We start from the raw sequence: 72,089 nt of genomic DNA on the forward strand, positions 1-72,089 counted from the left end.
ATACAGTACATTGTTATTTTCTGTTTCTGGGATATCAATATGATAGAAAAGAAAGTTACCTTTTCCGTAACTGGTGTTCTTTGAGATGTGTTGCTCATGTCCATTCCATATTAGGTGTGTGCACTTGCCACACGCACCGATGCCGGAAGTTTTTCCCTCAACAGTATCCATAGGGGACGGGCTCTGGAGCCCTTTAGAGTGTCACCCGCATGGCACGGTAAAAGGGGCGCCGCCGGATCCCTCCACCCTCAGTTCCCTATTGCCGGAAACTCTGACAGTGGGAAAGGAGGGTGGGCTGTGTAATGGACATGAGCAACACATCTTGAAGAACACCAGTTACGGAACAGGTAATTGTCTTTTCTTCTTCGAGTGCTTGCTCATGTCCATTCAACTTAGGTGACTCCCAAGCAGCACCCCTGGAGATGGTAGGAGTTCACGGACGTGTAGATTGTAACACAGCTCTGCCGAACCCAGCGTCGTGTCTGGCCTGCTGAGGGATGGCATAATGAGCTGTGAACGTGTGGATAGAGGACGACGTTGCGGCTACACAGATGTCCTGGATAGGGATGTGCGCCAGGAAGGCTGCCGAAGATGCCTGTGCTCTCGTCAAGTGGGCTCTGACAAGCGGTGGCGGCGGGACTCCCACCAGGTCATAACAGGTCCTTAGGCATGAGGTGATCCAACACGCTTCACTCAATGACTAAACCCCCCAACTCTGTTCTTAAAGGGGCTGCAGCTTTGCAATGGGCACACCTGCATGTGCTTGAAGACACTTTGCACTGCAATCTCATTTCCAGCAAAGTGATCGAGGTTACCATTAGAAAGAAGCATGTATACTAGGAAGAAAATAACCCAGTCCCATTTGGCTATGCCTATTCCAAAACAATTGTACTCAGAACATATAGAGGTGCTCTGGGATTATCCCCGACAAAGGAGGCTGTTTAATAAGGAGGATGTTTTCTATGAGTTTCACTGTATAGATTTCTAACATGGCTATGTGTTTCTCTCTCTCTTTCAGGGCAGTGATTATAAAACAGACATGAGGCCCAATTAAAACATCACAACTCCAGCACCCTCTGAAGCTGTTGTTTTGCCACCTTGTGTCAGCTGTCCCAACATCCTGTCAACCCCACTCATGCCAATGCCACTGCAGGAGAAAATGCCTCGTTAATTACATTTGATTATTTTACAAAATGGGGAAAGAATATGCTGGAACCTGTAGGCCTTGCTGCACCAGGCAATGAGACAACATTTTATCCAGCATTTACTGTCAGTGAAAGCAGAGAAAAATAGACACCTTAAAAACCATAAGGACAGAGAAAAAATTGACAGCGCAGGAATATTTGTATAGTGCTTCCCATACTTTAAGCAGGGGTTTTATAGGCTGTGAAGGATTAAGGGATTCTATGCAAATTTCTTTACTGTGTAGGATTCATTCGGGGGATTGTTCTGCCCACGACTGGCAGTACATCAGGGATGTATAGCACACAGAATGAATTACAATGGCACCATAAACAGGAGACCACAGGTAGAATCCTGGCTCCATGGAAATCAATGGGAGTTTTGTCATTGACTGCAATGAGGTCAGGATTTCATTCCAGGGTTCTAGTCCCTGCTCTGCCACTCAGCTGCCCTGTGATCTTGGGCAACTCCCTTAACCTCTTTGTGCCTCAGTTTACCCATCTGTATAATCAGGATGACAATACTGACTTTGCTTAATTAAGCATTTGAGATCCACAGATGAAAAGGCCAGTGTATGAACTATTACTATTTATTTGTTTATGGTAGCACACACGATGTGCTCTGCATCTCCCAGGCTGGCAAAGAGTGGTCCCAGTCCTGAGAAGGTCACAGTTTAAGGAAAGCTAACTATCATCATTTCGTAGGGTGTTTTTTTTCTTGCTACCCTATGGCACTAAGGTGTAGGATTTACAGGGTAGCCAAGCATCAAGGATTTAACCCCATTGATCTTGAGTTTCTCTACTGTTCTTTCGGAGTGTGTATTTCATGCGGTATTGTCCGTTCACTCAAGGGCTGACACAAATTTTTAAATTAATAACACTTTTCACCACTATAGAACCTTCCCTCTTAGGAGCTCAAAGATTTTGACAATTAGTGTAGCAACTTCGCAACCCTCCCATGAGTTAGCTATCATCTCCATATTATTGATGGGGAAACTGAGGCACATATAGATAAGTGAGTTGCTCAAGGTCACACAGGAAGGCTGAAGCAGCATCAGGAGCTGTCTTGTCTCACAGACCTGAGCCTTCATCATTCTTCACCAATGGAAATGCCACTTGCAAATTAATAATGGTGGAACCCAGAGATTTCTACAAAAATTAAAAACTTTAAAATTATGTACACAGTGATAACCTTCCTATATGAATTTAGGGCCCTTCTTACTTACCTCTGTTGTGGGGTTACAATTTCCTATAAGATAGTTTAAAAAAACATAGAAAAAATAGCACTTTATGAAATTCCATACAACTTTGCCTTAAGAGTAGCTTCGCAAAAGAGCAATGAAAGTTTACTCTGCAGAAAGTACGTACACTAACTAGAGTAACCATGCAATCACTTGTCCCAGCCCCCTATCTCTCCCCTTTGCACATCTTCACTTGCCCATGCTTGGAATGTAATCACTGCAGGACAATGGCCATGTGTTTTATTTCCTCTGTAAAGCATCTATCACACTGTGGGATGCTCTAAAATAAACAGGTACATTATTATATAATACTAAGATAATAATATTATGATAATAATACTTTGCTCACAAATATGGTGCCTTCCAGCTAAGGATCTCAAAACACTCCAGCAAAGTCCTGCTATTGTGATTCCCATCTGGCAGCTGGGAAAACAGAGACAGAGAGACTAGCCAAAGGTCACTCAGGTAGTCTGCTGCAGGGCTGGGATTGGAACCGAGCTCTCCAGATTTCCAATCCTGGATCTTAACCACAAAATCCTGTTTCACCTCTTGCTCAAAACCATGTTTTCTCTCTTTGTATCTAAGTCCCACTGGAATGGGAAGTTCTAAGGTTCCTCTTGCATAACTGCTGAAAACAAGCCTCACTGGGAGGGATGGGCGTAAACCTGGGTTCAAGTTCAGGGGATTCAGTAGCAGCCGGACTGTTTGTGTTGTTCTCTATTCGTGGTCAGTTTTACAGCTTTCCTGACATTCCACCTGCATTTCAAACTGGACAGGTTCACACCCTCCTGCCAGGTGAGACACAAAGTTTTAAGGCTCACGTGCCGGCTTTTCTGACGTTCCGGTGCCTAGTATCACTAAGGAAAACAAACCTGAGGCTGGCTGGAAATGGTGATCTTTATTCAATGTGTGACTTTCCCAGACGTGATCTCAGCCAACTGAAGTATCACTTAACTCCAGGCCATTCTTTCCAATACAGATACCCAGGCAGTCAGGTTAAACTGAGAGGCCAGCATCGATAACCAGGAGTCTGGTGATTCGTTTATGAACAGACTTAAGGTTCTAGATGCCATGAATAAAGCTGCAGTGACCTCAAATGGCATGCTGCCAAGCCTTTGGAATTAAAATACATGATGCCAACCACAGAGCATTATTGTATGTTAACCAGGATGACGGAATTAGAAATTGCCAGTAACATGTGTTGGATCAGTTATGAACATACAATGCAGATTCACTGTAGCTAATGTTGCAAATACAGTTTCTATTCCACCCCCTGTTGCTGCTTGCTCATAACTTTCCAAAGCCTTCACCTTTGGGTCCAAACGCTTGGTGTCTGTCTGAGGACGATGTTTGGTTTTTGTGGACAGGATGAGCTTTAGCTATGGGAAAGTGAAGAAAATAAATAAATAAATAAACAAATAAACCACCACTCCTCTTATTTTATATTACCTGAGGAGTGACTTGGCTTGTCTTCTAGACTGTGAGCCATTCAAGGTAGGGGCTGTCTTTAATCCCACGCTATCTGTATGACCTGCATTATCTGGCAGTGGTCTTTAACATAGTTATACTTACAACACCCCTGTTTGGGAGGGGAGTATCGTCATTCCCGTTTTATAGATGAGGTAGGGAGTCACAGACAAACTATGTGATTTGCTCAGGGTTGTGCAGATCTGGAGCAGAGCCAGCAACTGAATGCAGGGCTCCCCATCCCAAAGCTAGTGCCCCAACCAATGAACCAGCTTTCCTCTGCTTTGCTCAAGACTAATAAATAACCCTTTGAGACTCTCCTTTAAGCAGCGTTGCAACATTGCTCTAACATTTGCAACATTTTTTTTGAAAAAGGATCTAGAGTGACCAGATAGCAAGTGTGAACAATCAGCCCGGGAGGTGGGGCCTATATGAGACAAAGCCCCGAATCCCGCAGCTGTCCCTATAAAATCAGGACATCTGGTCACTCTAAAAGGTTCAGACATTTATATGGGTAATGAGTACATCCAGGGTTACGTTAATAAATAATTTTAGAAAAAAAGAAAGAAAGAAAGTGTGGAAGGGATTTAAACCTTCCTGCATCAGGGACTAAACCAACACCTAACTGACACTGGTCAGGAAGAAACTCCCCTCTGTAGATAAGTTATCCCATAACTGGCCATCAAAGAGTTTTTATACCTTCTCTGAAGCAGGTGATTTCAGCCACTGTTGGACACAGGGTACTTAACTAGATGGACCCCTGATCTCATCAAGCGATTTCTATCTTGCCACTATAGGATATTCTAACTGTATTAAAGTGATTTGAGTATTCACTCATCAGATAAAATACTGCCGAGCTCACGTATTATGAGCAGCTTTCTGCAATGGAGAGTGCTTACTCTTGCCTAAAACGTAGAGCAGCTGGGCATAGAAAAGGGGTTGATACAAACAGACAGCTAAAGATTTCTGCTGACATTCAGGTTCATCGTCATGTGCATTTGTTCCATAACGTGCGTTGGTCTAACCAGAGCTAAGATCTGCCACCTACATAGAATCACAGAATATCAGGGTTGGAAGGGACCTCAGGAGGTCATCTAGTCCAACCTCCTGCTCAAAGCAGGACCAATCCCCAGCTAAATCATCCCAGCCATGGCTTTGTCAAGCCTGACCTTAAAAACCTCCAAGGAAGGAGATTCCGCCACCTCCCTAGGTAACGCATTGCAGTGCTTCACCACCCTCCTAGTGAAAAACTTTTTCCTAATATCCAACCTAAACCTCCCGCACTGCAACTTGAGATCATTATTCCTTGTTCTGTCATCTGCTACCACTGAGAATAGTCTAGATCCATCCTCTTTGGAACCCCCTTTCAGGTAGTTGAAAGCAGCTATCAAATCCCCCCTCATTCTTCTCTTCTGCAGACTAAACAAGACCAGTTCCCTCAGCCTCTCCTTATAAGTCATGTGTTCCAGTCCCCTAATCATTTTTGTTGCCCTTCGCTGGATGCTTTACAACTTTTCCACATCCTTCTTGTAGTGTGAGGCCCAAAACTGGACACACTACTCCAGATGAGGCCTCACCAATGTTGAATAGAGGGGAACAATCACGTCCCTCGATCTGCTAGCAATGCCCATAATTATAAAGCCCACAATGCCGTTAGCCTTCTTGGCAACAAAGGCACATTGTTGACTCATATCCAGCTTCTCATCCACTGTAACCCCTGGGTCCTTTTCTGCAGAACTGCTGCCGAGCCATTCGGTCTCTAGTCTGTAGCAGTGCATGGGATTCTTCCGTCCTAAGTGCAGGACTCTGCACTTGTCCTTGTTGAACCTCATCAGATTTCTACCTAGGGAGGTGGTAGAATCTCCTTCCTTAGAGGTTTTTAAGGTCAGGCTTGACAAAGCCCTGGCTGGGATGATTTAACTGGGAATTGGTCCTGCTTCAAGCAGGGGGTTGGACTAGATGACCTTCTGGGGTCCCTTCCAACCCTGATATTCTATGATTCTATGATTCTTTTGGCCCAATCCTCTAATTTGTCTAGGTGCCTCTGTATCCTATCCCTACCCTCCAGCGTATCTACCACTTCTCCCAGTTTGGTGTCATCTGCAAACTTGCTGAGGGTGCCGTCCACGCCATCCTCCAGATCATTGATGAAGATATTGAACAAAACCAGCCCCAGGACCAACCCTTGGGGCACTCCGCTTGATACCAGCTGCCAACTAGACATGAAGCCATTGATCATTACCCGTTGAGCCCGATGATCATCTATCCACCTTACAGTCCATTCATCCAGCCCATACTTCTTTAACTTGCTGGCAACAATACTGTGGGAGACTGTGTCAAAAGCTTTGCTAAAGTCAAGGAATAACACATCAGGTACAAGAAGGTTTGTGATTTATGTGCATGGTCAATGGGAAGGAATTTTTTTAAAATTAGATGCTTTCATCATAAGAACGGCCACACTGGGTCAGACCAAAAGTCCATCTAGCCCAGTATCCTGTCTTCCAACAGTGGCCAATGCCAGGTGCCTCAGAGGGAATGAACAGAACAGGGAATCATCAAGTGATGCATCCACTGTCACCTATTCCCAGCTTCTGGCAAACAGAGTCTAGGGACACCATCCCTGCCCATCCTGGCTCATAGCCATTGATGGACCTATCCTCCATGAATTTATCTAGTTCTTTTTTGAATCCTGTTATGGTCTTCAAAACAAAACCTACACTAGGCTCTGAATTATTCAGCTCCAGTGTAGTCTCTTCATGTTGCACTGGGCCATCTTCCTTGTCAAAAATATTATTTATAATGTTTAATACAGAAGCACCTACAAGCCCCCACTGAGATCAGTGCTAGGTTCTGTACAAACACACAGGATGGGATTTTCAGAAGTGCTCAGCATTGGCCTAATTCTGTCCCCATTGAAGCCAGCGATTAAACTCCCATGGCAAAGGTGCATTCAGAACAGGTTTTTTGTAACAATAAAAATAAGCAAGCTGCACCTGAAAGCTTCTGAACAGCTGGCACAAAGGAAGGAACAGGGCAGTTTAGCAGCTGCTCCAGCATCCTATTTGTGGGAATAGCAGATCCAGCCCATACAGAGTGACATCCAGCATCATCTTCCTCTAGGTCTCCCTCCATTCCAACCTATTCAGAACCAGTATAAAGTGCCCTCCAGTGTGCATGGGGTGGGCCTGCTCTGACTGCATAGGTTGAAATGCTTTGCAGCACCTTGTGAAGGCTCGCTGGGTCGGGGTGAATTTCATCCCCAGTGAGACTCCCACATACAGCCTGTGTGTTGTTGAGAAAAGAGCCCTGGAGTTCTCTGTCATTCTTTCTAAAAAGCGTCTAGGATCATTAGTGTTACAAACAAGCACCTAGAACGGGGAGGAGGTGCATTAGTTCAGCAGGGATACAAAGTGAGGTCCACGTAGCCATTCTATTCCGCACAGCCCCTCCCAGGTAGCTGAGCACCTCTGTAAGGAATTACACTGTCACAACCATGAAGATTAGCACGAGGATAACATAACATCTGTGCGCGAGGAGCACTCTGAGCTCAGAGTCCTCGTGCAAAGGAATATCTGTGCTGCTGATATTCAACCTTTTGGGGATTCCAAAGCCAGATACAAATGATCGGAGACAGCTTTGCAAACCGCAGCAACTCCCAAACTGCTCGAGCACGCTTAGTGGAAGAGCTGACTTTTCCAGTTTCTCCTGCTGCGAGGAGACTGGTCCACTGCTTTTTCTCCCTTCGCATAGCTTGTGTTGCAGGCCTGGCTCTCCCCAAGCCTCAGAATCACTCTGCATGTGCTGGCAGCCAAGGGAACATACATGTTTTGTTTCTCTCCACTCCTGCAGCCAAGCAGGCACCCTCAGCTACCTTTGATTTCAGTGGTAGCTGAAGGCGCTTTGATACCTGCCAGGAGGTATTAAGTACTTTGCAGGATTGGGTCAATAGCCTGGGCTCGGATCTGGCACAGTGCAAATAATAAATTGAATATCCTCTCGTTACCGCAGCAACATGAAAAACACAATGAAAACAGTGTAGATGCCTGCAGAATTCCTTAGGAGGAGCAGATGTATGCTTTTGAAATAGTGAATCAGAATTACAGTGATGCTCCTGAATCTTAGAATAAATCCTCCTTCATGCAGACATGAATGTCAGAAAGCCAGATGTTGTCTACTGGTAGTGAATTTTTTTATAATCCTCCAAAATCTGTTAGATCTCATGCAAGGAACTGATTGTACCAAAGCTTAAAAACAAGAACTGCACGCAGTTCCGAGATGGGATTGTACAATATTTGATGCCATATTGATCGCGTTTTGTCATTTAAGAGAATTTTTTTTTAAAATTGAGTGTCCTTCATTTCTTTGTTTTGTACAGCACAACCTTCTGTCTCACCAGGCCTGACCAAGGACCACTGAAGTTCATGGAAAGACCCATATTAACTTCAGTGGCCTTTGGATCTGGCTCTTATACTGATATAAAGGTTCACGACCATAAGGTAATTTATGGTCATTTAAGATCTCATACCTCTATGCATACATGTTACTGTTTCTCTTTAATTGGTCTAATTTAATAGATTTATTTTTGGAATAATTTGTACATGTATCAAGGCAAATTTTTGAAACAAACTGAATAAAAACAGGCATTGAGGACCCCTCCTTGCATTTACCATGTGGGAAATATTTTCTTTACAAGGACAAGGCTTCTTAGCAAGCTCTAGTTATTCTTTCCCTTGTGTTTTCTAGTTGCTTAATTTGTTCTTGCAATATGATTCCCTGATTCCTGGAACTCAGCAACACTCAGAAAAAAATATTCATTGTCCAGTTACACATCTCGAACTAAAAAAAACCCAACCAAACAAACAAAAAAAACAACACACCATGGCAGTTTATTATTAATTACTTTCAAAAAAACCTCTTAAAACTGGGGCTATGTTTATTGTTTATTAGTGTTGCTACAGCAGCAGGCTGGGATTTTTTGCATTTCATGGGTACCACAAGAAGGCAAGTGAAGATTGTAAACAAGAATGGGTTAAGGGCATATACTTTTCCCAGTCTCAGTTTGCATAAGAGAAAAAGAAAAACCACTTACTTCCTGTTGGGTTGATATTATTATGAAAAGTAAACGAACTCTCCAATGTCTCATTCCTTTCCCTCATTAACATACTGGACTTTGCAGCAAGATAGACTTGGCCTCGTAAGGTAATACTAGGATATGCAGCCAGCTCGGTGTCTTGAGAGAGCAGCTCTGTTGCAGAAAATTGGAGATTAATATGCACTCCAGCAAGCTCACCACAATGATTGCAAAGCAGAAACTATAAACTAAGTCTTGGAGATCAAAAGTGTAATCACAGTTAAAAATACAATGAGAACCAGCCTGCCGATGGTAAGAACCCAAGTGACCATAGATGGTACACGACCCTCTCATTGTGCAATCTTCTCTACAAACTACAGTCGTTCTTAATTATTCTTACTCTGCTATCCATATCATCCTGCACAGTCCTGCTGAGAGGTAGCCTTTCCACACAGTCTTCACCCTGTAAAGAGGGCAGCTTTAATTACTCTATAAAGGTATCAGAGCTGTAGTGAGGAGTGTGGTCTACTCAGATTTTTCCATTGGGACCATCTGCTTCATTTTGTGTCATTGTTCAGAGAAGGCAAACAAGTTCAGTTACAAGAAGAACTGATTCGACCTTATCCAAAACTTGAATCAAAGCTCTGGGAGTTCAAAAAAACCCATCCATTAATATTTTTTAAATTATTGTCATTCTGTCTGCACTTCACTGATTTCAGCAGGACAGGAACGGTACTAATTAGGACTGGGCATGAACCAAAATCCAGGATTTGAACATCCCTAAACTATGAAGAAAATTTGAGCAGTATCTGGATGCAGACTTTGTGGCTCACCCCCAACTCTTGCAAAGGGACAAACATTAACTGATTATTAAACTATGGACAGTAAATCCCAGAGACCCCCCGTCCTGTTTGAAAGAATACATTTTGGTGCAACACAGTTACTAGTTTATTATTTGTCGCAAACAGTGTCTAGAGACCTCAGGGGCCCAGACTGCCAATCGCTGCACACACAGAGCGAGAGACGGTTCCAGCCTGAAGGGTTTCCAGGAGGGTAACTATCCCTCTGCTACAGGTGTGAAGCCACGGCACAGACTCTGGGATCCACAGAGATACTGAGGTGCCGAGGGCCCATTTTTAGGCACCACTTCCACCCACAACTCTCCCACTTGGTGGCCACCTAACCCTAGAAGTGCCTAAAGTCACCTGGCTCCTAAGTTTTTTCAGTGAAAGTCCCTTAGATGCCTAAGTTTCTGCCTCTGAGCACACACACTGCTGCCTCTCTCTAGGCACCCACAGGCCTTTCTCCCACTTAAGCCCCAGAGCAATTCCTGAACCGGGTTCATCTGCCTCAGTTGGCCTGATCTGCTAGGCGTGCTCCGAGGTCACCTTGTGCCACACAAGGTGGGAGGGGCAGAGCCCATTGCTGATGTAGGCAGAGGGGGGACTAGAACTAGGGATTTTCGACACCCTGGGTGAGTACCCTAACCACCAGGCTAAGGTTAGCAAGGAGAGTGTCCTCCTGCCCCCACCGACCAGGTGCTTTGTGTAGCACTCGGTGACCTCTGATCGGGGCCCTGCCCATGTAACTTAGGCAGCCAAATGCCCATCTTCCCCTGGTTCATGATGGCACCTCCCTGCAGCCCAGATGTAGGCGCCAAGCTTTGAGAGAGTGGCAGGGCTTAGCACACACTCCTCTCGCCAGCATCTCCCAATAGCTAGCGTCGTAGGCAGCTCCCAGCCTAGCATGTTGGCTTTGCGGATCATATTATAAGGTACCTGTCTCTTCCCATTCATTGTATAGGAGCCTTGTGATTTTCTAGGCACCAAAAAGGTAGGTTCCATGACACTCAGCATCACAATGTCTAAGGCCCTTTTGTGGATCTGGGCCAGCCAGATTATGTGAGTGGCCCATAGTCACACAGAAAGTCTGTGGCAGAGCCAGGAAAAAAAAATCCAGAATTCCTGAGTCTTAACCCAATGCCTTAGCCACAAGATTACTCACCCTTTCTCTTAGGTGGCTAAAAGGTGGGTGCTTAACAACTGTAGTGGTATTTCCATGGGGGTGAACTTCAGATCATGAGCGGGTGCTGTCAGACTAAGAGGAATGCCACAAATTATTCAGATGGTCTGCCCCCCGTTTGAAATATGTTTATCTATCTCCATCCCTCACAGACCTGGGTGTGATGTGACTTTTATCGTCGTCAATTGTTGAGATCTCGCAATGATGAATTGTGAAATCTGATGCCAAAGAAAAGGTTGTTCAGGGTTAAATATTCCTGCCCTGTTATTTTCTTTCTATCCCTCATCTGGAGGTTCATGACTTGGACTCGGCAGGTTGAGATGTACATGGCAGTGATGAAAACCAGCTCTTGCAACAACAACGAAAACCAGCTCTCATGAAATATGGAACAAGAGATTTGCTATTCATTAAAAATAATAGACATTGATGTTTTACGCAAACTAGCAGGGAAAAAACACTTCCCTTTGTTTGCTCTTGTAACAGCTGAAATTCTTGGTGATGGGAGAACATTCATTCTATCCGGGGTCATAAAAGATTCTAAGTGTTTGACAAATTCCCGGCAAGGCATTTAAGGTTAATAGATGGAAAGTACTTAGAATAAGGCTGTAATTGTTTCAAAGGGTCCTGTTCACATTATAAGCAGTGTGAACACAGATCAAATGCCTTGTAAACAGAAGCCGAACACAAGATTAACTATGCTGCGGATTCTCACTGCATCTGTATTTGTTGACAATAAAAGTAATATTTATTGCTCTGAGAATTCACATGGTTGGGGGTAGAGGAGAAACACTAGGTAGCTAGGAATAACATGGGGGAGGAATTAATAAAACTCCAACAGGCGTCTGACTAAAGAGGCCAGGATCCCATCCATCTGGGGCCAAAGGGCAGGGTTCATGGTTGGTTGTTCTGCGGGTTGAGTATGGTGGGGTAGGGACACATTGTAAGAAGGGCATAAATAACAGCTAGTAACTTTCAGACAGCTCGTGCCTTTATGGGGAAATACCCATGCAGGGGTCAGGAAGTGCCACAAGAGGCATGTGATAGGACTTTCCTCTCCTTCGTGGGGAGAAGGGCATGTCAGGGTTTAACCCCACCTCCCTGCTCCTTTCCATTTGCGTGGCAGAAAGTAGGGCCCCTCCTCCCAGCCCTGCAGATCCCCTCAGATCTCAAGGAGCACTGAGTCACCCCTGCAGAGGTGCTGTCCTTCCACATCCGCCGTGGCCCCTCCCTGGCTCTGCCCCAGCTCCCCACTGCAATCTCCTGCACCTCCTGACAGCAGGTGGGGGAGTTCTCACTGCACCGTCCGTGGCTCCTCCAAGGCTGGGAGAGGAAGGGGAGCGATTAGCAATGAGCAGAAGAGGAGGAGTTGTGCTCTGGCTCCCCTCCCCGTGCCTGGGCCTACGGCTCAGCTGCAGCCGCACTGGCAGGGCCTTCCCACTGGTGACTAGCCAGGGACTCTGGGTATGGGTGTGCCCCACCGTGAGGAGGGGCCACAGCAAAGGCCTAAATTCCTGAGCACATGCTGCTTCTCCTGGGGACACAGTGGAAACCCTTCCCCTGCCTGCCTTTCCGCTCACACCTGCCCCCTTTGCAGCTGCCCGAACTCTTGAGCCTGTAGGAAAGAGGCCTGGTGCCCCAGCCCTGGCTGACCACTCTCTCTTTCACATGAGGAGCAGGAGATTTGCGTGCTGAGAGGCCCCTCGCTTGCAGACCCTACGGGCACGTTCTAACCTTATTACTACTATTTGCATCGCTATCAGCACCTGGTGACCCCACCTGAGATAGGTCCCCACTGTGGCCAGACACAGAGTGAGACCGTCCCTGCCTTCCAGAGGTTACAACCCATGTAAACCGAAAGGCGGTTCTGATTGCCACTTCACACATGGCAAACGCAGGCGCAAAGAGCTCAAGTGACTAAACCCATGTCACATGGGGCAGGGCTGTGAAATGAACTCAACTCTCAAGTGCTCGTTTAGCACCATAACCACAAAACCTTCCTTCCTCTCATCCTTTGTTAATACCCTGGCGTTGTCGACCCTGTAACTACAGCGTGCGCGAAGGCTCAGACAGCGTCTGGTTATTTTTGTCTGTCAGCGTAGCATAGCTAGACCTCCCAGGCACTGCAGCTGGAAGGAGACAAAGAACAGGTTCTCTCTTCGGACAGCAGCTTCCCTTTCCTGTGTCTTCAGTGTGGGGACGGTGGCTCTGAGCGGGCAATAGCTCTAATCTATTTGTAATCTGCAATGAATGAAGATGTGCCTCTTTCTCACCAGACTCAAGCTAGATATATTGTGACTAGCTCCACAGCATGAGCACTCACTGATTGTTCATAATGCTCATACGGCACTTCCTGCCTCGGTGGCCTCTAAGGAAAAAAAAAGCCCCCCAATGCGGTGTGTTATGAGCAAATATGCATCAAAACTGTATTCTACTGAGTGGAGCTGGTGACTCTTCAGGGCAAAAACAGATACAATAGTTATAAACTAAGTTATAAACTCTATGGGGGCAGGGACTGTCTTCTATGCTATGTCTAATTAGTTAATCCAATTTATGGGGATGAAAATGAATGAATGAACTAAATAAGCCAGTGCCAAAATCTACATTTGATGAGTTAAGGCTTAGAGTACAGATCTGTGATTTAGGGTAGCATATAATCACACAGGGATGCTGTAATTATCCCCAAACCAAATGTTATACAACAGGTAATTCAGAGTTAAGGATAAACTTAAAAGCAGTACAAACATGTTGATATATGGAAATGCACACTTAGGGCACCCAGATGATCTGAACTCTGCCTTGCAGTGACATCGTGCAATAACCATACCACGAAGGCACGTAGTGCTGGTGGTCCCCAGATTAGGCTGAGCTGATTTTAAAGACATATTAGATTTCCCAACCCTGCCCCTCATGATGTTACTACTGAAACGGCCTTCTAGATGGAATGTGAAACTGAGTAGTCATCTTTTAGGACCCAAACTGAGTAGCGGTCAATAGACAGCATAGATTGACTTTTTCCCATGAGATTTTAAACATTTTGTTTGGCTCAAGACTCTAAGGGATTATTTAGTAATACAAGTTAGGCAAGTTTGTGTTTTTATATATATGCACACGCATAGCAAATATAATCTTAAAACAGATGCTGTCAAGATAAAAATTATGTGTATATAATGATTTTTGTCTTGATGGCATATTTATAGATATGCAACATTTATATGCTGTCAACAAAAATCATTATACACATACATATGTATATATATTATACATAATGATTTTTATCTTGACAACATCTGTTTAAAGATGATTTCCTTGGCTGTGTCTCCAAGATTTGGAGAAGTGTTACTTGGCCCAGTAAGTCATTATTATGGAAACAAACCACAATCTCTTGGGTAGCTCAGTCTACACATGACAGTGTGGATGCCATTTTTACAAGGCTGACTCTGTCCTTCTAATTAACTCCGCTCTCTCCAATGCTAGAAACCTAGCTGCCTCCTGCCAGTACCAGATTGCCCATATTTATGTCAAATCTGTCACAGAGCTCATGTTAGCGGGCAGTGAGTAGCCACCTCATCTCCTCCTGTATGTCCAAAAAGAAAAGGAGTATTTATGGCACCTTAGAGACTAACAAATTTATTTGAGCATAAGTATGTCCAAAGTGTTTCTTTCCCCAGCCCTTCCCCACAGATTAAGACGAAAAAGAGAACACTGAGCTGCCTAAATCACTGTGATCTAACGAAGAGATGTCACCTTTTGTCCCAAGAGCAATCACAGACATAATGAGCAATGTCAATCATTCAGTGTAAGGGTGACTCTTTTCAAAAATATTTTCTTTAGCTGATTTTTCCATTAGACTCTTGAGCTCTTTGGCATATTTGTTTTCTGACTTAAATTAAATGTGAAATTCACTGTTTCTTGGGGGAAAAAAATCTTTATATATATAACAACACACAAAGGATAGTGTGATGAACTGAGTGTATGTGAGAGAGAGAGAGTGTGTGTGCAGCATTGCCATCTACTGGATAGAATCAGGAATATTCAGTTGTATGTCCTAGTCCCTATACTGTTACCAGCAAAGAGAAATGCACAAAGAGCCAGGGAAGTTGCACACACACACACACACACACACACACAACACTACCTTTTGGAATATGGGTTCTCAATCTAGGGGTTGCAACTCCTGGGGTGGGGTGACAAACACATTAAAGGGGGTCATGACCACTCTTCTTTTCTTCACGACTAAGTGAGTGGGACACCTTCAAACCATGGGGGAGAGGAGCCTTCTACTGTTGGGGAAAAAAAGGGCTCGTGGTATGGAAAATGTTGAGAACCACTGCCTCTGAGGAATAGGCGTAAATAACTTAACTTTATGCTTTCCACTCAGGAGAATAGCAATTGCCAGGTCAAACCAGTGGCCCAGCTAGACTAGTACGTCTCCAGCAGTGGCCAGGCAGAAGGTACAAGAACCCCATAGTGGACAGTCGTGGAATAGCCAGCCAGTAGGAGTTGTTTCCTTCCAACACGATTAGTTAGAGATTGACCTGAAGCAGGAGGGTTTCTATCCCTTCTGTTTTCATTTTCTATTTGCTTTTATCCTTGCAAAAAATTATTAGACATCTAGCATGTCTATAAGGAAGTGTAGGTTTGTTTGCATGTATATTAACTGTATCAAAGTCAATAAAGATAACAAGCTTGAAGTCAAACAGATCTTTTTGCCACTCCAGGGGAAGTTCTGTGTCATTGGAAAAACAGGTTTCAACTCCTAGCAGATCAGGAAGAGGTCAGGTCCTACATTCCCAAGTTGTATACCGTTACAACGTACCAACAAAACCTCTGCCAGGATTCACTCCTACTAGGTGACCTGCTGTTTTAAGAGATTGCCTCACTGTATCTCCAAATGTAGCAAGTACCGTTCTCCTCCACCGGCAGTGGAAGGCTGTCTCCATTATTATCAAACCACCAGTTTTTGTGGGTCACTTCAGACAGGTTTCCCTGCCTGTCTATATTCATACACAACAGAATTAAGAAAATTCTGCTCTTTTAAAATGGCCTGTATGGGCCAGCTCATATGTCTCATTACAGCCCAATGTCTTGCCACCCAGATGATCTACAGCCCAGACTAGAGGTTGGTCTTTCTTGGTCTATGACTCGTTTTCATCTCCAGAATTTCTATTCCTTCATCACTCACAAGCCTAAATAATATGGCAGTTTACGTTAAGCTTCCTTTATGGACCCGTGCTGGAGCCGTTTGTCAGCCGGCTGTAACTCCCTTTGTTCAGCAGCTTCTGAATGAGTTTCAGGAATGGCTTTGTGACCTCTGAAAACACATCAGTTTGAAGCCTCCAACATTGAGCAAACAAGTTTTTACTTTTTAAAGAGATGATTCTGCTTTGTTGGATACAAAACGTCATGCAGTAGGGTCATCTAAGAAGCTGTTGCAGATACAGGGGAATTTGGCACACGAACGCTTCAATGCTGTCTGAAAGGAGCACCTGATAAGCATGGAGGATGGTATAAGAACTACACCGAATGTTGCCTAAGCTCCGGGCATGGTGTGACACCGGCTGCCTGTCCTGTTAATTCCAGTCACTAGGGAAGATGGGATGTGTACTAAAGGATTACAGAATCTCCCAAGGTTCAACGTGTATCATGTTGGGAGACAGGTGATTGGGTACAGAACATTCTGCTCTACGGTCCTCGTTAACATCCATCCCAGCTCATTAGTGACCAACGGTGAAATCCTGGCCCCACTCAGCAAAATTCCTGCTGAGTTCAAAGGGGCCAGGACTTCAGCCAAAATGTTTCTGCTATGTGATAACAGCTCTGTAACCAGCATAGGTGGTTCTCAGTCCAGTTTGCAGCAGCAAACTCCAGCAAACACACATCTGACATAATTACCACCCTTGGTGGCTGTTGCAGGTGAGAGGCGAAGAGTCAATGGGCCATGGAGGTCCTGCCTACGAAGGTATCTGTTGGATGCCAGTGGATAGGCATAGGCAGGGTATGGAGACACATGGATAGCAGTCTCTAGCGCTGTCAACCCAATACAAGGTAACATCCTGATGCCCTTATTAGGGCAAAACTCTCAGTGAAGTCCCGGGCCCGATTGTGCTCTGTCTACAGGGATAACGGAGGTTTTACTTGTGCAGTCCAGCAACATGAGAGGAGAATCAGGCCATTGGCAGATTGGTCTGAGCAGGGACTTTAGGATTTGGCCAAAAAGACAGAAAACTTTCATCAAAGTATAACTCCGTGAACTCCATGTACTGGGGGAAACTGATATCCAAACATCTCCCTGGTAACCGCATAACTTTCAGCTGCCCTCTCTTCCCAGCAACCTTCCAGCTGTTGGAGCCACCTTTCCTTCCCAGTCCACACCAAGCTGCTGCGGACTCACTTTGCTTGCTGCTAAGTAGTTGCAGGAGGAATGCTGACACAGGATACCCATGCTGGAGGCCATGGTATTTATGCTAAAGAAACAAGCCCCACATCACTCTAAGCTGCCCTCTGCTGCCATTTCTCTTCTGTTCCCCTGGGGGCAGTTAGCCAGGCATGCCAAGAGCTGCCTGGTCCCTGGCCAGCCAACGATAGATTGTGCCAAAATATCCACGTGTTAAATGTCTTTGGAGTTTTTATTGTCAGCCCAACAAACATCAGAACAGAAATAAAATTGACTTGCGCAAGTTCCCCTTCTCACTGGGGTGAGTAACACTAATTCCCCTTTGGAACTGCGATGTGAGCTCCTAAGCCTCTTAGGCACCTTTGGAAAATTGTACACAGTCATTCTGTGCCTCAGTTTCCCCATCTGTAAAACAGAGATAATCACGTCCCGCTCTCCTTTGTAAAGACCTTTGAGATCTAACCTTTGGCTCAAAAGTACTGTGCAACTTCTGAGGGCTATTCATCATACTGCCCCCACTAAGCACATGCTCCAGCACCACTGGAATAAAAACCTCTCTGACAAGCAGAATATAATTATTGTAACAGAAATCAGTACGTGCAAGTGATGCCTTGCATTCATCAGCTCAGCATACAAAATAAACCATCTGTGCACAGTTCCCAAGCTCAGGCACCATGGTTCGTTTGTGCTGGATGAAGACAACCCCTTAATTTGCCAGCTAGATGAGAACAGTAGGATTGCAGATGCCTAGCTGATTGGGAGAGCATTATGCTTTGTGCTAATGAAACGGATAGGATCCACACGTATTATAACAGAGAAAAGCCCAACACGTAAGGTCAGCTGTCGGTACCTTTCCATCTGGGAGCAGGCAGCCGGATGCCACAGTAGCAGAGAAAAGTAAAGGGCTTGGCATTTAACTGGCCCATAATAAAGCATTTACAATACACAGTCCCTTATACAAGTAACTGGACTCTGTATTTTAGGGATAAAATTATGGTGAGCTGAGTGCAGGGCTGAGCACAAAGAACGCCCAAGTCTCTACCCTGATTCTAACACAGTCTGCCTTTGAGGCTGTAGGCAAGTCATAGTGCATCTCTGCCTCAGTTTCCCTCACTGTGTGATGGTAAATAAAGATAAAGCACTTTCAAGATGAAAAGGACCATCTGAGTGACAGGTATTGTTATTACTTGACATTTGTGCCGTATTTAATTTCGGGAATGAATAACTGCCACATCTGGAGTCGTTCCAGAGTAAACCAATGCATGAACATTTCACATGATTCTCCCCTGCCTAGAGGCTTGTGTCATCATTTGTATTTCTGTAAAATGAGTGCAAGATGGGTGTAAGATGCCATCATATCTTTGCACACCTCTGCAACGTGGATGCAAAATGATACTATTCTCCTACGTTAAGGTTTGATATGCACTTTGCACAGATGTAAGTGATAACAAGTTGCAAGGGAATGGAAAATTGGGCTGATTCATGCATCCCATTCAAGAAACTGCTACTAAACAGCACATAACGTCCTCGCCCAGGTTCAAACATCAATCTACTCCCCTATATCAAATCTGTCATAGATAAAGCCACGTGTGTATTCCTGAAAGCTTTCAGAAGTCAGAGGAGCATTGAAAGAATCATCAAATCCTCCCATGCACACACCCTTCACCAAAGGATTGCAGAGCCAGTTTCAGCCCCTGGATTTCCACTTTCAAAGTTTTAATCTGAGATCTCGTTAGAAAAATATACAGAGGAACTAAAGCCCCACTCAGTGGGCTATTCCATGAATATCCTTTTCCTGAGGGCTTCCTGGGAAGTAACTGAAACCCTAGCATAACTCCGAGCCTTGCACAGTCACACGAGGGTACATTGTGCTTTCGGTATCATGGCACAAGGACCCACCATCTGGAGTATGGCAAACTCTGACTTTTGGGTTCCTCCAGTGAGCAGTTGAATCTGAATTTCTGCCCAGTCTGTTTGATGGTGACACAGTCTCTGTGGCCTCTTCTGGCCTTTTGTTGATGTTGTTGTTTTGCTCTTGGGGGCCTAGCTTCACAATGCAACTTGATTCCCAAATGCAATTACCGGAGGGTGTGGTGGGGCAGGATCATGTTAAACTCACCCTTAAGAATAAGGATCAAATGCTTACAGAAATGTGGTGAGTGCTTTTGTGCAGTCCATCTAGTTCGTTCTCAGTTTGGGGATTTTCTTGGATCCGTTGGTGCTTCTGGATTCTTAGGTAGCTGTGGTGACCCATTTAAAAAAAAATGATTAGTGGTGATTAAAAAGGAAAGGCAAAAGTTGTCATTGTGCTTGAGTGCTTGATGCAGGACATGGTGAAGACCAGTGAAATCATAATGGAATTTTAAACAAGGCTGGAGCAATTAGGCTTGCTGTTTCCAAATGAATGCAGGCACACTGTAAAACACTTATTCACTGGTTTATTTTCTGCACTACTGCATACAACAGTTGCTTTTGTTTTTCTCTGCAGTGTCCCTTTGAAGATGCTCAAGTTGGCAAAACTGTAATGAGTCCACTAGTGTTCACATGTGGCTTTTCAGTCATTCCTGACAGTATTTAATGAGCCTGCATCAGAGGAATTGCTTCCAAGCAACATATGTTTCTTTCTTTCTCTCTGAGTCTCTCCAGGATTTGGAGATGCCCCCCCAGGAACAAAGAAACCTGAACTGTGGGGAAATTCAGAAGCAGATCTGATTCTGGGTCCAAGCTTCACCAACTGGCCCTATCCCCGTAGAGGGTCGAACTAAAAACCTGGATCAGAATTCCCTTGGGATTTTGAAAACGTTCCAGTCCAGAGCCACTTCTGAGCTTGTGGCTAGAGCTCCCCTCTACCAGAGGCTCTTTTGAAATAAGGCATTATTATGAATTGCTTTTATTACCATAGCATGGTATGGAGCCCTAATCATGAACCAGGACCGAGCTGGCCATGTGCTGTACAAACACAGAACAAAAAGATGGACCCTGCCTGAAAGAGTTTATAAGCGAAGGTATATAGTTTCCCTCCACAGCACTTGTTCCTTCATTCACAAAGATTTCAGAGAGAAGGTGGTGAGGCTGGAGGGCAGGGATCATCACTAAAGGCCATTTGACATTTTGGACATATTTGTTTCAATGGTATAAAAGACATTCCCTCAGCCTGCAGGACAGGTGGGAATTCAGAATGCAGGACTGGACCTCCTCTGTGGGTAGAGGGGCTTCTCCCTCTGGGACTGCCCAGCTGGTGTGATTCACCAGGACTCAATTCTTGTTAGAGGTTTTTAAGAGAACATGATGTGTCTCATGGGATGCACACTTAGAAAGAACCCATGAGTCTGTAGCACAAGGCGCACAGCCTGCAAAAGTAGTCGTGCAACTCACGAGTAATTGCAAAGCTTACATTTCTGGGCACGTACAGGTTGCACCACAAGATGGAGCCCTCACTACAATAATAACGTATTTCAGGGTAGCAGCCGTGTTAGTCTGTATCTGCAAAAAGAAAAGGAGGACTTGTGGCACTTTAGAGACTAACCAATTTATTTGAGCATAAGCTTTGGTGAGCTACAGCACACTTCATCGGATGCATTCAGTGGAAAATACAGTGGGGAGATTTTATATACACAGAGAACATGAAACAATGGGCGTTACCATACCCACTGTAAGGAGAGTGATTACTTAAGATGAGCGATTACCAGCAGGAGGGGCGGGGGGGGGGGGAAGGAGGAGAAAAAAACCCTTCTGTAGTGATAATTAAGGTGGGCCATTTCCAGCGGTTGACAAGAACGTGTGAGGAACAGTGGGGGGAGGGAGGGGGAATAAACATGGGGAAATAGTTTTACTTTGTGTAATGACACATCCACTCCCAGTCTTTATTCAAGCCTAAGTTAATGGTGTCCAGTTTGCAAATTAATTCCAATTCAGCAGTCTCTTGCTGGAGTCTGTTTTTGAAGTTTTTTTGTTGAAGAATTGCCACTTTTAGGTCTGTAATCGAGTGACCAAAGAGATTGAAGTGTTCTCCGACTGGTTTGTGAATGTTATAATTCTTGACATCTGATTTGTGTCCATTGATTCTTTTACGTAGAGATTGTCCAGTTTGGCCAATGTACATGGCAGAGGGGCATTGCTGGCACATGATGGCATCTATCACATTGGTAGATGTGCAGGTGAACGAGCCTCTGATAGTGTGGCTGATGTGACTGGGCCCTATGATGGTGTCCCCTGAATAGATATGTGGACACATTTGGCAACGGGCTTTGTTGCAAGGATAGGTTCCTGGGTTAGTGTTTTTGTTGTGTGGTGTGTGCTTGCTGGTGAGTATTTGCTTCAGGTTGGGGGGTTGTCTGTAAGCAAGGACTGGCCTGTCTCCCAAGATCTGTGAGAGTGATGGGTCATCCTTCAGGATAGGTTGTAGATCCTTGATGATGCGTTGGAGAGGTTTTAGCTGGAGGCTAAAGGTGATGGCTAGTGGCATTCTGTTATTTTCTTTGTTGGGCCTGTCCTGTAATAGGTAACTTCTGGGTACTCTTCTGGCTCTGTCAATCTGTTTCTTCACTTCAGCAGGTGGGTACTGTAGTTGTAAGAATGCTTGATAGAGATCTTGTAGGTGTTGGTCTCTGCCTGAGGGGTTGGAGCAAATATGGTTGTATAGTAGAGCTTGGCTGTAGACAACAGATTGTGTGGTGTGGTCTGGATGAAAGCTGGAGGCATGTAGGTAAGCATTGCGGTCAGTAGGTTTCCGGTATAGGGTGGTGTTTATGTGACCATCCCTTATTAGCACCATAGAGTCCAGGAAGTGGATCTCTTGTGTGGACTGGTCCAGGCTGAGGTTCATGGTGGGATAGAAATTGTTGAAATCATGGCGGAATTCCTCAAGGGCTTCTGTTCCATGGGTCCAGATGATGACGATGTCATCAATATAGCGCAAGTAGAATAGGGGCGTTAGGGGACAAGAGCTGAGGAAGTGTTGTTCTAAGTCAGCCATAAAAATGTTGGCATACTGTAGGGCCATGCGGGTACCCATAGCAGTGCCGCTGATTTGAAGGTATACATTGTCCCCAAATATGAAGTAGTTATGGGTGAGGACAAAGTCACAAAGTTCAGCCACCAGGTTTGCTGTGACATTATCGGGGATACTGTTCCTGACGGCTTGTCATCCACCTTTGTGTGGAATGTTGGTGTAGAGGCTTCTACATCCATAGTGGCCAGGATGGTGTTTTCAGGAAGATCACCGATGGATTGTAGTTTCCTCAGGAAGTCAGTGGTGTCTCGAAGATAGCTGGGAGTGCTGGTAGCGTAGGGCCTGAGGAGGGAGTCTACATAGCCAGACAATCTTGCTGTCACGGTGCCAATGCCTGAGATGATGGGACGCCCAGGATTTCCAGGTTTATGGATCCTGGGTAGCAGATAGAATACCCCAGGTCGGGGTTCCAGGGGTGTGTCTGTGAGGATTTGTTCTTTTGCTTTTTCAGGGAGTTTCTTGAGCAAATGCTGTAGTTTCTTTTGGTAACCCTCAGTGGGATCAGAGGGTAATGGCTTGTAGAAAGTGGTGTTGGAGAGCTGCCGAGCAGCCTCTTGTTCACATTTTGACCTATTCATGATGACAACAGCACCTCCTTTGTCAGCCTTTTTGATTATGATGTCAGAGATGTTTCTGAGGCTGTGGATGGCATTGTGTTCTGCAAAACTGAGGTTATGGGGCAAGTGATGCTGCTTTTCCACAATTTCAGCCCGTGCACGTCGGCGGAAGCACTCTATGTAGAAGTCCAGTCTGCTGTTTTGACCTTCAGGAGGAGTCCACCTAGAATCCTTCTTTTTGTAATGTTGGTAGGAAGGTCTCTGTGGGTTAGTATGTTGTTCAGAGGTGTGTTGGAAATATTCCTTGAGTCGGAGACGTCGAAAATAGGATTCTAGGTCACCACAGAACTGTATCATGTTTGTGGGCATAGAGGGGCAGAAGGAGAGGCCCCGAGTTAGGACAGATTCTTCTGCTGGGCTAAGAGTATAGTTGGGTAGATTAACAATATTGCTGGGTGGGTTAAGGGAACCACTGTTGTGGCCCCTTGTGGCATGTAGTAGTTTAGACAGTTTAGTGTCCTTTTTCTTTTGTAGAGAAGCAAACTGTGTGTTGTAAATGGCTTGTCTAGTTTTTGTAAAGTCCAGCCACGAGGAAGTTGGTGTGGAAGATTGTTTTTTTATGAGAGTATCCAGCTTTGAGAGCTCAAAGACGCAGTCATGTAGAATGAGAAGCAGTTCTGCAACAGATGGGTACTTCGGTAGGCTCCAATGAGAACTGGATAAGCACTGGTATAAGTACTGAGATAGGGAGATAGCTCTATGCAAATATTAGGGTGCTGCAAAGGTTCAAGTACTTTGATCTTTCTGTTAAACTAAAGTTACTAACTGCTGTGTGTTCCCTACTCCAGCTGTTTCCACTGACTGGCACATAGAACCCACCACTTAAGGATCCTTTAAAAAAAAAAAAAAACTTTTTACAGACTATAAATTATGCCTAAGCTCAGGCCTCCTCCCAGATCACATTTACACCAGTGAAACTTCACTTATGTCCATGGAGTGTCTGTGAATTTGCTCCACTGTCGGTCAGATCGGGGCACACTTTGGAGGGAGCTTGAAGTAGAAAGTCTGGGGAGAAGTACAAGCCTAGGGGAACAGAGCCTTGGAAAAAAGGCACAAGATGAAGAATAAGGGACCCTGGGGCTGGGAAACTTTGGGAAATGCTACCAAAAAGTGTGTCCCCTGGGGCCTTGCTCACAGGTTTTTTTCTGGGATACCCTGAGGCAGGCTGGAGGAGGTGGATTTAATGGTAAGCAGCCCTCGGGCAAAGTACAGCAGGGTAAGTGGTTCCACTCTTGGACACAGCACCCCTGGTGTCAAAGTGTGCATTGCCAGGGTTGTCCTGTTGACCTCTTCTTTGACCCTGTGAGGCCCTGTCTCTGTTCAGTTCTTCAGTGGCCTAGCTCTCCAGCCAGGTCACCTTTTACCTTCAGTCCCCTTCCAAGATAAGGAAAGTGCAACCAGAAATCCAAATAAGTATCCAAACAAACCATACTTCAACCCCGCTTGGGCAAGGCTGAAGTACCCTGGTCTTTACCCCTAACTCTGGGGTCCTGCAGAGTTCTTCAATGCCTCAGACTGAGCACTGCCTCCCAGGGCCTTCTCCCTGGAGTCTCTTTGGGGAAGATATTGCAATCTCATGCCATACCTTGGGGGGCCATATTGTATTAAGTTTATGTAACACTATGGGCTGGGATTGTATGCAACTCCAGTGGGGAGGGTTACCACAGCTCCTCCAGAACCAAAGACTCTGTGTGTGTGTGTGTGGGGGGGGGGGGGTAATCAAGGTGAATCACTCAGCCTGAAAACCCCTCCCAAGAGGTACCACCCTGGACTGGTTTGCACAGAATGTTTCAAACTGTATTTTCCAGAGACCAACAGGCCAAGAAAGGGCTTTTGGCCTAAAAAGGCTGTGTTCAAATTGACTCGGGGCCTTCTTTCTGACCCAGCTTAGAAAGAGCTGCAGGCTCATGTGTAGCCGGCAACGTACTGTTCAGACCCAAGCACAGACAGAAAGCAAAGCCCAGGCACTGGCCTGTAGGGAGCCTGGCTGGCTGCGGAGATCACAGTGTGAGGCACGGGGCTAGGACACTCCCGGTCAGAAGGCCCTGCCCAGAGACCGGTGGTGGTTGGAGATCTGAGGCCTTACTGGGGCACTCCTGGAGTGGCCCATGGAGGGGGAAGAGGCAAAGGGGGTGGGGAAGAGATACAAATGCCATTATCCTGAAACCTCAACACTCTTTTCCTCCTGACGCATTTCCCGCTGCCTCCCCTCCCCAGAGCATCTAGCAGCTTCTCCCAGGCACCTCACCTTCTCTCTGTAGGTTCTCCTCAGCCTCCCTTCACTAGGCCCTTCCCAGCGAGCAGGAGCACCCTACCTCAGCTCCCCGCTCTCCCGGTGTATGCCTCCCTGAGTCTCTCACAGCTGGGATCCCTAGCTGTAATTAACTCCCAGATCAAGACGAGCTGGAGTATTACTGCTACACTAAAGCAAGGCTGAACCTGACTCCCCGCACAGGACCAGTCAGTGACACTGGGACTATCTGAGATCAGAGGAGATGCCTGCTTTATTGTCTAGGGCCCCTTGGCTAGCACTTGCAGCAGATGGAAGGCCAAGGTCCCTTACCTCCGCAGAGAAGCCACTTAGTGTTCTATATCCCTTCAGTTATGGTGGTGAACTGCTGAGGGAACGGGAGAAAGTCAAACAGTCCCTGGAGCAAGAGCTTTGGCCCAGAGAGGACTTTGTGAACCCTTGCTCCAGGCCCTAGAGAGAGGCTGAGGCCCAGGGAGGATGAGACAGGGCTCAGGGCTCTATCTGCTGAAGACTTTTTGTTTCATGTGGACTTTCATTTATCCCAGAAGAGGTGGAGTTTTCAGTTTGTCTGAAGGGTTAAACTACCCTCCCAGAACAAGGGAGGCTGTGCCTGGCGAGGGAAGAGGCAAGCTGCTATTATAAGGAGAAGCAGGCAGGAAGCATTGTTTCTTCTGCTTTGGCTGAAATAGCCTCTGAATAGTCTGCAGTGGTGGTTTTGCAATGATCTAATCTGCAGGTAACAGGGGCCTGAGCAAGGGTACTGAGGCCCGCAGCTGCAAGGGAAGGAGTGCAGTGTAAGGGCTGTGCAGAGACGTACCTCATCAGCGAGCATTTCTTGCCAGCTAACCACTTCCCCATCAAAACTTCACAGCCAGCCAGCCAGCTAAATAACAATTGTAAAGCTAAAAACTGGTTTGTCTGCCCCTCCCCCCGTTATAGCTCACAAGCCAAGTTTGTGGCCCCAGCTGGTATAATAAGGGATCTCTCCCCCATTTGATGGGAGGAAGAAAGGATCACAAGTGGTTCTTTCTCAGCCTGGCAGAGGGCAATACACCCTTGAGGGCACTGTACTGCCATTATTAGTTTATTTCAAAGCCATTGCCTGTCTAGGGCTCTCTTTAATCCTTGGGTAGCTGGCATGCTGCCATCTCACCTCCAAGAGCCTTGACCCACAGTAAGAAACTTCCTGGCAGTGAGAGCTTTCTTAGAATGGGGAACGATCTCCTGAAGAAGCCGTGGATGCCTCGTGGCATTTAACACGAGACTGGATAAAGAACCCCCAAAATGTACGGGAAGGGGTAGAGATGGGCTCATGGTGCAAAAGTAGCCTCTAGATCTGGATTTCTAATGTCACAAAGTAGGGGGAAGTTTGGATCTAGTGGTTTGGTTTGGCTTATCATAAAGGCCAGGACTGCTTGCAAAATTTGGAACTGGACCTGGGTTTGGATTTCAGATTTCCCCAAAGTGCAGATGTATTCAGACCTGGGAGGGTTGGTTGGTTCCCATCCATCTCTAATGGGGAACTGTGATGGTTTGTGGTTCCCCCAGGCAAGCAAGGGGTTCAGTCACCATCTGCCTTGTAAGCCCAGGGGGGCTGTGGTTATGGCAGCTGTGGTCCAGAGCTCTGATGCCCAGAAACCTCACCCTGGCTTTGCCCAACCTGGTTACTCCTGGCACAGTGACCTAAGTACCCTTCCAGCCGCGGCGGGGGGGGGGGGGGGGGCTTCCCCCTCTATGGCCCTGTCCCTGTCCCCCCTCTTCCCTCCTGGCCCTGCCCCTAGCCAAATCAGAAGCTGGAGCAAGACCAGGGAGCTGTGGACCTGCCACCTCTCTGGGTTGTGGGGGCCCAAGAGCAGCCCTCAGCCCATGTCCCCGGCCACCAGACCCTCCATCCAGGGCAAGTGGAGAGTCCGTGGCTCTCTACAGCTGCTGGCCTGGCTGGGGGACGGGGCCTCAGGGACCTGTGGCAAAAAGTGGATGGGTCAGGTCTGTCCACTTTCAAAAAGTGGGAGGGCCTTGGCCCCATCTGTTCCAGCGCTCCTGCTTCCAGCCCTGAATTCACCCCCAAATCATCCTACTGTAGGGACTAGGCCCCGTCACTGGACCCTCACAGCTAAGGTGTCAAGTTCACTTCCTCTATAGGGACAGTAGAACACTCCGACCTGTCAGCTTTCTAGAAGCACACGGGTCACTGAACTTACACAACGCTGATGATTTATAATGAAAGCAAACCCAGCTGATTAACAGAACAACACCGATTAAGTGACACCAAGTAAAAGCGATACAGGTAGAATGGTTACAAGCCAATAAAAGTGAAAATGCCCATCTAAAAGACTGGAGCTTAATTTAGCAAGATACCATCTTTGTTCAAGATGGTTTCTCTTGTCCCCAGTCACCTTTCCAGCTTTCATTGGCCAGGATCCATCCCAGAGATCAAATTGCTTGGTTTCTGGGTCTCCTCAAGTGAAGGATTAAGAAAGAATCTGTGTTCCGTATATCTCCAAAGGGATTGTCTTTGTCTCACAAGTCAGGAAGGGCGTCTGAGGATTCAGTCTCCTGGGGCTTTCTGGGGTGCAGGAGCCATGTTAATTCTGTGTCTCTCGAGTTCAGGATCAGGATAACCCCATGGCTTTGTTTAAACCCAATATGTAAATTGAGATAAACTCACATTCCTTTGTCGAGGACAGAGCTGCTTATCACTTTTATCTAGGATCGTGGTTGTCTGGTCTTAACCATGGATTAGTAACATCCTCCCGAGGGAATTCAGAACTGCACATAGAACATTAACGTGTGTTTTTTACAATGTTAATCACCAGCGTGGTACCTGACACAATACCTTTGGGATAAATTCCCTGATGACAGAGTGTTGTGTATAGTGAGTCGGTTGGGTCTGATGAGAAACAGCATACGCAATGGTATGCCATTGGGCATGAAGGGCTCTTTGGGTCACAGGACTAAACCTGTCCTGACAGGGAGAAGGACTAGATGACCTAATGGGTCTTTTCCATCTCCACATTTCAGGATTCTGTGCCGTAAACCTGCTCAGTGAATTTCCTTTCGTAATCTCAGTGTTCCCATAGCCATGGAGGAGCAGGCAGGTGCTGAGGGGCTGCAGCGTGACGAGGGCTGGGGTGGAGATTGAGGCAGAAGTCCTGCAGAAAGCCAGAGACATCTGCAAAAGAAGGGCCTGTGGCCCTAGGAGGGAGACAGTTTTGCCTCCTGCATTGAGATTCGGCTCATAGGTGCCTCCCAGGGGGTCAGGAGAGAGAGTTGCCCAGGGTGCTCCCTGGCTTTGGCAGCGCCATTAGCCTATCCGCGGATGAATGGGGCCCTTAGAAAAGGCGAGCAATATTTTTTTCCCCTTCCTGCACATATTCAGAGATGCAGATTTTTTCCCTCTCTTTGGGCTTCTTTCATTTGTGATTTCTAATCATCATTCTGCTCTCCTTTCCCCCCTTTTCTTCCCTTCTCATTTGTGAGCCGCCCCCAGGGCTTGGCATCACTCCAGACCCAATGAACTCTAGAAGGGTTTTTTTTCCCATTTTTTTCCTTCCTTCTTCTCCTCTCTATTCAAGCTGAACTTGTGGACAAACTAAACCCTGGCACTAGGTTATTGTGTCCCACCCCCACTTCCCATCGGAGGATTGTGAGAGAGGATTAAACTAATCGTGTATACTGGCTCGCTCCCTCATCAATGCTCTTGTCTTGTCCTGGACTCTGGTCATGCCACAAAATGGTATGGAAGTGTAACGCACCACCAGCATGTTACTGCAGTCACTGCCTATACACATTAATTCAGCAGAAGCAGCCGGACATGGAGGGCTGGTTCTGTATTGTTCAATGTCGACAGATTCACCAAAAGCAATCCTTGTTAAAAAAAAATGATCTAGATTTGTAGTTTACTGTTATAGGGAGTGGGACAAGTGTGCCAGTAGCCGGTCGTTTAAGTGGTTGTGGATTGGCTTATTTGTTAATTAACACTTAAGCAAAGAGAATCGGAAGCTGTGCAGTGAGGGGAGGGAGTTGCAGAGAGCGGAAATACTGTGAATTTAACATCAACATCTGGGACTTCATTTGATTCCTTTCCAGGACCCAATCCATACTGACAATAAGCAGCAGCAGTCACCTGCTGGGCATAATCACTCTGCTGCTGGAAGCAATAATAACCTGTACTCCTCACACAGAGTTTTGCATCAACAGGTATCAGAGCGCTCCTCAAAGGAAGACAAGCATTGTTGTTGCCATTTTACAGCTGGGGAAACTGAGGTGCAGGAAGTGATTTGTCCCAGCTCACACCAGGAAGCAAATGGATGTGCTGGGAATAGAGCCCAGATCTTCTGACTAATACTTTGGTGCTCTGGCCATTGAAAATACTGGCTCCCTGCTACTGACCATGGTTACCAGACAGCTCTGAAGGGATGATTCAAAGACTTTTGATGGGTTCTCCATCACTGCCCATTTGTAAATCAAGACTGGATATTTTCCTAGAAGAGAGGTTCCAGTTCACACAGGAATTATTCTGGGGATGTTCTGTGGCCTATGTTATGCAGGGGGAGGTCAGGCTAGATGATCACAGGAGTCCTTGATTCTAGAACCATTCTCATTAAAGAAAGCTGTGTGTAGACCAGTACCACGTTTCATTGACTGGCACAGAGCACCTTCCATTCAAGGGTCTCAGAATGCTCAGCAGACACTAAGGCTCCCAATTCACCAAAGCACTTAAGCATGTGGTCAAGACATGACTTCAGTGAAACTTAAGCATGTGAGAGCTTGTTTGTCTAGGGGCCTAACTGATTAAATTTCCCAACCTCCCTGTGAGGTAGGTGAGAATTAAACAGATAATTGCACAGAGGGCAGAAAGGAATAAAATTATGTAAATGTGGATCGGGGGTGTGTGGAATTTTTAAGCACTCCCCTTTCTGGAGGATTAAGGTACAGGACTATGGGTCATGAGGTGCAGATACTATTCCCAGCTCTGCCAGAAACTTCCTCTGGGGCAAGCCACTTAGCCTCTCTCTGCCTCAGTTTCTAATCTTTGTGTATATATTTCCTGTTCAAGCCAGATAGCAATATGACACAGACCATCAACACAGTGGCTTACCATGCTGAACCTGGGGTTCTGATCAGAGCTTCTGCACACAATACGTTATCTAAGATGTGTCTTCTAAATACAACCACTGGTGTGAGTACCTGAGGAAAGAGGAAAACATGCTGGATGAAGTTAGCTGATTTGGAGGGGGGGAAACATAGGGGAACTTCTCTCTGAGCTGTCACAGGTGAGACGCTCAGAGGGAACTCATTGCAATTCACACCTCATAATCTCAGTTCAAGACCCTTTTGCTGAACGCTGATGGTGAGAGGAGAGATCCAGTTCTACTGATATTGTCTGGGGCAGCAAGGTTCTGCATGGAAGGAGTAAGACAAGTGAATAAAAATGGTATATCTAGGGAACACACTCACATACACACACACACACACACACACAAATTGTCTAGGTGGTTTGTCAATGAGCAATTAAATACTCGCCTGAATGGAAACATCAAAAATGCACCTCATTGTGGCTTTAAATAGCCTCTTATGTGAGAGATCGGCCTTCACTGCCAGATCTAGCTTGGGTAAACTCTGCCACAGCCAGGATTCTCTGAATGTCCATCAGCCAGTTGCATCACACTCTGAATAGCTTGGCATTACCTCATGCCTTCAGGGAAAGGCTGCACTAAATGAACTAGCAGCCTGTTCTCTCGGTGCATTTATTTATTTATTTAGGTGAGAGGGGTTTTATTTTGTTTTGTCTCGCTTCCCCCCCAGCTGCGGGTAACGAGAGTGCATGGTAATGGAAAAAGGTGGCGGAGAGAATGCTTTGGGACGTCTGAGTGGGGCTTGGGAACAGGGGTGAAGGGGAAACGTGAGTCAAAAGACTAAGTCCAAGTTCGAGTCTGGGAGTCTTTAACGGAGACGGAATACTGACTAGTTGAGCAAATTGAGCTCTTTCAGTGGGATTTGGGCAAGTGACTGGTTTGCATCCAAGCAGAAAATGTCATTCTTTCCAGTCGGTACCAGTGAAAATTAGAGATGAGAGATAAAAAGTCCCCCTGGCCCCGTGAAACCTTGAAGGGGGATGAGGGGAAACCAGGACAAGCAAGCAATTAAAAGGGAATTGCAGTCTCCTTTAAAAAAAAAATGAAGGCAGAAAAAATTGATTAGGGGAACTCAAAGAGGAAGGACTCCAGGGCAGAGTGATAAGCAGAGCTGTGCAGAACTCCACTAGGGTGCATGCAAACCTACACTGCAATGACGGGGCTGTCTACAGAGCTAGACAGAGAGAGAGAACATGTTGATTCATCTCCTGTTCTGCCTGTATATTCCCCCTGCTCCTGAATCTTGCTTTGAGTTTTTGGTTCCACTGAATAAACCCCAAAATTGAAGCAAATAAAAGAGTTTCAACTCTTTTCACAGCAAAACTGTATGAAGTTATGCGCTTCCTGTAACTGTGATTGAAAATCCACAAATCAGCTAAAATATGGGCCTAGGGCCACTCACAGGTTTATTTCCTTATACTTTAGATTCCTCCCCAATCTGCCTTCTCAGATATTGCTGCTAATTCCATTGGGAATTTTGGGAACTTTGTCAGTCACAATATTATTCACTCATCTGACAGTCTATGTGAAGAGGGTAGATATTATTTATATGAATATTTACATCTTGAGACGATCTGAGTTGATAAAAAGATACAAATTTGTTTGCTCTCAAGTGTGAATATGTCCTTTTTCACACAAATATTTTGGTTCATAACTGGTAGGAGTAGTTAAATTGTCATCATAAATCCAAGTCTCTTTCTCAGATGACATGTTACTTCAGGAGATTCATGGTTTTCATATTGTTTCAGCCCATGGATGGTAGAGATCAGCTACTTTTCATGGTCATTCTACCCTGGAACCAAAATAGCATAAACACATCTGGTCACATGAAATTTCAACACAACAGAATTACAATAGAGGTAAGTAAGGAAGGATTAGATTTGTCCATTTCACCATATACACATAAATGGATGAAAAAATATTCCATGTATAATAATAGAAATTTACAGATAGCCTAAGTAAGAATAACGCTGTTTGAGAAATTATTAGAGTTTGATTTAAGGATATTTACTTCTCATATATTTTGACATGTGATGTGGACAATTTGTGGTTTGATGGTAATAAAGCTTTAACTTTTTGAATCTCATTAAATAATTATTGATTTACACCCCACCCCCCCATAATTTCCCAGAACTAGGAAAATTTCAATCAATCAAAACTGAAAAAATGCTTAAAAATAAACATTGATATTATCTGTCAAGAATATTAAAAATACAAACCAAATTCTGCCAATCCCAAGTATAGGGCTGTAAAAGGAAAGTCTCACGGGTGCTATCCATAATAATATGGATAAATAATAACAATTCCATAACCATGTGGAACTTCATAGTGATAGAGAAGATAGTTTCTAGGATCTTGTATTCCAAAAATACAGTCCCCTACCACTTGAAGTAATGGGAAATTACCACCATTAACATTTAGCAGAATAAACCCTATAATACACAGCTGAGTTTATTCCATCCAAAAGAAGGTAGTGGTCTCCTGGAACATGGCGCACCTCCATGCCTGTCTTCTTGCCCCACAGGAACTGGGCAAACTCCATTAGTTGTGCATTCACGGAGCCCTTTATTTTGAGTTCTTTCCAAAAAGACCACTACCATCCTACCAGCTTGATTATTGAATTACCCCAGTCAGCTACCTCTGGGAACTAACTGGCTTCTGAGTGATCAGGTTGCAGGCTCATCCGTTACCTCCCTGCACTCTGCTACACACCCATGTACACTAGTCATCTCCATACAATATAATACTGGTATAAATATCGGACGCTTTACCTGAGAGTCTGGGAGCCCTGCCTAGCCATTCATTAAGCCGTACAGCCTATGGTATAACAGGTACTTACATGGTATGTAGGTACTCATCACCACTACATTTGAGCTCCATTGACAGCTGTGTAACATGTTCACAGTGACACAGTCAGAAACCATACAAACACGTACTGGCCTTCATGACAAGCTTGAAATTCAGGCCAAGTTAGTCTAAAGATTTGCTAAGCATCACCAAATTTTCAAGCAAACTTGGGGTTAGTTTATAGCTTTACATCAAAATACCAGCACTGCAATATTCAAGCTTTCATCTGACTGTGATGCAAAAGAAGGAGAGATTTGACATGTTTGGCTGAGCTCCACTTTCAGATTTTGCATTCATTTGAATCCAAAATGTAATTGAAAAATTCAGTGTGAGAATCCCATTGAAACCAAAGGAAATGGCCACATGACTCCCTGAAAAGTGCAAGGAATGTGTTTCCCACATCTCTACTTGCAATAACACCTGTGAGGCATAAATCATATCATATAACTATTTTACAAATGTTTCATCTGAGGCACAGAGACATTAAATAACTTTGCTAAGACCACAAAGTGAGTCAGTGACACAGCTGCAACAAAACCCAGGAGTACTGCTTTCCAGTCTTTCACTAGCCATCTTACCACATTCTCTCTCTACATTCACACACTCATTGAGAATGTGAGAGATGGATTCTTGGAAATTAACCTGTGGAAGTCACAGCCACAAGATATTGAGGCCAAGAATTTGGCAGGATTCAGAAAAAGGTTACACATTTATATAGATTCATAGATTCATAGATATTTAGGCCAGAAGGGACCATTATGATCATCTAGTCTGACCTCCTGCACAATGCAGGCCACAGAATTTCACCCACCACTCCTAAAAAAGACCTCACACCTATCTCTGTGCTATTGAAGTCCTCAAATTGTAGTTTGAAGACCTCAAGGAGCAGAGAATCCTCCAGCAAGTGACCCGTGCCCCATGCTACAGAGGAAGGCGAAAAACCTCCAGGGCCTTCCAATCTGCCCTGGAGGAAAATTCCTTCCCGACCCCAAATATGGCGATCAGCTAAACCCTGAGCATATGGGCAAGATTCATCAGCCAGATACTACAGAAAATTCTTTCCCGGGTAACTTGGATCTTACCCCATCTAAAAACCCATCACAGGCCATTGGGCCTATTTACCATGAATATTTAATTACCAAAACCATGTTATCCCATCATACCATCTCCTCCATAAACTTATCGAGTTTAATCTTAAAGCAAGATAGATCTTTTGCCCCGACTACTTCCCTCGGAAGGCTATTCCAAAACTTCACTCCTCTGATGGTTAGAAACCTTCGTCTAATTTCTAATCTAAATTTCCTAGTGGCCAGTTTATATCCATTTGTTCTTGTGTCCACATTGGTACTGAGTTTAAATAATTCCTCTCCCTCTCTGGTATTTATCCCTCTGATATATTTATAGAGAGCAATCATATCTCCCCTCAACCTTCTTTTAGTTAGGCTAAACAAGCCAAGCTCCCTGAGTCTCCTTTCATAAGACAAGTTTTCCATTCCTCGGATCATCCTAGTAGCCCTTCTCTGTACCTGTTCCAGTTTGAATTCATCCTTCTTAAACATGGGAGACCAGAACTGCACACAGTATTCCAGGTGAGGTCTCACCAGTGCCTTATATAACGGTACTAAAACCTCCTTATCCCTACTGGAAATACCTCTCCTGATGCATCCCAAGACGACATTAGCTTTTTTCACAGCCATATCACATTGGCAGCTCATAGTCATCCTATGATCAACCAATACTCCAAGGTCCTTTTCCTCCTCCGTTACTTCTAGTTGATGCGTCCCTAGCTTATAACTAAAATTCTTGTTATTAATCCCTAAATGCATGACCTTACACTTCTCACTATTAAATTTCATCCTATTCCTATTACTCCAGTTTACAAGGTCATCCAGATCCTCCTGTAGGGTATCCCTGTCCTTCTCTAAATTAGCAATACCTCCCAGCTTTGTATCATCTGCAAACTTTATTAGCACACTCCCACTTTTTGTGCCCAGGTCAGTAATAAAAAGATTAAATAAGATTGGTCCCAAAACTGATCCTTGAGGAACTCCACTGGTAACCTCCCTCCAACTTGACAGTTCACCTTTCAGTAGGACCCGTTGTAGTCTCCCCTTTAACCAATTCCCTATCCACCTTTCAATTTTCCTATTGATGCCCATCTTATCCAATTTAACTAATAATTCCCCATGTGGCACAGTATCAAACGCCTTACTAAAATCTAAGTAAATTAGATCCACTGCGTTTCCTTTATCTAAAAAATCTGTTACTCTCTCAAAGAAGGAGATCAGGTTGGTTTGGCACGATCTACCTTTTGTAAAACCATGTTGTATTTTGTCCCATTTACCATTGACTTCAATGTCCTTAACTACCTTCTCCTTCAAAATTTTTTCCAAGACCTTGCATACTACAGATGTCAAACTAACAGGCCTATAATTACTTGGATCACTTTTTTTCCCTTTCTTAAAAATAGGAACTATGTTAGCAATTCTCCAATCATACGGTACAACCCCTGAGTTTACAGATTCATTAAAAATTCTTGCTAATGGGCTTGCAATTTCTTGTGCCAATTCTTTTAATATTCTTGGATGAAGATTATCTGGGGATTATCTGAAGATTAACTATCATATTATTATATGAGTAATAAGAAAACTCAAAGTTCTATTAGACAGAATAAGGATCAATATTTTCGAGGGATATAAACCCTTATAGGTCCGGGCACAAGCTAAGCCCCAGTTGCCTGAGGTTAGAAAGAAACCTCCTCTATTATCAGGTTATTCCATAACTGGGAATTTCTTGTTCTTTCTTCTGAAGTATTTGCTACTAGTCTCTGTTGTCTACTTGGATCACTTGTCTTATGCACTACAGCAATTCCTATGAGATGTCCATATAATTAATTTATTTTGTGTACATCAACTTATCTTTGGAATCAAGTTGTGGGTGAAGGCTTGTGTTTGCTGCCGTGAGCTGAACAGTTTCCCCTATTCCTGGATATTCCTCAATATATGACATGAAATAGTATTAGTGAAATACTACAAAGGATTGGTCGAGCACATACCGCTGAAGACAACAGACACTAAGATCATATGGTAACTATTTCTGCTGGATAGATCATGGGAAAGGCAGGGGTATTGGGTGCTTATTTTCATCTTGTTCATCTGGCTTTTCCTTTCAGATGGTGAGTTTCAGGTTTTAGCTCCCTGTAGGACCCAGAACAACTGTTCATCAATCATATATCCCGGGGTCTGCGTGATGCTATGGCAACTGCCAAGCCTGGCTGGGATATTTTCCTTACAGTTTCAAAGCCTGAAAACAAACAAATTTGTGCAACTGACACAAACAGCCTTTTCTACTCAGTTTTAATGGTTCGGGAAGACCAGAGCCTCAAGTGTCTGCTCTGTTCTCAACAATTTGCTAATGATAATTAAAGACGCCCAATATTTGCCAATTATTTCAGCACCTGATTCAGCAAAAGGAGATATAAGCTCAGGAGAAAAGTGAATACAGTGAACTTCATCCAGCCACGAGGCGTTCCTACCATGAAGTGGCCAAGGGCTTTAAAGAGAACAAAGGCAGCAGAGTAAAATGTTCGCTCAACTGCAGATCAGAGATAGACACAGAGGTGGTGCCAAAAGCCGGAACAGAGATTTCAAAAGCTGGAGAGTGGATTGCTTTAAACTTTTCCACACAATTCCATCCAGAAGAAGTTGCTTAGACAACTGTAACCCCACTGGACTTCCATCAGGGCAATACAACTCCATGCGGGAGAGATTCTGGAAGGTCAGAATCTGGTTTCTGCTAAGTTGGGAAGGCCAACAAAGGGGATGGTGCTTTGAAGGCAGTGCCCCTTGAAATAAGGACCACTCCCTCTCCATGTTCCATGTGGTGCTAAGCATGCTGCCAGCATCCAGCAAGCATAGGGATGGACAAAAGAAGGAGAAGATAGCTCTGAAGTGGAACCTTGAGACTTAGCACTCGCAGCCCGGGTTGGGCAAGGCTACGAAGGTTTGCTGTATTCGAGAAGTACTGCAAGCGAAGTCAGTGGGGATTGAGATGGTTTACCATCACTCAGGACCTTTCAGGATTGGGCTCTGTTGAGTCTGCTATAATTCCCATCACAGTAGTATCCTCTCAGAGCTTCCCAGGTAAATTAGTTCCCTTGTGGATTCCAGATAATTCAGTGATGGATACAGTATAAGAACCTGAATAGAATAGTCTTCTGCACTTGCCCTTCTGGGTTGCAGGAAGCCGTGCTTGGGGTATTTCTTAAAAATAAGATTACAGTTATGGTGAGGATGCCATATCAAAGAGGAAGTCTTGCATCATGCCCTAAATGTGTAGGAGATGGCTTTTCTCTCTTCATCCCTGCCCAGTACTCAGTGCCCTCAAGTTTCATGTACTGCCCAGCACCCTGCAGGATCAAGCCTCAGGATCAAGCCTCAGAGGTATGAACATGCCATCTCTGTGAGGGAAAGAGGAACCAATCCATTAACAGGAAATTGGCCTACCTGCCAATCTAACTGAGTGGAACATGTTCTATTCTCGCACAGGCTTATCACTCCCTGTGAATGGCAAGGATCAGCCAAACACCTTGTTAAGTTTGCAAAATGCATGAAAAAATAAAAATAGCAACCAAGCAAAAAGTTCAGGGCTGTTATTAAAGCAATGACCATTCAAGAGGCACTGCTCACATGAACAATGGATTCTTTTGCTCTGGTTTAAACCGGGGATTTCTTGTCACATACTGCACTTGAACATGAGCCCATGGTTACATCATGTCTGCTTGCCCAGGAATGGGACAGAAGCCAGAACAAAATCAGATTTAGAATGCTGTGCATGTGTTTGTACCTGTGTTCTTGAGAACGCTTGAGAATTTAAACAAAAAGAGACGCATTCTTGTGAGTTCTGCACTAGGGGGGAAAAGGAAGGGAAATTGCTCCAGAAAGAAGGCATCCCTGGAACATTGTCTTTTTAGAAACGCTCACCAATTCCACGTCAGATTAGACTGGTGATGGACGTCTACCTCAGGTGGCTATCGGACAGGCTTGGAACAGGAAAGTGGCATGTCTACAGCTAACATAGTATTTCCCTTTTATAGGGACTGATCCAAAGCCTGTTGAAGTCAGTCAGAGCTTTTCCAATCACTTCAGTGAATACTGGATGGACCCACAGAGGACTTTTCATCCACAGATCTCAAAGCACTTTTCAAAGGAATGAAATAGTCTGGGTTTGTTAGTGAAATACTATAAGAGTTTGTTCCAGTAAATGCCATTGAAGAAAACAGATGCAAAGATGACATGTCATCTGTGTTACTACTGGATAGGTTTGGGAAGAGGCAGGGGTATCAGATGATTGTTTTCCATTTCCCTATTAAAATAGGGAGATCTTATTACCAATCCTGTGATTGTCCGGATGTCTACAGTAGTCTAAATGCAGATTTTGCAATGGAAATCCAGCGTGGATCAAAAAGGGGAATTACACCATAATGACTTTTTATTCTATGGGAAAAACGGATTCTTGTCAGAAAATTACACTGTTGCCTACTCTTATGATTTGACCAAAAATCTCATGATATTTGGTGTTTTTCTTAATGCCCTAACTCCTGGAGTCACATAATTATGTGAAAAGAAAAGGAGGACTTGTGGCACCTTAGAGACTAACCAATTTATTAGAGCATAAGCTTTCGTGAGCTACAGCTCACTTCCTCAGATGCATATCATATCATATCATAATTATGTGAGAATCTTAGCTTTCATGAAATAAGGGTAAGTTTCTAGCCCACATGGTTTGGGAGAAGAAAATGAAAATGACCCCGGTGTGATCAGAAAGCAAATCAAAAGAACCAAGAACTTACATTTTTTTGAATCTCACAATATTTTTGGAGCCTGATTTAGGATTTTTGAACGATTGGTGTCAGCAGTACTAAGGTTATTAAGATGAGTCTCCTTTTTATAATTTTAATTTTAAATCCAGCTAATTGTAATGTTCAGTTGGAGCTCAATGTCTGGTCCAAACATTTCAACTGATCAAAGGAAAGACCTTTGTTGAATTTGGAGAGGAAAAATATTGAAATAGCAGTTTTAAACTTGTGAAGAATAAGTCAAAGTGTGCATGATATAAATGCTAAGCATCAGCCAAAGTAGTTGTAGGAAGCTTTATAAATGGCACCACATATAAAGTTCCAATACAGTTCATTTTTAGTATGATTAGTTTCAAATCTTTTTAAGATCTTTATTTAAGTTTTCAAACAATTTCAAAAGTTCTACACTGTGTTTAAACTCTTCTGCAACTGTGGCCTTTATCTTCTTTATCTATCTTTATGTACCTGGATAACCAGCACCTGGAATAATCAGCTGAATCATAGAATCATAAAATCATAGAATATCAGGGTTGGAAGGGACCCCTGAAGGTCATCTAGTCCAACCCCCTGCTCGAAGCAGGACCAATTCCCAGTTAAATCATCCCAGCCAGGGCTTTGTCAAGCCTGACCTTAAAAACCTCTAAGGAAGGGGATTCTACTACCTCCCTAGGTAACACATTCCAGTGTTTCACCACCCTCTTAGTGAAAAAGTTTTTCCTAATATCCAATCTAAACCTCCCCCACTGCAACTTGAGACCATTACTCCTCGTTCTGTCATCTGCTACCATTGAGAACAGTCTAGAGCCATCCTCTTTGGAACCCCCTTTCAGGTAGTTGAAAGCAGCTATCAAATCCCCCCTCATTCTTCTCTTCTGCAGGCTAAACAATCCCAGCTCCCTCAGCCTCTCCTCATAAGTCATGTGTTCTAGACCCCTAATCATTTTTGTTGCTCTTCGCTGGACTCTCTCCAATTTATCCACATCCTTCTTGTAGTTTGGGGCCCAAAACTGGACACAGTACTCCAGATGAGGCCTCACCAATGTTGAATAGAGGGGAACGATCACGTCCCTCGATCTGCTCGCTATGCCCCTACTTATACATCCCAAAATGCCATTGGCCTTCTTGGCAACAAGGGCACACTGCTGACTCATATCCAGCTTCTCGTCCACTGTACTATTACATCATTCTAAGATCTGGAATATTTATTTTGCAGGCTTCAATGTTAGCACACTGGGGCTGATACTCTCTTATCTTGCACTTTGTGCAGTCATTTCTACTTGGGCAAAGTGTGTGGAAAATGCATCCAAATCAGTATGGTAGCATTTTACATGCACTTTGCACTCACTTTGCCCACATGGAAATGACTGTGCAAAGCAGGGGAAAAGCAGGCCAACCAATCTTTGCTGGCAGTACATTTAACCTGAAACTACACAAGATGCTGAAGTGATCAGAAAAGCCATAAGGTGGCATTATTCCCCCTATTAACTATCCGCAGAACGAAGACATTCTCCAAACTCTATATGGCAATACTGCTATTACAGCACAGCAGATGGGCTATTTTGTTTTCCAGAAGGAAAAAAAAAAACAGAAAAGGAAATCAGCTATGTAATAGCAAGATGCATACAGAGTATAATATAGAGCCAGATTAGACAGATTAGTTCTCAATTTAGACAGAGTTCTCATTGAATACAGTGGTTCTGCCTGTATAGAGTATTGACTCCGTAAAGACATCAAGACATAGGCTTATGCTGCATAAATTGTACAGAACATGCAAACTAGTCCTTTGGGTCTCTGCTGTCCAGCTACATCCCCGATTCAGAGATATAATAGAGTCATGAAATGCATGGACGTAGGAGTGACAAGAAAGCCTCAAACGATTTGGAGGTTCAGGTTGGATGCTCATCTGCTTTCAATTCACATGTGTTCTGGAAAACTTTTTTGTTTGTTTGTTTGTTTGTTTGTTTTGTCACAGATGGTCCCAAGCTGCTCATTTCAGATCCAGCTTTGAAATTTTCCCATTTGGCCACCTGTAGAGTAGGGAGCCAGCTGCAATATTCCAATCTCCACCTGAACTTGCCCAAAGTGGTTTTGGTTCTGGTCCATCTTTACTTTCGAGCGTGATATCACACTCATTGGGATTTTTATTAAGAGTCAGTTCAGTTCAAATCCAATATGGCACCCAGAGCTCATGGTGATGAGCATGGGATGGATGCAAAGGGCAAAGGCAAATTTCACTAAACTGTAGGAATTACATATTGGGTTTTCAAGTTTAATTCACCTGCCTTGTGACCTACTATGATAAATTTACCTACCTACATGGGAGGGTTCTACATGGATCAGTACTAGGCCCGATGGTATTCAATATTTTTATCCAGGATCTGGTTGTAAATATAAAATCGCTGCTGATTAAATTTGCAGATGACACCAAGACTGGTGGCGTACTAAATAGTGACGGGCACATGCAGTAATACACAGTGATCTGGATCACTTCCTAAGCTGGGCCCATTCAAATAAAATTGATCTTAATACAGCCAAATACAGGTCCTACACCTAGGAACAAAGAATGCAGGCCAGACCTACAGAGGTGGGGGCTGTCTCCTGGACAGCAGCACCTTTAGGGGTCATAATGGACCAGCAACTCAACAAGAGCTTCCCGTGCGATGCCATGGCAGAAAGGGCTAATGCGATCCTGGGATGTAGAAATAGGGGAGGGGTGAGTAGGAGAAGGCAGGTGAGTTTATCTCTTTCGAGGGGCTTGGAGAGACTGACACTAGAAAACTGCCTCCGGTTCTGGTGTTCACATTCTAAAAAGGATATCGAACAATTGGAAAGAAACGAGCCACAGAAAAAGAGCAACAAAGAAAGAAGACCTGAAGAAAAGCTCTGTGTAGTTCAAAAGTTTGTCCCTCTCACCAACAGAAGCTGGTCGAATAAAAGATATTACCTCCCAACCTTGTCTCACAAAAAAGAGTCACAAACTCCTGTGTCTACACTGGAGCTTAACTGTATCTCTCGGGGGAGTTAATTTTTCACACCCCTGAGCAATGTAGCTAGGATGAGCTGACTTCATAGTGTAGACCAGTCAGCTCTTACAATGAGAGATGTGAAGAGCTCAGAAATTGAAAGGTGACTTAATTACAGTGTCTAAATGCCATCACTAACAGGCTCTTCAAACTAGCAGAGAAAGGCATAAGCTTTTGACATGGTCTCCCACAGTATTCTTGCCAGTAAGTTAAAGAAGTATGGGCTGTATGAATGGATGATAAGGTGGATAGAAAGCTGGCTAGATTGTCGGGCTCAACGGATAATGATCAATAGTTCCATGTCTAGTTGGCAGCCGGTATCAAGTGGAATGCCCCAAGGGTCGTCCTCAGGCCAGTTTTGTTCAATATCTTCATTAATGATCTGGAGGATGGAGTGGATTGCACCCTCAGCAAGTCTGCAGATGACACAAAACTGGGAGGAGAGGTAGATACACTGGAGGGTAGGGATAGAATACAGAGGGACCTAGACAAATTAGAGGATTGGACCAAAAGAAACCTGATGAAGGTCAACAAGGACAAGTGCAGAGACCTGTACTTAGGACGGAAGAATCCCATGTACCGCTACAGACTAGGGACCGAATGCCTAGGCAGCAGTTCTGTAGAAAAGGACCTAGGGGTTACAGTGGACGAGAAGCGGGATATGAGTCAACAGTGTGCCCTTGTTGCCAAGAAGGCCAATGGCATTTTGGGATGTATAAGTAGGGGCATTGCCAGCAGATCGAGGGATGTGATCATTCCCCTCTATGCGACATTGGTGAGGCCTCATCTGGAGTACTGTGTCCAGTTTTGGGCCCCACACTACAAGAAGGATGTGGAAAAATTGGAAAACGTCCAGTGGAGGGCAACAAAAATGATTAGGGGACTAGAACACATGACTTAGGAGGAGACGCTGAGGGAACTGGGATTGTTTAGTCTGCGGAAGAGAAGAATAAGGGGGGATTTGATAGCTGCTTTCAACTACCTTAAAGGGGGTTCCAAAGAGGATGGATCTAGATTGTTCTCAGTGGTAGCAGATGACAGAACGAGGCGTAATGGTCTCAAGTTGCAGTGGGGGAGGTTTAGGTTGGATATTAGGAAAAATCTTTTCACGAGGACAGTGGTGAAACACTGGAATGCGTTACCTAGGGTGGTGGTGGAATCTCCTTCCTTTGAAGTTTTTAAGGTCAGGCTTGATAACGTCCTGGCTGGGATGATTTAGTTGCGGATCGGTCCTGCTTTGAGCAGGGGGTTGGACTAGATGACCTCCTGAGGTCCCTTCCAACCCTGATATTCTATGATTCTATGATATGAAGAACTAATAACTATAAGTTAAAACCTGACAAATTCAAATTAGAAATAATGCACACATATTGAATAGTGAGGGTTATTAGCCATTGGAACAAACTCCTAAGGGAAGAGGTGGGTTCTCTATCTCTTGAAGTCTCCAAATCAAGACTAGAAGCTCTTCTGGAAGAGCTGTTTCAGTCAAACACAAATTATAGGACTCAAGACAGGAATAAGTGCATACAATTCTCTGGCCTGTTGTGGTGTTTAGATGTTGCTTGTAATTATTAGAACCGGGAGCACTGGCTGTTGGGAGTCTGAAGGGACAGGAAACAGGAAGGAGGGGGGAGGAGTTGAGAGGCTGGGAGAAAGCTACAGGGGTGCAGCAGCACCTTGGTAAAGAGGTTTCCACTTTGAAAGTAAAGTCCGGTTGAAACTTGTTAGTACCTTGCCTGGTTGATACAACATTTTGGCGACGAGGATGGATCTTCTGCCTCTGAACCCACCTGCACCCTTTCTGCAAAGCCCAGGTGAGCCTCCAATTGCTTTTACTGCCTGGATCCATATGTTTGAGACTTACCTGCTTGCAATCAGCGCTACAGAGATTTCTGAAGTAAGAAAGCGTGCTCTGCTAATCCACTGCCTTGGAGCAGAAGGGCAGCATATATTTTACACTTTTCCCCTTGCAGGTGATAAATATGAGACTGCACTCACTGCATTAAAGAATTTTTTTGTGCCAAAAGTGAATGTAGTAGCTAACCACTACAGATTTTGCCAGCGTGAACATAAACCAGGGGAAATTATAATGCAGTATATTGCTTCCCTGAGGAGTCTGATTGTAATTTGTGACTTTGGGAATATGGCAGATGAGATGATTAGAGACAAGCTCATTGAGAAAAACAGTTGAACAGAACCAAGCAAAGTCTAAGGCTTTCACAGACAAGCGGCCGGGTGCTAAAGAACCAAAGTTTGAGTGTGGTTTCTTCGTTATTCGTGAAAACCTGGAATTTTACGCAAAAGGGACCATAAATTCACAGCTCCTCTTAAAATCATAGAGAAGAAGGGACCTTACACCTATCGACTTTCTGATGGGCGGGTATGGAATGCTTCTTATCTTGCACCTGCCTATGCACCAAGAGGAGATTATGCCAACACCCAGTCTGCATTGGATGACTTCACCATAGTACCAACACAACAAGACATTGCATTGGAACCGGGGATTGAGAGACGGCCTGTCAGACCCAGATAACCACCTGTCTGGACTAGACACTATGTTATCATAGAATCATAGAATCATAGAATATCAGGGTTGGAAGGGACCCAGAAGGTCATCTAGTCCAACCCCCTGCTCGAAGCAGGACCAATTCCCAGTTAAATCATCCCAGCCAGGGCTTTGTCAAGCCTGACCTTAAAAACCTCTAAGGAAGGAGATTCTACCACCTCCCTAGGTAACGCATTCCAGTGTTTCACCACCCTCTTAGTGAAAAAGTTTTTCCTAATATCCAATCTAAACCTCCCCCACTGCAACTTGAGACCATTACTCCTCGTTCTGTCATCTGCTACCATTGAGAACAGTCTAGAGCCATCCTCTTTGGAACCCCCTTTCAGGTAGTTGAAAGCAGCTATCAAATCCCCCCTCATTCTTCTCTTCTGCAGGCTAAACAATCCCAGCTCCCTCAGCCTCTCCTCATAACTCATGTGTTCCAGTCCCCTAATCATTTTTGTTGCCCTTCGCTGGACTCTCTCCAATTTATCCACATCCTTCTTGAAGTGTGGGGCCCAAAACTGGACACAGTACTCCAGATGAGGCCTCACCAATGTCGAATAGAGGGGAACGATCACGTCCCTCGATCTGCTCGCTATGCCCCTACTTATACATCCCAAAATGCCATTGGCCTTCTTGGCAACAAGGGCACACTGCTGACTCATATCCAGCTTCTCGTCCACTGTCACCCCTAGGTCCTTTTCCGCAGAACTACTGCCTAGCCATTCGGTCCCTAGTCTGTAGCTGTGCATTGGGTTCTTCCGTCCTAAGTGCAGGACCCTGCACTTATCCTTATTGAACCTCATCAGATTTCTTTTGGCCCAATCCTCCAATTTGTCTAGGTCCTTCTGTATCCTATCCCTCCCCTCCAGCGTATCTACCACTCCTCCCAGTTTAGTATCATCCGCAAATTTGCTGAGAGTGCAATCCACACCATCCTCCAGATCATTTATGAAGATATTGAACAAAACCGGCCCCAGGACCGACCCTTGGGGTACTCCACTTGATACCGGCTGCCAACTAGACATGGAGCCATTGATCACTACCCGTTGAGCCCGACAATCTAGCCAGCTTTCTACCCACCTTATAGTGCATTCTATATATAGTGCATATAGTGTTATTTAGTATCTGCAGGGTTTTCAGTGTAATATTTCTGCCAACAGTATAGTATCTTGTTTCATATTTGTTCCTGTGGTTAGAACAATAATGTTTATTTTAATTGGGAGAGTTTCTTAAGAGAGGAGGGAATGTGGTGTTTAGATGTTGCTTGTAATTATTAGAATTGGGAGCCCTGGTTGTTGGGAGTCTGAAAGGACAGGAAACAGGAAGGAGGGGGAAGGAGTTGAGAGGCTGGGAGAGAGCTACAGAGGGTGCAGCAGCACCTTGGTAAAGAGGTTTCCACTTTGAAAATAAAGTCCTGTTGAAGCTTGTTAGTACCTTGCCTGGTTGATACAACACTTGTGTTACATACAAGGTCATACTGGATGATCTAATGGTCCCCTTTGGCCTTAGAATCTATGAATCTACAAAGCACAAAACATGTTCTAATATTCACATATCTCCAGAGACAGCCACTCACACTTTTCCAATGCAATGTTTTCAGGCTTAAACATTGGGGGGAGGGGGAGATTGCATTAAACTTGCCTTATCACAGATGTGAGCCCCAAATCTGCACGGTTTCAGATTTAACCGGGAAAAGTTTGCACAGCTTTAATACAAACTGTCCAGACCTCTGGCCTGTAAACCTTGCGGCACTGGAACACATCTGCTTGGGACCCCAGGTGGAACCAGGGAGTACAGAAGTGGGCAAAAATGATAAATATTTTGTATAAAGTGTACTAAACTCTTAAAGTTTAGTTTGGGCTTGACTGAAGTTGTGGTGGAAGGCTTGGGTCAGTTCTTATTTTATCTGACCCTCTTCGCCCATTCACTGAAGGAGGGTGGAGATGCCAAATTTGTGACTTTGGGAATATGGCAGATGAGATGATTAGAGACAAGCTCATTGAGAAAAACAGTTGAACAGAACCAAGTAAAGTCTAAGGCTTTCACAGACAAGTGGCGGGGTGCTAAAGAACCAAAGTTTGAGTGTGGTTCCTTCGTTAGAATACGAAAACCTGAAATTTTACGCAAAAGGGACCATAAATTCACAGCTCATAAAGGCAAATCTAATAAACACCCATTTTCGGGTCCCTTAATCATTGGCTCCTGACAACTGGTGTAACTAAGAACCGGACAAGGCTCGTTTATCAAATCAATTCCCATCCTGGTGCCTGTGCCACTGTGCACATAAACCACCCTGCAAGCGACTGGCCCAGTGTCAGCTGGGATTGATCTAATTTCATTCCACCGCTCAGGGTCCCCTGACAGAGTTATTAATCACTCCCTCACTGACAGGGCACTGAACTGTCTAGAGATGAAGCTTCACATTCCCTTCCTGGACTCCCCAGGTAGGACATGGAATTTGTTTCATTTTGGAGTAATCAAGAAATGGAGCATGTTAGGGGGAGCGAATTAACCCCAACTTCAGGTTTATAAAGGTGTCCCTGCTCTGTTTAATTAAATCTGTCTTAAAACCTCCTTAATCCCAAACTAAAGACTTAATAATGTTCAGGAACCTCTTTTTCCTTACAATATATTGCTATAATCTGCTGACAGCTTAATATTTAAATAAACATGCTGGTTCTCTACCTGACCCGGCCGGTACGCAGACCAAAGGCCACATGCTTTGGACAAGCTTCCACCCAGAGGGCAAATGTATAACATACTAAGTGTGTTGTGTCCCTTTCTGGTGGCTGCTTCACACAGAGGATAAAAGCCTATTAGTGTTACCAGATAAGGGCCAGAGTCTGCCACTTGTATTCAGAAATTAATGGTGGTGGCAGCATTTGGGCCTATGGATGGCTCCTTTAGCTGATGTTGTAAAGGCCTGTGCTCTGTGTGTGTGTGTGCACATGCACTGAAAATCCCTGGTTCAGTCCCAACTACCATCCCATGGAGATGGGGACATTATGCACACCTTCTTGAAGGATGGACCTAAGCCACAGAGTACAAGTTCAGATCTGTGTTTCAGACTCACCATAGTTTAGGTCTGTTCAGATCCAGGTGTTTGGTTCAGCCCATTATAAAGATAGGAAAAATTCCAGTCTGGATCCAGATTGACTTCCTAACTCTTTCAAATCTGGAGGATGCCCAGGTGCAAAGTTTGGATTCAGACCATTATGGGCAAACTGCAAAATTCAGAGCTGGACACAAGTTCCCTCCCCTGCATTACGTTGAGGGGAGGGAGTCAGATATGGGGATTAAGTTCAGTTGTACTTTTCTGGATTTGTTAAATCCTGAAAAATTAATCTCAGGAACCCCTGAGTCATTGTGAGAGGAATCTTGCAGAGCAGTGTGTCAAGCAGAGCAGTGGGCTGACGTGCATGGGAGGGAGGAGGACTCTGGTGGAGAGGGGTTGGAGGGGACTGGAGCAGGAGAGAGTAAGTGGGAGACAGCACTTAGTTTGGGGAAGCCAGCAGCAGGTGGGAGTGGGTCAGGGATTGGCACTGAGGATGGGGAAGGAAGCAGGCAGCATGTAAAACAGTAAGGAATATACTGAGCCATGCTCAAATCGACTCCTCTTACATGGCCATGCTGGTTTCTGGCCTTGCTTTGCAAATGAGCTCTATCTGAACACCCACATCCATGTACAAACAGAATCTGGATTGGAGGGGCTAATCCTTTGGGTACCAGGCCTTTCCAAACGCCTCCTGGAAGTACTTCTATGATCTCCACATCGCACATAAAGAGAGGGGGCGTCTGGGAGAGATGCACAAGAATCAGATACAACAACAGCTCCGTCCAAACAGAATATGAAGTAGATGGAAATGCTTTCTGTGATTTCTTTTCTAAGAGGATTATTTCAACGGGGCCTGGCTGGCGTCTGCACCAGCGGTAAGCGCCAGCGACCATGCCGGCCAGCCTTACCCTCCTGTCAAAGGGTTTCATTAAGAGTTAGGTTCCCCGTTGCTTTTGTGGTGGCCTGCACGTGCTTGCTAAATACCCTACATCCACTCGGACGGTATGTGCTGATATAGAAATCTCCCCCGCCTTCCCCCACACACATCCCTTAAGGATCTGGGCCCACCGTGCAGGCCCCCATCCTGCTGGGAAAATTTCATTATGCTGTTTATAGGACCCAGGACTCAAGCTGAACCTGTATTAGAGGCGAGGCAAGACCCTCAGGAAGTCGTGATCACCCCTAATACTAATGGCCGGAGTTCTCTCCTGACTACGGGCAGACTGCCAATGTGCCATGCAAGGCAACACAAGTAATGATGGGCCTCTGCTCCCCAGATACATCCACCGTAGGGGGACTCAAGGGACACAGCGGCGTGCCGAATCCTGGTGCTGCTGAGGTCGGTAGCACTGGCTTACCACTCACTGTGCGGATGGGGCCACTGCCTCAATTTCTCTCCTTACTGAAGAGGTGGTTTCGGCCTCTGGCTAAACCAAACACACCCTCCACCCCTTCTAGGGAGGCCAAGAAGCACCAGTCCAAATTAAAGTTCAAAGAGCTTGGGTGACAGGTCCTCTGTCAAAGGCCAGGGCCCAGCAGCAATGTACCCAGAGGCATAAGGGAGCTCACACCCTCCCTGTCCTGGGACCTCCAGTCCTGGGGCCTGCGAAGTGCATCTGGTCTGACTCCAAACGGTCTCTGCTTCCCTTTTCCTCAGGGCTCCTTCCTGCGCTGTGCCCCAGCAGGGACTCCGGTAACCTGCTCTGCCCCTAACCCCCAGCTCGGTCTGCCTGCGGGCCTGTGCCACAGTGACACCGGCTGACCCCTCTTGCACCCCTCCCAAGCACACCCTGCCCAGGCGGGCTCAACAGGGGGACCCCCGGTTGCCCTGTCCAGTCTCTCTCTCAGGCCAAAGAGACGCACAGCCTGGTTTCCCCAAAATGCCCTCATGCTCCCTGCTTATATCCTTGCCTACTTTCCCTGCATGCTTTGCTCTCAGGCCCCAGGATCTACCATCCCCGGAATGCCTCTGTCTGGACATAAGGGGGCCCTCTGCCAAGGGGAGGTGGTCAGGGAGTGGCAACCAGCTCTGTGAGCAGAGAGCTGTCGGGGCCACTGCTGTGTCTCTCCTGCAGCAGCCGTTCAGCATCCCCCTCCTGGACGGCTGCCTGGAGCCAGGAGAGGCGCTGTGGCTATGTACCGCAGAGAGAGCCCCAGGGGAGCAGGAGAGGTGCCCTGCCTCTGTGAGCCTCGAGGGGGGCACAGCCCAACACAGGAGGGCTCCACTCACTTCCCAGGGCAGGCATGGGAACCCCACCTTCCTCAGGCAGTGAGGAGAAAGGGCCTGGCTGGGAAGGGAATCCATTTTCCCAGGAGGGGGAAGAGCCAGAGCACCTCAGCCCCGCCCCAGTGTACATTTTAAAATGGTTTCAACTGAATTTAAAAAAAAAAAGAAAGAAAGAGGGAAACTTCCTGGAAACAAGTCCATGGGACTTCTGTCCCTGGGAGCAGGGTAAGGCTCTGGTTTCCTAGGCATTGCTGGCCAAGTCCCTCACACCTCTTGGGCTTTAGCTGTCCTATTGACATGGGCCCCAGGAACAGAGGGTCGGAGCATTTCCCAAGTGTGGAGCCTCGCCACAGGCAGGGGAGGAAGGGTAGTAACATCCCCTTAGCGCAGGGGAGATCCAGGGAGGCTAACTGAAGTCTGCGGCAGAACCCTGAATGACTCCATAATGCCTGAATGCCAGTTCACGCCTGTAACCACAACACCATCCTTCCTCTGCCAGCAGCTGGCCCACAACCAGGAGAAAAATGTTGTTCTGACTGTACCGTTTGTTAACAGGCAGTGACATAATGAAACAAAGCATCAAAGCCAGAATTGCCACCAGGATGCCTGGCTCTTTGGGTGCACAGTACTTCTACAACCTCACACTTGCCTTGAACCAACACGCCTCCGTCTGTGTATTCATGTGACTACTCTGTGTAGTGTGAGCTGAAACCCAGCAGATTCCATAAGCTTTAGCAGAGAACTAGAGACTTCCTTCTTACCTGGAAGTTCTGAACTGTATTGTTCCTCCTATCACATATCCTAATTCCCAGCCCTATCTGAGGACGGGAGGGTCAAGAACTTTGAGTCCAATCCAGCTCCACACTGTCTCCCAAAAATCATCGCCCTATTCATCAGTTTAATAACAATCAAATCATTTCATTTAAAAAAAATTTTTTTTCCAAAATAATCTCCGTGACATTTTGAAAACCAAAAATACTTTGGTTTTGGTTTTTCTCCCTTTCCCTTTTTCCCCATTCTCCTTCCCCCACACCCGAACTTCATTTTGCCACTGATTTTTTTTTGTTTTTTTTATTTTGGGAAGGAGGGGAGGGTTTTTTTTAAATTGGAAAATTTTGAAAACAGAACAATTATCTTGCAAAAAAGTTCCATTTTTTTAAAAATGCCATTTTCATCCAACAATAGTGCTTTGCACTTCTTCAGCGTCATTCAATATGAGGAAACAAAGTACTTTACAAACATTAGTGAAGACTCATAACCACCGGTAGGTGAATATTGCAAAAAAAACCCAAACACACATTTATTAATCTTAATTCTAATAAAAATGATTTCAATGGTATTTACACCTTTTATTTGCAGCCTCTGAATTCCTTCAATTTTTTGTTTGTAAGAATGTTCAGAGAAAGAAAAGGGCAGTACATACTTGTATTCACACAACTGTTCATGCTGGAATTTTCATGAGTAGTCATGTCAATAAGTGTTTGCACTCCAGATGATTAATTCAAGGCCTCCTCCTGTTTATAAACCATTCTGCCATCCATACAAGAATCAGAAACCGTTCCATGCTGGTGAGGTGACCAATCAGACCGAACAAACAGCAAATGAAGGGCTTGAGCCAAAGGCCAGTGAAGTCAATGGAAGTCATTCCATTGACTTCAATGGGCTTTGGAACCAATTCTTAGCAGAATAAATATTCAAAGCAATAGTTGTAGCAAATAATTTGTGAGGAACCCATGGGATAAAATTTGCTTGCATAAAATATTCAGTGAAATAAGTCTAAGTGAATCTTTTAAAATCTAAATAGATGGGAGAAGGTTCTTGTGGTTAAGACATGAGATTGGAACTCAGGAGATTTGGATGCATTCCTCACTCTGCAACCGACTTCCTGGGTGACCCTGGACACGTCACAAAGAGTGACACCAAATGCAGGCTAAATTACTATTCTGTCCATATAGCCGACTTGCTTCCAGCCTAACTCCTTCTGTTTTTTCCTTTCCACTGGAGTCCTCTCAGTAACAGTCCCATCAGGAAATATGGGCATTCTGACTCCAGTTCTACCAATCTCCTAAGAGATTTAGGAACACAAGTTCCATTGGACTCATGTTCCTTGGGTGCTTTTGAAAATCTCCCCTGCAATCTCTCTGCACCTTGGCTCCCCATCTCTAAAACAGGGGTAATGATATTTCTTTTGCAGGTCTTCTCTTCTTAGATTGTCAACTCCTTGGGGAAGACAGTGCCTAGCACCTGGAGGCCCTGATCTCAGTTGGAACCTGTGCACAACACCAAAAATAATGTAACATACACCTTATTCCAGCTCCCCCAGCACGTATGTTGCATCAACACAGATTCCCTTATACTCACTTTGATTTTCTTGGACTCACGCTCACATCCCACTCACCAAATGTGTAATTTACACCCCTTGACAGATCACCTCTAAAATTGGACTGCTAGATTTAACAGAGTTAAAAGGGGTGTAACTTGCATTCTAAGGAACCAAGAGAGAGGGGTGCAGCAGGAAAAGCCGCTAACAGGAGTGTGAAAACAGGTGCAAGTCAAAGAAGTCCATCCTCTTAACAGAGATATTGTTGGGAATATACTTACACATGGTTATGTGTATCACAAATATGTATGCATTCACATATATGTCTAATTATATATTGATTTAATGTATAATATAAACACCCATCCATAGAAATCTACATATACTGTAGAATTTGATTAGTAAAGGGAAAGTCATTGATGATGTTAACCCTCATGGCACAGAACACAGCAATCTGCTTTATGTGCATAAGTAGCTGCATAAAAGCAGATGGAGGTGCCAATTGTTCTAAGGGCAGGTGATTATAGCACAGACTGAACACCACCAGGTTTGACGTTTTTCCCCTTTACCACCAAACTGTCCGTTAACTCTCCTAAGCGCAGAAAGCAAACGGAGAGGAATTTGTGAAGTCAGTAGTCCATATGGCTGGTAGTGAGTTAATCTGCGTCTAAGCAGCAGGTAGCATGAGCCAGGCTGTCTGTTGGGGTTGTTCGTAACCTAGGGGCAGATCATGGAACAGCAGGGAAGAGGATAAACTCAGACGGCAAATACAGTCAGGAATGTGGCAGGAAATTATTTTTGAAAACACTCTCTGGAGCATAATAGCAACAATCAGGCTATATGTATGGAATCTATCTGGACTCAGGATATACAGTCTGTGTGTGTATTATTAATTCAAGGCCTCCTCCTGTTTTATATATATACATACATATATATATATATATATATTTGGTTTGTCAAGTAATTAATTGTGATTAATTGCATGATTAACAAAATTAATCATGATTAATCGTGTGATTAATCGCGGGATTAATCGCCCTGTTAAACAATAATAGAATACCATTTATTTAAATATTTTTGGATGTTTTCTACATTTCAAATGTACTGATTTCAGTTACAACACAAAATACAAAGTGTACAGTGCTCACTTTATATTTAGTTTTGATTACAAATATTTGCACTGTAAACACCAAAAGAAATAGTATTTTTCAATTCACCTCATACAACTACAGTAGTGTAATCTCTTTATCATGAAAGTTGAACTTACAAATGTAGAATTATGTACAAAAAAAACCCCGCATTCAAATATAAAACAATGTAAAATTTTAGAGCCTACAAGTCCAATCAGTCCTACTTCTTGTTCAGCCAATCACTAAGGCCTGGGCTACACTGGGGTGGGGGGGTTCGAACTAAGATATGCAACTTCAGCTACGCTATTCGCGTAGCTGAAGTCGAAGTATCTTAGTTCGACTTACCTGGCCGTCCTCCTGGTGGCGAGTCGACTGCAGCGGCTCCCCCGTCAACTCCGCTTACTCCTCCTGCCGAGGTGGAGTACAGGTGTCAATTCGGGGATCAATTTATCGTGTCTAGACAAGATGCGATAAATCGATCCCCAATAGATCGATCACTACCCGCTGATCTGGCGGATAGTGAAAACATAGACTTAGACAAACAAGTTTGTTTACATTTGCAGAAGATAATGCTGTCTGCTTCTTGTTTACAATGTCACCTGAAAGTGAGAACAGGTGTTTGCATGGCACTTTCGTAGCTGGTGTCACAAGGTATTTACATGCCAGATGCGCTGAAGATTCATATGCCCCTTGACATTTCAGCCACCATTCCAGAGAACATGTGTACGTGCTGATGATGGGTTCTACCTGATCACGATCCAAACCACTGCAGACCAATGCATGTTCATTTTCATTATCTGAGTCAGATGCCACCACCAGAAGACTGATTTTCTTTTTTGGTGGATTGAGTTCTGTAGTTTCTGCATTAGAGTGTTGCTCTTTTAAGGCTTCTGAAAGCACGCTCCATACCTCGTCCCTCTCAGATTTTGGAAGGCACTTCAGATCCTTAAATGTTGGATTGAGTGCTGCAGCTATCTTTAGAAATTTCACATTGGTACCTTCTTTGTATTTTGTCAAAATTTGCTGTGAAAGTGTTCTTAAAACGAACATGTGCGGGGTCATCATCTGAGACTGCTATAACATAAAATATTTGGCAGAATGTGGGTAAAACAGAGCAGGAAAAATACAATTCTCCTCCAAGGAGTTCAGTCACAAATTTAATTAAGACTTTTTTTTAACCAGCGTCATCAGCATGGAAGCATGTCCTCTGGAACGATGGCCGAAGCATTATGAGGCATATGAATCTTTAGCACATCTGGCACGTAAATATTTTGCAATGCTGGCTACAACAGTGCCATGCGAACACCTGTTTTCACTTTCAGGTGACATTGTAATTAAGAAGCAGGCAACATTATCGCCCATAAATGTAAACAAACGTGTTTGTCTTAGCAATTGGCTAAACAAGAAGTAGGACTGAGTGAACTTGTAGGCTCTAAAGTTTTACATTCTTTTGTTTTTGAGTGCAGTTATATAACAAAAAAACCCTATATTTGTAAGTTGCACTTTTATGATAAAAAGATTACACTACAGTACTTGTATGAGGTGAATTGAAAAATACTATTTCTTTTGGTTTTTACAGTGCAAATATTTGTAATGAAAAATTATATAAAGTGAGCACCGTATACTTTGTATTCTGTGTTGTGATTGAAATTGATATATTTGAAAATGTAGAAAAACATCCAAAAATATTTAATAAATTTCAGTTGGTATTCCATTATTTAACAGTGTGATTAATCGTGATTAATATTTTTGAGTTAATCACTTGAGTTAACTGCGATTAATCGACAGCCCTAATATATATATATATATATATATATATACACATATACACACGTGCACACAATGATATATTTCTATTAGCTCAATACCAATATGCTCCATAAGCATATCCATGGAATATACACACACAGATAAATTATACATTATGAAACAAATTTATTTGTAAAGTGTATTTCACACAAATTATCTATCAAATAGCTTTATAGAGTTAATAAATAAGCATTAGAGGAACAATAAAGAACAAAAGGGAGATGACAGAAATTAAGAGGTAGAGACAACAACAGAGAAAATGTTAATTTATCAGATGAGATCTGGAAAACAGATGGAGAGTCAATGAGGAAGAGAGATAAAGATGCCAAGAGGTACAGAGGAGAAGTCTCTTGCACCAGCACTCATAAGACTGTGGGAAGGGACAGACCGGAATCCATGATAAACAAGTGGAGGAGAGTAGAGAGAGCCAAGATACCTGAGGAGCACATTTGTGGAAGATTTTATAACAAACGGTGAGCATAGGACAATTCTGAACTGAAATTATTCAAAACTCTTCACTCAGCAAATAAATTGATATTTTCACTTTATATCTTATTTCAGGATGAAAACAAACACTGGAATGCTGGGATTTCTCATGGGACAGAAATTCTGGGTTTTTATCAGCTCTAAAAATCACACACAGACCAACCATGGATCATGTAATCCAACCACTGAAATGCAACTACCCCACTGTGAAAAACTGCAACTGTTTAACAACTCACAGCAATACTATATCAGCAAAGTTGGGTTAATAATTCCACCTATCACATGGGTGTTATGAGAGTTAGACTGTGTGAGTTGCTCAGATACTGCAGTGATGTAGGCCACAGAATTACATTGCTGGGACCTCAGCTTTACATCTCAACCAAAGAGCAGAACTTCCATCTGCATACAATACCCTTTAGCACTACTTGAGGCATTGTTTCAGTATAACTTAAAGGGAGATAATTTAATATAATAACCAACAGTCCACTTTGGGGGTGTCCCTGCATCTAAATATAGAGCCAGGAATGAGCAACAGTTAAAAAATTTTCATTGAAACTTCCATGGAAAATTGGGTTTCTGATTACGTCAATATTTTTTGTGGAAAGTCAGAGAATCATAGACTTTAAGGTCAGAAGGGACCATTATGATCATCTAGTCTGACCTCCTGCATAGCGCAGGCCACCGAATCTCACCCACCCACTCCTGTAACAAACCTCTAACCTATGTCTGAGCATAAGTCCTCAAATCGTGGTTTAAAGACTTTGAGGTGCAGAGAATCCTCCAGCAAGTGAGCCATGCCCCACGCTGCAGAGGAAGGCGAAAAAACCCCAGGGCCTCCGCCAATCTGCCCTGGGGGAAAATTCCTTCCAGACCCCAAATATGGTGATCAGCTAAACCCTGAGCATGTGGGAAAGACTCACCAGCCAGACACCCAGGAAAGAATTCTCTGTAGTAACTTAGATCCCACCCCATCTAACATCCCATCACAGGCCATTGGGTATATTTACTGCTCATAGTCAAAGATCAATTAATTGCCAAAATTAGGCTATCCCATCATACCATCCCCTCCATAAACTTATCAAGCTTTGTCTTGAAGCCAGATATGTCTTTTGCCCCCACTGCTCCCCTTGGAAGGCTTTTCCAGAACTTCCAGACACTGTTTGCTTTCTTCTTCTTCTTCTTCTTCTTCTGTTTTTTGGGGTGGGGGATGGGGGAGGAGTACTTTTTCTTGGTTTGGTTTGTTTTTTTTTTTATCAGAAAACCCAAAATCTGACACTGAAAATTTTTGGCGAGAAACTGAAAAATGCTAGGCTTTTGAGTTTTCGGTTTTTCAAGAAAAGTTGGGATTTTCTGCAAAACTAGTTCTGCCAACTAGTTGTTCTGGGAAAAGAACCCCAATCTCATCACTGACAACCAAGTAGACATTCTATTAGACCCAAACCACTAGGGTGACCAGACAGCAAGTGTGAAAAATCAGAATAAGGTATGTGGGGGGGGGCATGTAATAAGCGCCTATATAAGATAAAGCCCTGAATATTGGGACGGTCCCTAATAAATCGGGACCTCTGGTCACCCTAACAACAGCTCAACCCTGGTTGGCTAGTCAGAGCTGACAGTGTTACAGAAGATGAGGGTATGGATTCAAATAATGGTGCACTGTCAGAAAAATGGACCACACACAGGGGAAGGCAAGCAAGCTTTGCTTCTCTGCATGTCTACTGAAGAGTTAAAAAAATACAATGCTGAGAATGCTTAGAATGTTTAGAAAATACGCATAATGGATTGGAATAGGATCCTAATTTTATCTGATTCTCCTATGAATCTATGATCCCCATTGATCACTCATGGTTTCCTTCCTGTCTCAAGTGACATAGAACTAACTGCTCCTCCCCTCACTCTGGAACCAGAATGAACCAAATATGACAGATGCAAGTCCCATTGTTTAATGAACTACCGGGAGGTGCTCCAACAATGCAGTGATGAGGGCACTGTAAGAATCTATAGGAAACAGAAGCAATCCAATGAAGATGAAATCCCTGAACAAAATGCTACACTCCCCTACACTCCCCGGCCCCAACCACTGGTTAACGTTTTAGTACGTTGCATGATTGTGGACCACTGCTATAGAAGAATTGCAGCCGTTTTGAATAGGGACTGTGGCATCCCGCTGCCAGCCATGAAGTGTGGAGGCTGGAGAAAGAAGGTTTGCCATTGTGTTCCAGGGCAGATCTAAATCTAAATATGAAGATATCTATCAAACAGAAAGGGAGTTTTTTACCCTAAACACACAATGTTTAAATAACTCTGGTTGAGGCTGAAGCCTCTCCCGATGGCTGCCTAGAGAATGACGCTGGGTGATTGCTAGCTGGAGAAGCAGAGACTCGGGAGAGCCCACCGCCGAAGACAGTTTAGTGTTCTCAATGGAGATGGACAGATGAAGCAGTGTTTGGATGCACATTAGGTTTAGGCTGAGTCCTGGTGTTCAGTATTTAAAGGAAACTCAGGTCCAGCAACAGGGGATGGGGGAATCCTGCAAGCTTTTCTCATGTGATTTTGACTGAAAAAGGTGGACCTCTTGCAAAATCAGTTATTCCCATGAGATCTCCACCTGACAGGGACCGGACAGTAGATCCAGTGGTTTGGCACAAGTATCATGTGGGTGACCTGAGTCTGGTTGCTAAGCTAGGTCTCCATAGGATTTGGAGGTGCCTGTCCTTGGGAGCTTGAAGGGTGCCCCTTGTCACTGTCCGGTGACCCCAACTGGCCAGTGCACTGACAGATTCCAAGAGAAGCCCTGCCCAATGCCCCTCCATTGGGAGGGCAGTTGCTGTGGACTGGGAATTAACATGGAAAATAAAGATACTGAGGATTTCAATGTAGATGGCGAGGGGACCAGAAATTGAATTCATCAGTGGAGCTTCCTCAGGGTAAGCGGACGGTCTTTGGTCTCATACCGCAGATCTTCATCTGTTGTTGCCAACAGCCCTGAATATGCCTCTCTCAGTCACAGGTCAGTACCCACGTCCAGTTCTATGCCACTCACCCCAGAGTTTCTTACCCCTTCTCCTGGAGAAAAATCCTGAGGGTCTGTTGCATTGGTGCCACAATAATTCCGAATCAGCTGATGAGCTCCTAGGTAGCTGATTAATTAGTGCTACTGGACACTGTTTTGGCTGGAGGTGAACACTGATCTTCGTTCTCACTCTTCAACCTCTGACATTCTTTCACTCATACTGCTCGCCCTTTCTTTGACTGACCCATCCCCCAGTACGTACATGCTGTTAAACTACACATGAACTCCAAGCTGCATCTGGGACTCAACATAAAAAAGCCACCACTTCACACTGTGAACCCAGTAAAGGGGTTTGGTTGATCCGCACATATCATTCCTGTCCTGTGGTTTGAGTTCTGTCGCTCTGCACAGACCCATTCTTTCATATTACTGCTCCAGCTTGTTCTTTAGCATTTGTATTACGGTTCTGTTCCCAGCTGCGTCACTGATCTACTGTAGGACACCTGCGTTGCCAACTCTCGCAGTTGTATCACAAATATCGCAATATTTGGTGTCAAATTAAAATCAGTGCTTTTTCTTAAAGCCCCAGCTCTTGTGAATACATGAGAATCTCTTCTTTCTTTCTTTCTTTCTTTCTTTCTTTCTTTCTTTCTTTCTTTCTTTCTTTCTTTCTTTCTTTCTTTCTTTCTTTCTCACTGAGTTTCTAGACCTCATTGAGGAAAAACATGAAAATGTGACCCCTAAAGTCTCAAATCCAGAACACAAATGTCCACCGCACATTTATTATTTTTTAAAAAGCTCATGATTTTTAAGCCAATCTTGTGATTTTGAGGGGCTGACTCGTGATTTTTGCAGGCTGTGGGCTGGCAATACTGATCACCTTGGGCAAAGTCAGTTCACTCCTGTTTCCCCTCCAGGCCTTGGTCTAGGCTGTGCATGTTACACATTTCAGGGTAGGGACTGTCTCTTACAGTGGATTTGTACAGCATCTGCCCTGCCGAATCTATCATCTCAACCAATACCACAGACAGAGGCTGTAAGGAAAAGCAGAGCTGAGGTCACCTAGCAGGTCAGATTCTCACCTGCACAGAGATCTGCTTGCCGCAAGAGAGCACGAGGTGGGACCAGAGGTTCCTTAAGTAATTGCTGACCACTCCCTGATTTTGTGGGCCAATCTGTGCCAACCCCAGCATCAGAAAGAGCAGTATAGGGTAGGGATGGGGGTTGGCACAGGAGCCAGCAGGGTGCCCCAGGGCATGGAATTTCAGCTGACCAGTTTACACAGCTTGAGCTAGTTCAGGGAGAGAATCTGGCACTACATCCTAGATAAGAGAAAGTAAGGTCTGCTGTTGTATTGGTATTGACCACGCTACAGTAACGCCACATAGAATGTGCCCCTGACTGGGGCCTAGTGAGGACTGACTCACTGCTCTGCTCTTAAAAAGGAAAACGAGGAACTGTCAAATTAACAGTAGTGACTTTTTGTGTGTGTGCTAATTATAGAACACAAACGCCTGTTGTCTGTGCCCAAGGCCGGGTCAACCTCTGTTGTTACAAAGCTTTTGTAACTCTGCTAATGCCTTTAATATAAGCTCCTATTAATTGTACGTTCAACTTAATTCCAGAGCTCAATGCTGCTGGATTGCACTAATCAGATGGCTGACTGTAATTATAATGTGCTTAACCTGCATTTATAAAGCACATTACTTCTTATGATTCTTTTTTTAATTTTGTGCAGGATTGACAGCCCTTGATTTTATCCATGGAACAGATACAGCCTGGGCACAGCCCTGCCAATGTGATTCAACACTATTCTGGAGGGACCCCTGTGGCACTGGCAGACAGGTGCCAGCTCATGGCAAAGCCCCAGATCAATTCACTTGTGTATTAGTATAGATCAAAGTAATTGTTAAATGTTGAAGAGTGTGTTTGGTGTTTTAGCTTCATGAAAACTAATAGGATGTTACATGCATTGGTTTTACTTCTCTGTACCCTGTCATGATGGAATAGCAAACATTGACATTGAAAATACCCCTGTAACTAAACAACCCATCAAAGGAGGAAGAAGCCTTGTGGAACGCAACTGAAGAACTTTAACAGAAAAGTGCTATTTTCAAAGCAGGTGGTCATTGTGTGTTATGATAGGAGGTCAGAGACTCTAAATGCATTCCTTACTCGCTGTCATCAAAGGAAAAGCCCACGTGAGTAGTGACACTGTTAGCTTGTTTTCTATGAGAAGAAGCTACAGGTATGGATTCAGGAAAAGATCCTGCATCTCTGGACTCTTTGGATTCTAACAGGGTGGATTAAGTGAACGAGAAGATGGAGGTCCCCAGAGTGATTCTGGGTAGCCCTGAGAGACTTTTGGGAAACTGGCCGATTACTCCATCTCTGCTGCCATTTGGAATTACAAACTGTGACTCACCTGTGCATATATTTTAACTGCTTTTACCTCTCAAAAATTCTCACTTCCTTTTCTTAGCTAATAAACCATTAGTTAGTTTACTATAGAATTGGCTACCAGTGTCGTCTTTGGTGTAAGATCTAGAGTACCAATTGACCTGGGGTAAGTGACTGGTCCCTTGGGACTGGAAGCAACCTGATGTGATGTGATCTTTGGTGTAAGTGACCATGTATCACTAAGTCCCGTTTGTCTGGGTGGCAAGATAAACGGGAACATCTAAGGGGACTGTCTGTGACTCCGTGGTAAGACTGGTATAGTCATCCAGGAGTGCACATTTGGTATTGGCTTGGTGAAATCTAATTATAGAACACACCACCAGTTTGGGGGTGTCTGTCCTGTTTTCTGACAGTCTGCCTTGAGGTCGGCACTCACAGCTGTGAGCCACTCCAGACGGCATGACAACCCCCACTAAATGGGTGAGACGGCAGTTCAGTCTCCATAGCCTGGTCCATCCTTGCCAACCAACTCCAGCTGCGGTGCTGTCTTTTTGTGATGTGGGCACCAGCTCACTAGAACTGGGTTGAGTCCAGCTCTTCAGCTCACATAAACAGCCACCAACTGACAATGACTTAAAATCACTGCTAACATGGGCTGGATATGAACCACAGACCTAGTGGATGAAAGGTTCTATCTGAAATTACCAAGTTATGCACTCCCCTAGTATGAGTTATCATTCCTAATGCAAAGTGAAAACAAAAGATTTGAGGGGAAGGATCCCAATGATGCATCCTGGCTCATATCCCAGCCTTCGTGAATAACAAAATTCTTAAGGCAACCAATGGTTTCTTGGACAAATTATATATTAGTATCAAGACCCATATCCCAGGAAACTAATGTTTTTTGTCACACCAACGTTATGTTCCACCATTGCATTGTAATGAAGCACCATCCCATCTCAGCAAAACCTCACAGTGTGATAACTAGAGATGGGTGAACCTGAGGGCTTAATTTGGATAAGTATCCAGCAGTTTGGATGCCTGTCTTGAAGCTTTTCCAGAATAGCCATGCCTCCTGAGTCTCCATAAACTGGGCAGGAAATTTCATAATACCAGACGACCTACCAATATTTCATCACTCACAACTGTGGTCCCAGATAGCCAATTCCACCTGGAAACTAGAAGTGGGAAAAACACTTGTCTGGATATTTCAAAACCCTAAATGTTGGTTGGGATTGGAGGGGACATTTTACCCAGACTGAATAACCCACTCCTAGGGATAACTGTGTGCTGATCCTCAAATATAGTTTCGGGTACTTTCTTTCCATACCTATTTTCGAAGTGTATAAGGCCAGAAGGGAACATTGTGACCATCTAGTCTGACCTTCTGTATAGCACAATCCATAAAAAGGCCATATTGAAGTACCCAGAGAAGCCTTGGTTAAATCAGGACTGTCTTGAATAAACCTGGACAGGCATCCATCTCAGTCCACACCAGCTCCCATTTTTTAATGCACTAAAGCCATTGAGGTCTCCAGATGCAGAGCCCCCATTCTGGGGTAGGATGTAGGGTACAGCCTCCCACGTGCCATGCAGGGCAGCACAAAGGTGGTGGATAAACTAGCACACAGCCAGCTCAAGAAGACATTATGCCCGACAGTGGGTCATGCAGCCACCAAGGGAGCCAGGTGAAGTCTCAAAGCAGGAGCCGTAGCAGCACAATGCTCAATACTCACAGGAGATGGGGGGATGGGTGCCTGGTACTCATGGGGGGCAGAAGCCTGCCTGGTACTCATGCGGGGAGGTACTTAGCACGTAGCAGTGGAGGAAGCCTTCCACTTCCTGCAGCAGTCGGGCAGTCTCAGCCGCTGGGACCCGGCTCCCTGCCCCTTCTCACCACCCCCCCCTCCACCCTCAACACAGAGAAAGCTAACCGGGCTGCACTGATGGGCCGGGGATCAGGAGTGGAGCCAACATCTGCACCCCATGCATACTGGCCTCCCACTGGACAGACCTCCTGGCCCCACCAGCCCTTCAGCGCAGCCCTGATCGGTTCCTCTGCAAAAAAATTCCAGGTCCCCAAAAAAACCACACTGGGGTGAAAATTTATCAAACTTGAATATACGCTTTTTCAAAACCCTGGGAATTTTAAGGGGAAAATCAGTAAATACCAGTAATGAAAGGCCTTAGTAATGTTTCCAAATAATTAGATACACTCTTCTTATAAGACCTATATCAGTACCAATCTTTCTTTTTTCCTTCCACTTGCTCCCTCTTTGTATATATTTACAGTATGTAGGAATACTAGATATGGCCAAGATTTCCCATCAGAATGGTTTTTGACAGAAAATGGCTTTTCTACAAAATGGACATTTTCCCAGAAAAGGTTTTTTGTTTAAATTTTTTGCGTTTTCAATGAAAACCTGAAAATTTTCAAAGAAAATGTTCACCAAAAATGCAAAATAATTATTTTTTGTCTAAATTTTTCCAGGAGAAAACAATATGTTCCCAGCCTGCTCTGATCAACATAGGAAGAAGTAGAGAGATTCACTGGAAGTAGCTGGCTGATGGTTTCCTCTTGTTGTTAGTTTTCCTCCGTTCTTGTTACTGAACTTTCCTTCAAGAAGTCATTTTCTTTTTTTTTTTTTAAGGGTGAGTATGCATTTTCCAGAAAACCGCAAAGATGACAAATATGCACATTCACCGAAAATGAAGTATACGGACCAATTTATTATTAAGCCAATGCATGTGCATACGCACACCAGTGATTGTTCATCATCTTTATAGATTCATAACCTCGGTTTAATCTCTGTTTAACTAAATCCAAACAGGGAAACCCTCTGTCCCCAAATGCTGCTCCCTCTTTATCCTGACAGGCAGGCTCCAGGCTTTTCTATACATGCAGTTATTGCTGTACAAATCTTTGCCTTTCTCTCAGAGCCATTCTCTTTATACGGGATGGCTCATTAGGCTTTATTCCCGGCAGGGAGCTGACATCCAATTAACTAGCTGACAGTCTTCTCGTGTCTCCCGCTAGTCCAATAAGGCTCTGTTTACAAACACAGGCTGTTGCACCCATAAGGGAGGGGAGGTGACGGTGCTCCTGCCAGGCCAGTTTGTTCAAAATCATAAGAGGGCTTTAAACAATGTCTTTGTATGTTAACGAGCAGACATATTGCTTGCAGTAGGATGCAATTCATCCTAATGGTTGGGGTCATATTTGGCGGGAAAGGGACCAGCGGGCCTTGCACTGCCTGGTACAAAAGCCAGAGAGTCAGACACAGTGGCTGCTCTGATTTCATTGTGGATCGGAACTGACGATTCCAAGTAAATCAGAAATAAGGGATGCTCAAGATAAACTCAGCAGCTCAGATGCTTTATCCAAAGTGATCTGAGTTTCTTTGGGCTAAAGCAAAGGGGCTGGGAGTTTTAGGAGTGTCAGATCATGGGATCGAGATCCCTGTGTTGCCTGCTTGGAACTCATCAGTTTGACTGTGCGAGGGTTTGTGAGGCGATTTTCTTTGGTTTTGATTTTTGTGTGTTCATCCCATCCCTTCACCCCACCCCCCATGCCAAGTTTTGCTTTGATTTTTCATTTGACTGACCCCAAAGACTCAAAGTGAAGCTCACTCCTATCAGACAGGCACCACCTGCTTTCTGTCTGAAATCATATAAACCACCAATTGTTTATGATTTTGATTAGAGATGGCCCTAAACTGCAACACTGGACCCAAACTGCATCCTCAAATTTTAGCAAGAACAACTCTGCTAACCTTAGCAGTGGTTTGTTTCTTGTGGTGGGTCTGAACCAGAACCCCAATTCTGCCCGGAAATTTCAGAACATTTCAGACCAGAAACTGAAGTGCCAAAACTCAAACTCCTTGCTGAATTAGTTGCCAAACTACTAACTGACCCAGCCTCCTTCAAAACTGGGCCCAGATTTTCTGGAAGCTTCACAAACCCAATCTGGTCTTCTGGATGATGCTGGCCTGAGCACGGACTTCTTAACTAAATGTGAGAGCAGGTGGATTTCCAAGTGAGGAACGCTAGTGCTTCGTTGATAAGGTTTACATTGGCCAATGCTACTTTTTTGGGAAAATAAGGGAAGGGAAATGTGTTGTGAGGAAATTCTGGAAACGCTCAAGGCCTTTAGGTCACTTTGCACCACTCCAACAGTGTAAACGAGCCTTAGAAAGGGTTTAAATTACATTAGCACTCACTTTAGGGCCTCTTTACAATGCCAGAGTGATGTAAAGGGGCCTTAGTATAAATGAAAATCAGGCCCTTGAAATTCATGGACTTTCATTATTTTAAACAAGTCTGTGGCTCACACAAAGCTTCGGACACTGGAGTTCCTACCTCAGTTCCCAGCTTCCATTGTCTGATGAGAGTCACAAAAGAGTTGCTGATACTGAGTAATTCATTATTAATTATTAATTAATTATTATTATTATTATTATTATTATTTTATTTCAGTAGCACACAAATTCCTCAGGTAGGATTGGGTTCCCATTGTGCTAGGTGCTGTACAAACACACAGTAAGGCATGGTCCCTGCCCAGAAGAGCCCACAGTCTAATCTGAATCAAGATTTAATGAGTGAGTCTGACAAACAGAGAAGGGATGTAGCGGAGGTAAGTTCCTGTTAGTTACAGAGGTTCATTATTATTATAGATGAGTCCATAGCACTTGAAAGGGGTTTTTAAAAAATATAATAAATACATAGAATCTGCTCTCCCTGGTTTCTGCACAACATGGCTAGCATTCGTTGGCCGATGTCTCGTAGACATTGCAACAGAGGTGAGTCCTGAAGAGAGACTGGAAGGAGAAAACACAATGAGCCTTACAGATCAGATCAGAGTCAAGTAAAGAGGCATCCCCAGCCATAGGTCTGGCTATACATACAGGTATGAATTACAGAAAAGGTATTAGTCCCTTCCCTCAGTAGACTCTGCAGTCATAGCACCTGGGCAAAAGGGAACTGCACACTTAAATGTGCTGCACCGCGCAGGACTTTCCCATACAGAATCAGATCACTCGTCCATCTAACCTGGCATCCTGCCTCTGACAACAGCCAATAGTGGATAACTCTCTGGAAAGTTTCAATACACAGAGTCCCACCTAAACAGTTGTGTCATTCTGTAGATGGGGGGAAAGAAACTTCCTTTTAGATCGCCTCAGAAATCAGCTCATCTCCTGACAGTCACATCCCAGCCTTGTGGTGGGCTGGGATTTTCCATAAAGGCAGGAGGTGAGCTGCAGAACCTCAGTGATTACTACCACGGCTCCAGCAGTCCACAGTGGCAAAATACAAACTTCCCCCTTTCTCCCCTGGATCTTTCCCCCCAGAATGAATTCCTGAACAGACTCATCCAGAATCAGCCACCTCACACTGCTCTGGTCAGTCGCTTTGCTCTGATTTCCTTCCCGTGCCCCTGCTGAAACTGACATCATCACACTCTGCAGAGAAGAGTTTTTCCAGGCTACTACACGTGATTAATTTCCCGCTGCATTCCCCTTGCATATAACACTGGAGAATAGCTCTTTCATCTCTAACATTCCCTGGGGAGGTACTTATGCTCCAGCGATTAAAACAAATGCTGATGGGAGACATACCGGGCTCTGGGTAGTTCTGAAACTACCTATAGCTGGTATCTGCATTAATTTCTTCTGGTACAAAATGTAGAAGTGGGAGAAAATGAGAATTCTGGTCCTGTAGAATAGATGGAGTGAAAGTGACTAACCCCAAAATTTTGGCTCTCTCTCTCTCTCTCTGCTAAGGTTTTCTATGGCTCCATGTTATCCAAGCATTGTTGAACCAGCCCCTTTTCTAATTTTACTTGGTCCTCACACAGACACGATCATACAACTACATCCATCAGTCCTTGGGCAACACCTGAGCCAGGTGATTATGATGTTAATTATAGGGCAAAGGGAGGTTCCTGAGAGATTCTGTTTATATAATTATCTATATAATGAGATTCCAGGATTGTCACTCTATGTGTCACTCTAAAGCCCAGAGTGAAGTGATGAAAACAGCTACAAGTGTGGGTAATAAACTAGGGTTTTTTTAGAATATCACCAGGTCCAGTCATTACCAATTCACAATCTGTTACCATCCAATTTTTTAAGTTCTCAGCCATTTTTACTTTATGAATTACATCCGTGCAGTGTACAACCATAGTAAGGCATGTATCTATGCCATACCCAGAGTCCTCCACCATTGTGATATCAGAGGTAACTCAGCCAATCAACACCTTTATTCCACAACTAATTTGCAGGCAGCAATTTCATTGACTTTGCACATTGACGATCTATTGCAATTTATGTAGGCAGTGTTGTTGTAGCCATGTTGGTCCAAGGATATTAGAGAGACAAGATGGGTGAGGACATATCTTTTGTTGGACTAACTTTTGTTGGTGAGAGAGACAAAGCTCTTCTTCATCTCACTCACCTTGTCTCTCTAATATTCCAATTTATTACTATTATTCTGGGTATTGAGGTAGCACATATGGGCCCCAGTCCTGGACCAGGCCCCACTGTGTGTGAGGTGCTGTACAAATGTGTGACAAAAACATAGTCCTTATTGCTTTGGTTTCCTCACTTGGGTTCAGCTCCAATTGCAGTTTGGTCGCACCCAACAATCTAGCTCCTAATCTAAATAGCAGGTCAGGTTGGTGTCAAGATGTGCATGCATGAATGCACCCATGTTTATAGCACAGTATCATCTACCCCAAGTTTTCAAAAATCATGAGCTAGGCCTCCCAAAGTTATGAGATTGGCTTAAAATCATGGGGGTTTTAAATAATAATCAACGGTGAGGGTTTCTTTATTGGCCTTCTGGTCTTTGAGCTTTTTAGGTTTCATATTTCCAAACTTTTCCCCAGACAAATTCAAATTAGAAATTAGGCACACGTTTTTAACACAGAGGGTGACTAACCATTCTCCTTCTCTTGCTGTCTTCCAATTCAGAATGGCTACCTTTCTGAAAGAGATGCTTGGTCAAACCCAACTTAGTGGGCTTAATACAGGGGTAACTGGGTGAAATTCTCTGGCCTGTGCTGTACAGGAGGTCAGACTAGATGATCCAGTAGTCCCGTCTGACCTTAAACTCTATGAATCAGTGACTACAATCATGAGAACTGGTAACCCTGTGACAAGGCTTAGGGTGGCCCTAGGCGGTTTGGGCATGGCCAAAACAATTAGCAAGTTCTGATGTGGGTGGTGGAGAGGCAGCAAAACGCTTCCCAAAGGGCAACCCTCGGAATATATAACACTGACCGTTCCTACCTTGCAGGGGCGTGGGGGGATGGTGTGTCTGAAAGTTTCTGATCTTTTCAAGATACACTGCTGCTAGCAATGATGCTGTAACGCACATCCAAGACACAAAGTAATAAGTTGGTCAGTCTTTATTCGGACTTCTCAGTCCTGCCGTTCAAGGTCAGATGTCAGTGTCAGATGCTGCTTTATCTCCGCTCTGGGCCCATTGTGCTTTGCTTCTAACTGGGCTGAGAGCATCCCTCCATTGAAACAGCCATACCATTCCCCCCTGATGTTCACTCGGTTCCCATGGTCCAGTATTAAAACTCAACAGCCAGCCCTGCTCCGAGACGCAACTGCATTGCCAGGGTAAACAAACTGCATAAGCTATCAAAGAGTGTTTCAAAACGAATTACATTCCAGGCCACGACAGCCCCAGGCTTCCTTGAGACCACTGATGGTCAGAATGAAATCAGTATCAAAAGACAGCCTACTTCAAATAACACACCACGCCAAGACACTGCAGCAATTTGTGCATGATAGCTAGACAGATAGACAGGGCAGACACGCACCCCACTAGCTGATATGCCGCCCCAAAAGGCTTTCCTATATTCGATTCCTGCCAACTCCTCAGTACAGACACAGCTGAAGTCTTGCCTGACCTGTTTCCTAATAAATTCTAAACTTCCCTCTAATTAATTCTACATTAAGCCGTGAAAATCCGCAGATCCCCTCAGAGGTCCCCTGCCCCTTTCCCCATGGACACTCCGGCAGCCCCTTGTGGTAAGCACACTGCTACGGGGTGACATCTGTGCCACAGCTTGCAGGGTGCAATTTCAGGTAGACCATGTGTTGCACCTTGAACTACCGTCTCATTTCAGTTCCCACCATCGAGACCAATTAAGCCAAGGAGCCGGCTGAGTGTCGCGTGCTGATCGTAACCACAAGGACTTACAGGCCGCAAATCTCTGTTATTACCAAGCTGTTCCTGGCAGCAGCATGTTGCTGCCTAACAAAAAGAATAGATTAGGATCAATCAAGTCTCCCTTAGGCTTGTCGGTGGGATTCGAACCACACCTTCTACCCAAAACCTTGCCCTTCACTCCTCCAGAACACCTAGCCGGCTCCTAGCTAACAAGGTGTCTGCTGAGTCGAGCGCTGCTGAACCATATGTTCGTAATTAGTTAACTTCTTGCTTTGTCGCTAGAGGCACCGCCAGTGAATCAGCAACAGCCCTTAAGGGTGTTAGGGGATCCAATAAGCATCCCCGGCCAGTACCGGCCCCTCCCCTCCACATAGGCGACCAGCCATATTTAATTCCAGCTGTGGCATTGTTAGGTGAATTAACTTTATCCTCAATTTAAAAAGCCAGCGTGAAATCAAAAGAGTCTCGAGGAGAAAAAAAATAAAGAAAATAAAGAGGAAGGAGAGGGGGGAGGGAGAAAAGCTAGCAGGTCAACTCAAGGAGTCTGGTGAATGAAAGTCTATTGGGATGGCCCTCCTTAACCAATTGCTGCGAGTCTGGTTGCTGGGAGAGTGTTAACTTCTAACATAATTCTGCCTTTGATTCCCCAGTTCCGTGATTTAAGGTCTCTTGTTACACCCTGAAGAGGGACCTGATTATATCACTGATTATGAGCCAGTCAAACACAAAGTAGTCGTAAAGCTACCAAGCAATGAGAAATTAATACATAAAGCATCAGTGTGCTATGCAGAGTGGAAAGCACCATTGCAAGGTAAGCTCGCTGAATATAACCTGAACTGTTTTACATTCATGTTCTGGTTTATATACTAGCAAGCGTCAGAACGAGTGGGCTAAATCATGCAAACAGCTCAATTTCTAGGTGGTTGTACACTGAGAAAAGCAAAGCTCACTGCTCAAGATCCAAAGCATAAGAGCGTCTGTCAGAATATTTTTGCCTATCAGTGAGTCCTGGAAGAAGTTTTACCAAATGTTTTCTCTGAACGAAAAATGTATCTTCAGCTCTTTTTAACTGAGCAAAAGTAGCAAGTCAGAAGATGCTTAATGATAGTCCAGATTTAGGTAGGTCACTCACAGAGTAACTCCTTTGATTTCCATGGAATTCCATTTGATTTTCACCAATGTAATGAAGGTCAGACTCTGGCCAATTGTGGCTAGAATTTTTCATTCAACCTGAAACAATTTTGTGTTTATTTGTTTTTTGTTTTATTTTGGGTCATTTTCGGGTGTTTTTCAACTTTTTTTTTTTACTTAGTTAAAATTTTTGTGGGGGGGGGGAAGGAACCCAATTTGGAATGAAAACCTGAAACGTTTCATTCCCAAACGGCCAAAACAAACCAGTTTGACTTTTTAAAAAGATAGTTTCCATCCAGAACTATTCATTGAACTCGACCCGAATTTGCAAATAGTTTTGATGCCCTGAAAAATGCATTTTTCGGCAAATTTGCTATTCCCTGAAAAAATATTGCCCTGATCTCGCTGAATTCCCTTCTTGCTGTGAATGGGTAAAGAGGCAGTGTACTTCAGTGGGTAGGGTCCTAGCCTGACAGGGGGGTTCTACCCCTAATTCCACAACCAATTTGATGGGTGACTCTGCGCAAGCCACTTTGCCACATCCGCTCCCATCACAGAGCACCTCACAACACCCCATGAGATAGGGCAGGACTGTTATCTCCATGATACAGAGGGGGAGCTGAGCCACACAGAAGCTAAATGATTTCCCCATAGTCACAGGGGAAATCTGTGGCAGAGCAGGAATTAAACCTGGGTCATCATGGCTGAGGCTAGGTCCCTAACCACTGGACTATCCTTTCTGTTGCTGCTACCTCACCCACTCTTTCTCTGCTTTGCCTATTCAGGCTGGAAGTTCTACCACACAGTGACTGTCTGACTAAGGCCTTGTCTACTCTGGCAAGTTTCTGCGCAGTAAAGCAGCTTTCTGCATTGTAACTCCCAAGCCACTTAGTGCACAGCCACTTAGCCACTGCCAAGCCACTTAGTGCGCAGAAATTGCGTAGTTGCTGACACACACTGAGCTTTGTACACAGCAGATGCTGCGGCAGTGGCTCAAGCCAGGCTTCATGCTGTCACAGGGGGGCTGCATCTTGCCAGAGCCCACGGCCCTCCTGCAGCCCCTCGCCACTCCTGGCTCACCACGAGCATTTGGACAGGAAGTATCAAGCAGTAATAACAACAATAATACAAGTGTGAGTGCGTGACAAAGTGTGTAAGTGTGTGTGAGAGAGAGAGCCAGTGCGTGTGAGAGAGACAGAGAGAGCCTCTGTGTGTGTGAGACTGTGTGTTGGCGAAGCGCAAACAGGAGAGGAGGCCCCTGGTACGTGGCTTTGATTTTGGGAATCACTGAAGCGAGTTGTTGGGGGCAGGAGGGTTGCAGAAAGCAGGCTTGTGTCCGTATGATGCACGTACCACCACATGCCTAGTCTGAGCAGCAGAACAGGGTGTTGATTGACTCCTTCACTTCACGGGAATCTGCCTCAGAGATCTCCAGGAAACTCTCATGGAGATACTGGGCAATCCGCTGCCGCAGGTTCTTTGTCAGAGCTGCTTTGTTTCTTGCCCCATTAAGGGTAACTTTCCCGCACCACTCTGCCATCATTGGGGGAGGGGAGGGACCATTGCAGCACATAGGCGAGCCGCGTAAGGGCCAGGGCAGAAGCTGCAGTCATGGAGAAGACCCTCCCTTGATTCCCTGCTCACCCTCAGCAACAAGATATCT

General features: G+C 44.6%; 1 long non-coding RNA gene across 1 annotated transcript; it reads right to left on the bottom strand.

Annotated features, from left to right (window-relative positions):
• Window positions 1-8,989: 8,989 nt before the first annotated feature.
• On the bottom strand, window positions 8,990-30,643 carry LOC140916844 (uncharacterized). The gene is made up of 3 exons (XR_012160668.1): window positions 30,568-30,643; window positions 30,357-30,445; window positions 8,990-9,134 (listed from the first exon to the last, which is right to left on the bottom strand). It is a non-coding gene; the product is annotated as an uncharacterized lncRNA (long non-coding RNA).
• Between the last annotated feature and the right edge of the window lie 41,446 nt (window positions 30,644-72,089).

Source organism: Lepidochelys kempii, chromosome 9, assembly GCF_965140265.1.
Source record: "Lepidochelys kempii isolate rLepKem1 chromosome 9, rLepKem1.hap2, whole genome shotgun sequence".
Classification (NCBI taxonomy): domain Eukaryota; kingdom Metazoa; phylum Chordata; order Testudines; family Cheloniidae; genus Lepidochelys; species Lepidochelys kempii.